Source organism: Notothenia rossii (genome assembly GCF_949606895.1).
Source record: "Notothenia rossii genome assembly, chromosome: 6".
In the NCBI taxonomy this organism is placed as follows: domain Eukaryota; kingdom Metazoa; phylum Chordata; class Actinopteri; order Perciformes; family Nototheniidae; genus Notothenia; species Notothenia rossii.
Window position 1 is genome coordinate 41,198,509 of NC_136909.1, and position 69,338 is coordinate 41,267,846.

Below are 69,338 nucleotides of genomic sequence, written 5' to 3' on the forward strand. Positions count from 1 at the left end.
TGGCTATGTTTCAACTTACCAAATATTCCTTTATGAAGCTCTCTGAACTTTCATTCATGTAGATGCAGAGCGCTTTAAAGGATACAGTCCCGTCGTGTTTCAACTGTGGGATCCTGAGAGACAAACAACATTTTCAAAATCTTCACACAAGAATACTGATTATGCTTGTGTGCTGATTTTTGGCAAGTCAAAGAAAGGGGGTCAGAGAGGTTAAAATATATTTTTATGAGAGGGACAACAAGAGAGAGAGGGATAAAGAGAATATGGTGTTGCAGTGCCAAACTACACAATTTAATACAACTACATACCTTGTCCATGGCTGCCATGATCAGGGCCCCAAATTGCGTCCTGCTGTTCCCCCCCTTCTTTTTGAAAACCTTCATCGACTGAGACGGAATGGTGATCTAGTTGAGACATGAAGGTAGGCAGCAGCGGAACAGTGGTGATGCGGGTGAATTCTGCGTTTACCTGCAACACATTGTGATACAGGTTAAAATGTTTTGTTTAAAGCTGTTGCATCTATAATAATATCCATCAAGTGTCATAGCAGAAAGGACAGGATTTCATCTACTTGTGTAAACCAAACAAAGAAGTTCAGCTGAGGTTCTTTTCTTATACATGTGCATCTATTAAAATATTTAAAAAATCACCTCGTTCTCTGAAAACAGAGCTGGCCATCTCTCTCCGAACTCTGTGATGTGTCCTGAAGGATTTTTAATTTATAGTGCTTCAGTAATTGGTACCTTGTAGATTGAGTCTCAGTACACTGTTTTCATCTTCACATTCAAAACCTACAGAAAAAGAGAAATGTGTTAATGATCAAAATGTACTGTAAATAACAACTATTATTGCAGCCATTAACATAATTCAGGGTGTGAGGTGCAGGATATAGCAACCCATTACTGGATCTTAAGGAGTGGTGGAAAAAGTACTCAGATCCTGTACTAAAGTAAAAAGTATAAATACTCCATTACTTGCTATTGTCCCAAGTTCAAAATAATACTGAAGGTAAAGCACCAAAGTGTTATTAGCCAAGTATAATCAAGTATCAAAAGAAAAAGTACTTTGTGCAGAATGCCTTTTGTAAAAGGGTTGCATCATTATAGAATAAAAATGAATGTTCTTATAATAAACAATCTACATATATACAAGATGTGTTAATGTTGTGATTTGTTAATATAGAACACATTTTGGAAAGAACTGAGTAAATTAGTAGTAAATGTATGTGAATATAAACATTATCTAAAAAGGTAACTACAAGTGTCAAATAAATGTAGTGTAGTACAAGTACAATATTTCTCACTGAAATGTAATTGAGTAGAAGTGCAGAGTAGCAGAAAATGGAAATACTCAAGTATATGTCTTTGGTACTTGTACTTTGTGCAATAATGTAAATGTAGTTGGTTACATTCCACCACTGATCTTAAACACGGCGAGCTGAAGCCAACTTAGAACATTGTTTGTTTTAACTGACAAATCCTACTCATTTAGCCTTCAACTTATTTGGAGACGTGAAGGATACTTACTGTACTTTTGAGCACGCTTTCATCGATACATTTGGCTACTCCCCAACAACTTGAAAATCTGAAATTCAAAGTTGGAGAATTAGTCACACAATGAACTTCATGCCAAAAATAATTAATCCTGTACTGTATACTGTCATTAAAAATAAAAATGTTGCAACTGCCACAAACATTCGCTTGGCTCGGCACCCAGAGTAACACCCCTTCAGCAGCCGCAGTAGTCTCAGCAAATAGTGGCATCTGCGGTACCTGCCACTATCTCTCTCTGATTATGATAAAGAAACACATTTTCTGGTGAATTCCGTGTCTATTTAAGAGCTTTCTTAAGGGAAGATGTGCTTGTTGAGTGCGTTCCTTTACATGCTTTAAATAGTTCACACTTTGATATTCCTCACCGACATAATTAACGTAAAGACCAGGTACGGCTCCGGCTGACGCAACAGTACAGTGCAGATGGGAATTTTTTTTCTTCCAAATAAGCTTTACAATTTAACAAAAAAAGCTCCCTCAGGGCGTTACACTTGATAAAGTTATTTTTAACAGACTTAGAAGACCTTAACCGACTATGACCTTTTTGGCGTTTGCAACCAGGCTCTCAAATCTTTAAATCAAGCACATTTAAAAACACATTTTTTAAAAAGGAGGGAAAAAACGTGTCCACTTGGTCAGAGGTAAAAGTTAAGGTGATGTTACCAATTATAACCACATCAAGCAAAAAATCATTAAATACATAACGATTGAGACTTCTACTGATACGAGGAGTGAAGCAGTCAGGACCCAAACGCAGATAACACTTATAATACCTTTATTAACATGGACAAACAAAACACTCCACGGTGAACTCATTCACCAACAAAAGACGAACCAACACTGAACACAGGAAGAGACAAGACTAAATACAGGGAGGGGTAATCACAAGACGAGAAACAGCCGGGCAGGGGAGGAGAAACACAAGGGCCACGGCTGAACAGAATCAGACAACTAGACACACCAGGGAAACTAATGACAGGAGGAAAAACACAGGGAAAAGGACCAGACAATAACCCAAGAGGAAAACATGACAGGGAAAACAGCAAAACACCCAAACCTAGACATAGAAACGTGACATGACATGAGAATCTTGACATCTACAGCCAAAGCTTGAAATTTCACCTCTTTTGTGACATATTCTAACACTTTTAAGTGCAAGGGAACATTATTAAAAGAGACCGTTAAGCTAGCCTGCACCGCTTTTCAAATCTATCATCAAAGTATAGAGTTGGTAGCAGGGAAATCAAAAATACACATCAACTTTTGTGTTTCAGGGACCGTTTGTGTTTAATATATGTTAATATTTAAGAAACTTACCATAAAATCGCAGGATGGCACAGGAAAGGGAAAGATACGCGGTTCTGTCATCCACATCTCAAAGTCACAGGATCCAAATGATGCATGTCCCCGGTCTTACAGCGAATGTGCTGAGAAAGTACGGCAAGCACTTTGGGACAATCAGTGCGTTTTAAATAACTTTACCATTTAAATACAACACAACATGGTAATGTAATCCCAAAACGTTGAACTTTTACATAAATGCAATTAAAGTCTCTTGATTTAATTGTAAAAAGTGCATTTACTTAGTAGTTTCAATATAAACAGCAATTAATGCAAACAACATCCATATTTCATTTCTTAGAGTGTACTTGGTATGGAGTAATTCCACAGTAGTGTAACCCCACTCTGACCTGTACTTGTGTGTTTTGTATATTTTGTGTGTTATGTTAATGCAGCTCACTGCTGGCTGGATGGAACTGGTTCCCTTGCCCTTGTGCACGTGACTCTGTGTTTGTGTGTCAGTGTGTGTGGGTTGGAGTGTCCATGCCTGTGTGGATGTACTGTGTGTTGTGTGTAATACCACAAAGTCTCCATTGTTGTCGTTAAGTACTGTACTGTATGTGCTTGCACTGTGAGCAGCTCCTCTGACAGGAGACAGTGCCTGCAGCCTCACACTCACCTCCATAATGGTTAGTCTTTTTTAGAGCTCAGACAATAATGATAATATCAAAATAAGGATATTGAGAGCATTTGATCAGCATACTATTTACTTATGGAATAATATTTGACAGAAGCAAACTTTCTGACATATCTGTGATAAGCTAAAACTGATAGCTGGTATCTGCCAGACTGTTCTGATGTTTAATATAATGAAACAAATATGATAAAGAAATGATTGTTATACGGGAGCTTTGGAGATATTGTTTAAGCTGCTGTTTCTCCTGTCCTCAGGGTTAAAAAACCTGCTAACAAGATACCATATGAATCTTCGATTTGTATAGATTTTAAGGCACACTTTGAACTTTTTTGACAGAGCTAGGTTGCGTTTGAATTGTCAGTTTAGCTTAGGAAGATCCCTAATGGCGTGAAATGACCCGGAAGAACCTCAGTGGCAGCCATGTTAAGAGCTGTTAGAATTGTCTATATAGGAAAGGACCTCTGAAACCTCATTAATAATCTCCTTTAAAAAGGGAAACACTGAGTGATCCTTTATGAAATGAAAGGAGATAATGCCGTCCCACAATTTATTCCGGCTGCAACCTTTAAATTGATGCACTATTTGGCTGTTTATAAAAAAAAAAAAACATCAACACGCAGAATGAAGTAATATATTTTTCACTGTTGCCCGTGTTTATTAAGCCCAGATAAAACAACAGAATCAGAAAACACAGGGTTAAGTATCTATTCCGGAACATCTGCCTTCGCATCGTGACTTCACTCAATGCAGTCGGATTCTCATAGTACTGTAGTTATCTTTCCCTGAGTCCCGATGAATTCTCCTTCACATATTATTTTAACTTCATTTTTTACACATTTAACACACAAAAAAACATACTTGCGCCCCCGAGAAGATTTTTTTTTTTAAATGTTGAAGTTAAAAGCATCAATCTGGTGCACTTTGAGAGCAACATTAAGAGATCTATGGATACATCTCTCAACACCCATATGAAACAGAACTGTAAGCAGATTTCTTTTTCTTTATGGATATTTTACAAATCAATCCTCTTTCAAACTGTATTCTTGTTTATTAATAACAACCTTCTTTTACTGTCATAGTATTTTATACCTGTTTACTTTATTCTCTTGTTTTTTTATAACTATAATGATCATACAAAGATGTGCCCTTACCTTACTGGTTGTAGAAAAAGCTTCTTATATTCATTAGCATAGCTAGCTAACCAGATGCTAATAACAACAAAGTTATTGACTGTATGATCAGTAAGACAGATGAACAGATCGCCACTGGGATTACAACTAAAGACACAGCCAAGCAAAAACTGCGGCATGTGTACGGCTCCTTGTGGGTACTGCAATTTGTGAAGTCCCGGCCCGGAGTGGTGTTCTGGTGCTCTCCGGCAGCTCTAAACCATGGATGTATAATAGAGAGGCGAAGTCCCTCCCCTTCCGGGAGCCTCCATGGGACCCCGGAAGCGGAAAATTATACATTGAAGTCAATGGAGAGAGAAAAGTTATCTTTTGATCCTGTTTGAATTGTGCCACGAATGACACATATGATGTTTGTCAATCTTAAACAATCATTTCCATGTAAAAAAAGTGTCAGTTTGTCGTAAAACTGTTGAAATATAAGACTATGAAAAATACGCAACTAGAAAGACTACAAATCCCAAATCGCATTCTGGGTCGTGTAAGTGATGTCATAGGCAATAATGCTCCAAGACTGGTTGGACTCGCAATTAAAGCAAAGAAGAAGAAGAAGATCTCATAACTGATTTATTCCCTCCGATAAATATAAGAGATTGCTCCAATAAATTCACTTTTACAAGATGCCTTTGTGCTTTGTACCAGGTTGTAATCACAAAAGTTATCATACCACTTGCTCGTTCTATCGCTTTCCGTCTGATGAAAGGACCAGGACCAAACATATCAGGTAATATACATGTTTTGCATGGAACATATATGTAGTCAAGTTAGGTACATAGCTAGTAGCGAGCACGTTAGTTAGCATTAAATTACATTACTTAGCCTTGTCATTTGTATTAGCCATAACATGAAGTAAACCAAAATGTTAAACAGTAAGAGTAGTCATGATGGTAAGTATTTTGTGAAACATTTGAAGAGTAGCCTATCGCCCCCTCCACCAGGTGCTAAGGGGGCGGGAGGTAGGCTATTGCCACATTAGCATCGGGGATATTTGCTACTTCATGCTATCTGCACAAATGGTTAACATTGAACATTAAAATATCAGGCAGTTCAGGGAGAGTCGAAGGAAGGAAGGCAGGCAGCTTTGCATGACATTCTTCTGGACGTGTTTCATTGTGTAAAAGAGATAATTATTCAGTGTTGTTACTTTAAAGTGTTGTTACTGACCTTTTTCTCTTTTATTTTCTTTACCTCACCTGTAACTGCTGAGACCCTGAGGAACATGCACACTGGACTGACCTGCTCTGGCAACCTGATTTCCACCGTATGTAATAGTATTTGGTTATGGTATATTATTTATATACATCAAAGGCACAATGCACCTTCCAGAGACACACAGGTATTGAGTGTGATATTTTGCATTGGTCATGTGAAATCATCTTTACATACTAGAAAACTGTAGGAGCGGCAACTTGTTTTGAAATTGAATTTTTAATATCCGATAATAAAGTTGATCTGTTTTCTTTATTCTTCTCTCTTCCCAGCTCCATCCATCACCATTCTCTGTTCCTGCAGGTCCTGCTTGCTAATCAATGCTTTATTTTTGTACACAATTACAAATAAAGTCAATGTATTGTATGACATGAAGTTGTGCTTCATTCTGAGTCAATAATAAATTCATAAAGCCTTCAACTGCAAAGTTATTGTGGACTGCACCGACATCCATGTAGCTGCCCCCCAGTAAGATGAACCAAGCAAAGTTGACATACTCAACATACAGCTGTGCTCTTAAGTTGACATTAAGAATTTTTGAAATATTGGTAATAACAGGTTTAAATGATTATTAGTCATTAATTATATAATTTTCTCATTGTAGACGAGCAGACAGGGAGCCAGATGAGAAAAGCAGAATATGCAGGTGCCATTTTCCACATGGAAAAGAGAAAGGGCCAAGTGTATTTGAGTGGACAAAAGAGAAAACCCAAATACGAAAAATTAAATTATACAATTTACAGATATGTATACAAATATATATATATATCCTATATACACCATCATGTATAATGATGGTGTATGATGTAGAAGGAAGTATGGTAGATAACAAGTAAATATAGAGTTACATACAGATCCATGTTACAGCAAAAGATGGAATAACTAAGAAGCACGCAGTATAATAATAATTACATGCAACAATTAAATAACTACTCAGCATCTCAACCACAATCCCAATCTGCTGTGTCCTGTTTTCCTCCCCTCTGCATAACACCCCATCACACATACGAAACACAACGCAGAGTCCGAGGGTGTTAAGAGTATGTTTATTTAAATGTCCTCCTCTCTACTGGCCAACACAGGGAGCATATGCTGGGTGTAGAAGTTTTCCAGGAGGAGGAGATTTCCATGCCATGCAGGGTCTTTGGGGATGGGAATGATGATCGCCTCCTTCGTGGTCCACAGTAGCAGAGACTCCGGTCTGTGAAGTGCAGCTGTTATATAATATACAATACATTTTTGAAAAACATTTGATCAACAAAAAAAAAGGATTTGGTCAGGATCTAGTGTCAGTGTGTAGTTTATTAATTAATCAATGCTCTCTACATTAGGAAAACACATACCAGTGTACCAGAGGGAGTCACACATAGCTGTGACACGTTAGTGTACCTTGTTAGCTAATGTTAGCTAGCTGACATTAACGTTAAACATTGCACTCATATTACTCACTGAAACCTTGTAAAGCCGGTCCCGCATGCTGGCTCTTACAGAACCGACTAACTCCCCTTTCGTGTATGTACAGCTCTCAACATGCCCAGACTTGTAGTGATTTTCACCTCGTTTTGTACTTTTTCGCCTCATTCTGAAAGAAAAAGGTTATATTTGCTAACGTAACGGCCATCTTTGTGATGGTGACGCGTATTGTGCGAGACCAGAGACCTGTAGTTCACTGAGCGGTTTCACACAAAAAAATGTGTAACTTCACAGTTTTACGACACATTTTTATTTTTTTGACTTGCAAAATGTTCTTTTAATTTGACAAACATCATATGTATCATTCGTGGCACAATTCAAACGGGATCGAAAGATGACTTTTCTCTCTCCATTGAATTCAATGTATAATTTTCCGCTTCCGGGCTCCCATGGGTCGGAAGTAGATGGGCGGGACTTCGCCTCTCTATAAGAACTAAACCCGTGTCAGACGAGACATATATCACGTGATGACACGTTAGGCTAGTGTTGTGTTCAAGGACCCTGACATTGGCCACGAAAAACAGGCACTCGTTTGTTTTAATTATTTTGCGTTCTAGATTTCTTAATTTTTTTGCATGTGTTACCTCGAGGGCCGTATCAAATTGTCTCGTGGGCCGTGGGGAGGGTCCCCACCCCTGACCTACAGGAACTAGCATTTATACAGAGAAAACCTATATCTCATTTGTTGGGCTGGCAGGCATGTTATCCCCACGTTGTCGTACCCAAAACTGCCTTGTGAGCTCGTGGCAGAACCATGAAACAAAAAACAAAAAAATATACAACTCTTTGAGTCCCTGAACCGGACCGGGGGTTCAAATCCGGCCTGGGGCCATCTGTTTCCCCCTCTTAACACATCACTTGAATAAAGGCACGGATGGCCCGAGAAATCCTTCTAAAATAAATGCACATCATTAATCATAAAACAAATTCACTTTACTTTTCTGATTTCATATACGTTTGATCAAATACACACGTAAAATATGAATACACATATTTTTTTAGAAAAAGCATTTACTCAGTGCGTGCAGCTGAAAAAGGTTGATCCAGTTTTAATCAAACATTTCACATACTGTATGATAGACAGACATACACATGTGCTAGAAAGCCTGAGTATCCCATTGCTCGAGATTCTTGAATTTCAATCCCCCCAATACCAGACTAGAACCAAAGAGATGAAATTAAAATACATTTTCACAGTGACATATATTTTTGACAGCAAACTTTTTTCAAACTGTGAGATTATCTCCAACAAGGCTGCAATAATATGGAGCTATGCGCAGTGAACCCCTCATTAATGTCCGAGTTCCCCCCCGCAGCCCGGCCCTGAGGCCCACCTTGCTGCAGCTCAGCTCCGATGACCTGCTGCCTGTACATCAGCTGTCAGGCCGCTTCAGCCTCAACAGGAAGTACAAAGTCAGCTCAGGCCATGCACATGCACACAGAGTTTACACTGGGCACTGCATATTCTATCTTTTTCAGTTTTAATGTCAGAGGGCTTCTATTGTTCTCCGTTCTGCTCTGTGCCCGCTGCTGCTCTTCTACCTCAAAGCTCTCACGCCTCATTACATATGTATGTATACTGACCTCCTCCTTGTTTTGTTTATAGAACTGCACACTAGCATATTAGCACACACACACACACACACACACACACACACACACACACACACACACACACACACACACACACACACACACACACACACACACACACACACACACACACACCATGTTGAAGCCAGTCACTAGGCTGTGTTTGAACTTGGTCTTTTATGGCCTTCCTACAGTTATTTTTCATTAATGTTTATCTGACTGTGTGATTGTGTGTCTGTGTTTAAATAATCAGTATTTGGTTCAACTTGATATCATTGCTTTCAACTAACCTAATACAGTTATGTGAAAGTTTTTGACATAATACATTTAATTAAAGTCAACGTGTAAGTGACGGTACATTGGGTAAAAACCTCTAAGAAAAGCTGTGTCGGCACGTTTCATTATGTTCATATTGTGGCTGCAGTGAACAACACATCCTCTAGGGGGGAGTAGCATGTCTTGAAAAGAAGAGGTGGCATATGATTGGCTGCAGTTATGATGAATACGATTGGTCTCCTGTGTGCTTTGGGTTATACAGCCTGATGTATTTGGTCTTATGTGTGCTGCTTAACACTATACCGCCAACGGGTCAATTTTACCCGCAGCTGTTTCTTGATTGCATGTAACTTTTTTTTCAACAAAATATTCAAATCTCCCAGTCTGTGACTTTTCCTGAAAGTGTGTTATGTAGCACCCTCTTTTGTTAAAAATGGTCAATATGAAGTCAGATTGAAAAAATTGCCAAAAATATTGCCATTTATACCCATCAGTGCCTGCGGGTAATATTTACCTTGAAAATGCAGTGATTTTCACGCTATTGACTCGCGCGTAGACATAAACATGACGTGTTGCTATAGCAACGCCTGTTGTTTACTGTGGTTCCTTATTGATAGATAGTTATAGATACTATCTTCATCACTGTGCAATCAAAACTCACTGTTAACTCTGTGTTCTAGTATGATAAATAAAAGAACATTGTACCTTGAAAATCAATGCATTCTAATAGCGGGTCAATTTTACCCGTTGGTGGTTTTAGGTATACAGCGACCCCTGGCGGTTCTAGTGTTAAAGAGACTGGGACTGCACAATATAAAAGTTCTCTCATTTCTTTTGAAATTGCACATTACTCTGAGCTGAGTATGCAGATGATATTGTGCATGTGCCTACAGTCTTCTTACAGTGTGAGTTGCTCGTCTCTCCAGCATGCAGACTCAGATCCAGAGCGTCCTCTCCTCTCTGCTGCTGACTCGTCCTTCGCTGCACTGATGTGGGCTGAAAGGTCACCGGCTGATAGGGAATCCCCCGAGCCTCAGCCTCTCCGCTCCTCTTTGACGATTAAACTTTCAATTTAACAACGGCCAGTTTTCTCTTCCTTCCTCCTTTGCCTCAGCACATTGTGGGACAGAAAGTGACGCTCATATTTAGTGCTTTTTGTAACACAATGAAATGAGGGACAAGCCTTTTCGTTTGCTGATATTTTTGACCACTAAAATCTGTTGAAGTCTGACACATTTTAAGGAGGACATATTAGTATTCTGTGCCTCTACTGCAGGGGTGGGGAACCTTTTTCCTCTCAAGGGCCATTTCAATTTTTTCAACATCCTCCGGGGGCCGTACATATTATTGACCTCTGCTTAAAAATGCTAAAATCACAGGCCATTCACTTGGCCTTTCTTTCATGCTGTGCAAAGAAAAAGCAACCTCTTAATCCAGATATCTCACCCTGACTCGCGCATGCATGCACGTGCACGGTTGTGGCATGACCACCAAAACAGAAAGATATGGACACAAGATGTGTGCAAATGTATTTAGTTTCCTATCCATGTGGACATGATTTAAGTGGGGGGGGAACTAACCTCCTCTAGGGGGATTCGGGGGGCATGCTCCCCCGGGAAGATTTTTTCTTAAATGTTGAAGTTAAAAGCATCAATTTGGTGCACTTTGAGATCAACATGAAGAGATCTATGGATACATCTCTCACCACCCATATGACACAGAACTGTAAGCAGATTTTCTTTTTCTTTATGGATATTTTACAAATCACTCCCGTTTCAAACTCTATTCTTGTTTATTAATAACAACTTTTTTTTTACTGTCATAGTATTTTATACATGTTTTGCATTTATTCTCTTATTTTTTGATCAGTATGACAGATGAACAGATCGCCACTGGGCTCTCAACTAAAAACACAGCCACGCAAAAAATGCGGCATGTCTACGGCTCCTTATGGGTACTGCAATTTTTGAAGTCCCTGAGCGGCGTTCTGATGCTCTCCGGCAGAACTGCACCCCTGTCAGACGAGACATATACCACATGATGACACGTTAGGCTCGTGTTGTGACTGCGACATGTTTCCATGGGGGGGGGGGGGGGGGTGCCAACTTGGGCAAGCACGCAGGGGTGGAGAGGTGGGGTGAGGTTGAGCGATGGAGAGAAAGGGAGAGAGAGAGGCAGAGAGCGTGTGCAGCGGTCTGTTTGCACACAGAGCCGGAGTTTGTGAGAGAGCCGGCTTGAGTCAATTTCTCTTCAAAATATAATTGATTGCCAGTCTCCCTTGTCCCTGGCTGGCTTGCTAGCTTGTTGGTAACGTAACTGATGTGCCTGCATCTGGCGCTGAGTTGCCATATTCCTTTCATGAACCACTTCCTGATATCCATTGTTGCGTATAAATATAAATGATAATTGCCAAACTAACCTAGCAAGAGTAAACTGACAGGCTGCTATGCCGCATCTCACTCAAAAACCCACACAACTGAACCCAGCGAAAAACCAGTCTCGCGCGCAGCCTTTCATTCAGAATTTCATAGCAAAATTGAAAAAAATGATATTAAACTAATCTTTCAACATAGTTTAAAACAAAAATAAATATTAGGACAAAGCCCTACAGATAACAACAATAAACATAATAATAAAACAATTAAAATTTTGTATTCAGCCCTGATTAAAACAGCGGGCCCAAATCCTGGATGGGCGGGCCCGGCCCCATGGGGCCCGCCCATGACGCCGGGTCTGCAGCTACCGTCACTGACAAGGCCCTGTTAATGTGTTTGTGTATGCACCATTTTAAAAGCAAGCAAATTCCTTGCATGTGAGAGGAAGAGCTGCAGTCCTCAGGCCCGGCACGTTTTATCACTTTCTTTATCTTTCGTCAGTTTTAGCTTAACTGAGACTCAGTTTGACTTCATGCAGAATTCATCATCATGCTAGCATTCAGTGATTTGTTTCCCTACAGTTTGCTGTAGCATAGCGCTTTGAATCTGCAGGGGATTCAACAGCAATGCTTGTGAATATGCAATGCTTGATTTAAAAGAATAAAAAGGCATCTTATGGCGAGCTTTTGGTAGAAAAAAATTAAAGTAAAGTGTCCTAGGGTGTGCTTGACTGAGACTGGCAGGCTTATACATAAGAGAGCCATTCACATCATATGCTAACTAGAGCTGAATAATCCATCAATGAATGCCATTAGACAGTCAACATTAATGAATATTGTTAAAGGGGCCCTCTTATGCTTTTGGGGTCTTCCCTTTCCTGTAATCTGTTATATGGGGCATTCTACCGAATTGATGCAAAGTGCGGTCCCACAACAAGAAAAAGTATGGCGTGACACGGCAGGCAAAAACATTGTTTTTCAAGTACTGGTCAATTTTGAGATTTTGTGCTATTTTGATTCTATAACATGTTTTCTTTCATGCTTTTGGAAGGACAACGTACAAAATACACATTGAGGTGTTTATTTTACTATAGTTTGTCTATTTGCTTCTGTAGATTTCTCCTAAATTCACCAAAAGTTAGCATTCTAACGTAACATAAAGTACCGCGACCGCTGTGTGCACCATGTCAACAGAGATATCACTGGAAAGCTGTCTCTCTCCTGCACAATCTCATCGGATCCAAATAGAGAGGCGAAGTCACGCCCATCTACTTCCGGTCCATGGGACCCCGGAAGCGAAAAATTATACATTGAATTCAATGGAGAGAGAAAACGTATCTTTTTATCCCGTTTGAATTGTGCCACGAACTACACATATGATGTTTGTTAATCTTAAACAATCATTTCCATGTCAAAAAAGTCACATTTTGTCGTAAAACTGTTGAAATATAAGACTATGAAAAATACGCGACTACAAAGACTACAAATCCCAAATCCCATTCTGGGTCGCGTATGTGATGTCACAGGCAATCATGCTCCAAGTGGTTGCGACTCCTAATTAAAGCAAAGAAGAAGATTTCATAACTGATTTATTCCCTCCAATAAATATAAGAGGTTGCTCCAATAAATTCACTTTTACAAGATGCCTGTGTGCTTTGTACCATGTTGTAATCACAAAAGTGATCATACCACTTGCTCGTTCTATCGCTTCCCGTCTTATGAAAGGACCAGGAGTCGCTGGATCAGACATATCAGGTAATATCATAGGTAATATACATGTTGTGCATGGAACATAGTCAAGTTAGCTACCTAGCTAGTAGCGACGAGTAGCGAGCACGTTAGTTAGCATTACATTACTTAGCCTTGTCATTTTTAGTAGCCTTACCATGAAGTTATTATTTTATTACATGAAGTACATCAAAATGTTAAACAGTAAGAGTACTCATCATGGTAAGTAAATGTTAAACATTTGAAGAGTAGCCTACTGCGCCCTCCACCGGGTGCTAAGGAAGCAGTTCAGGGAGAGTCGAAGGAAGGCAGGCAGGGAGGGAGCTTTGCATGACAGTCTTCTGGACATGTGTCATTGGGATGACAGTGAGGGTGAGTCAATCTGTTTGTTGGAAAGACAGTAGTTGAGTGATTACTGAGAGAAAATTATTAAAATAGATAATTATTCAGTGTTGTTACTTTAAAGTGTTGTTACTGACCTTTTTCTCTTTTATTTTCTTTACCTCACCTGTAACTGCTGAGACCCTGAGGAACATGCACACTGGACTGACCTGCTCTGGCAACCTGATTTCCACTGTACGTAATAGTATTTGGTTATGGTAAATTATTTATATACATCAAAGGCACAATGCACCCCCCAGAGAGACACATGTATTGAGTGTGATATTTTGCATAGGTCATGTGAAATCATCTTTAAATACTAGAAAACTGTAGGAGCGGCAACTTGTTTTGAAATTGAATTTTTAATATCCGATAATAAAGTTGATCTGTTTTCTTTATTCTTCTCTCTTCCCAGCTCCATCCATCACCATTCTCTGTTCCTGCAGGTCCTGCTTGCTAATAAATGCTTTATTTTTGTACACAATTACAAATAAAGTCAATGTATTGTATGACATGAAGTTGTGCTTCATTCTGAGTCAATAATAAATGTATTCTGCCTTCAACTGCAAAATGATTGTGGACTGCACCGACATCCATGTAGCTGCCCCCCAGTAAGATGAACCAAGCAAAGCTGACACTCAACGTACAGCTGTGCTCTTAAGTTGACATGAAGAATTTGTGAAATATTGGTAATTATTTGCAAAAAATGACTGACGATGCAGAAAACTTTTTTTATTTAGGAACAGTGGTCAGGTGAAGCATTTATCACTACATATGTGTCACACTTAAAAGGCCAAACACACTGGCCAAACACACCTCGTTTACAACTCCCCAGTTGACAGCCATGACTCCGTCTAAATTGTACCCCCCAAGCACCCTCTTCATGAGGGACGCGCATGGAGTGGATGAAAGTCCCGACCTCAGCACAGCACCAAAATTGCTGGCTGTCAACCTGCCCTGCCTTTGTAACTGCCACTGAGGATTTGTCTGCTGTCCTACGGTGGCTGTCTGGATGGCAGCTTGCTGGTCTCTGCTCAGTCGCATTGAGGCAAGAATTGCCTCAAGCCCCCGACCCCCATGCTCCTTCACCAGCTCCGGCACGTTGAAAATGGCCTGATGTTGAGGCTGCAGCTCTGGCTCAGGTGACAAAAGCCATGCCATGCCACGCTGCGCCCCTCAGTGCAGACCTGAACCAGTCTACTTCCTCAGTGGCGATGTCTCTGGCAAGTGGGTTGTATGTCTCCTCTTGCTGTTGGTAGAGTTGAGACACCGGCTGGACTACTTTTGAAGTGCCAGGCTTCCTCCACTGGCACTCAACTTCTGTGGAGCTGATCTGCCACATGGCAAATATTGCCAATGCTGCAGCGTGGCTGCATTTGTACATCCCCCGTGCACAACCACAGACAGCGCTCTGCATCGCGCCATCCTCTCCCATGTAGATCTGTACAAATAAAGTAAGTACCATGTTTGTTAACATGCTATAATAGATTGAATGAGCAATACAAGGATGGTCCGGATCTGGGGGTGGGAGAGTTTCTTTTTCCATAGTTTTGTCCTCTTGTCTGATTATTGTTATTGTTTGTTTTTTCTGAATTTTTTGTAATTTGTGTTGTATTGGTTGTGATTGTACATTGTATTTTTTTAAATGTGTATTACATTTTTGAAAAACATTTGATCAACAAAAAAGGATTTGGTCAGGATCTAGACTCAGTGTGTAGTTTATGAATTAATCAATGCTCTCTACATTAGGAAAACACATACCAGTGTACCAGAGGGAGTCACACACAGCTGTGCCTAGATAACCAAACAAATTGACAAGATAACCAAAATCCTTGAATCAACTGTACACACAGCAAATAAACTCAAATGACACAACGAGATGTAAAAAGGAGATCACACATATAGTCGATATAAAACTGGCCGCTTCAATCTGAAGAGCAACTAAAACAAAACACGGGAGTGTACCTTGTTCTTGTGAACACTAATGTTATCCACAGCACACCCGTATACAGTACACCCGTTCTAGGTTCTGATTGACTCTCTAGGTTGGCATTCTAGCTTCTGACTGGCTGTCCAGGTTGTCAATCACAGCCGTGTTTCATATTATGCTTGTCGACTCGTAACATCGCTAAACTTTTTTTCTTGACGGTTTTCTCAGTCAACTAATGCTATTGATAACAGTAACATAAATTAACACAGCCCTGCACACTGCAGTCATTATATGCCGGGTCTGTGGTTCATCATCTTCTTTTTCATTCTCCTCCTTATTGACTGACATTAACGTTAAACATTGCACTCATGTTACTCACCGAAACCTTGTAAAGACGGTGCCGCATGCTGGCTCTTACAGAACCGACTAACTCCCCTTTCGTGTATGTACAGCTCTCAACGTGGCCAGACTTGTAGTGATGTTCACCTCGTTTTATACTTTTATTCTCATTCTGAAAGAATGAGGTGAAATGTGCCAACATGACGGCCATCTTTGTGTTGGTGACGCGTATTGTGCGGGACCAGAGACATGTAGTTCACTGAGCGGCTTAACACAAAAAAATGTGTTACTTCACAGTTTTACGACACATTTTAATTTTTTTGACTTGCAAAATGTTCTTTTAAATTGACAAATATCATATGTCTCATTCGTGGCACAATTCAAACGGGATCAAAAGAATCCGTTTTCTCTCCATTGAATTCAATGTATAATTTTCCGCTTCTGGGGTCCCATGGAGGCTCCCGGAAGGGGAGGGACTTCGCCTCTCTATATGGTCATTTCCTTTGTATCAGAAACCAATCGTGAAAGTACAAAGGGGTCTTAAACCAAGAAACGAAATCTCATTGGCTGGTGTCAATTTCTGACAACGTGATTCGTTCAGATGCGTCACGTGGTGTGCTAAAACACTTCCTGGTTAGCTTTCCGCTAGAAATTGAAATCTCAAAATGGCAAAAGAACAGTGAAAACCTTCCAGTTATATTCCTATCAATATTATGAAGGCTCTTACAGAAGGGTTTGTTCATATATCATTCATAGCCTGAATTATACAACATTGTATACCTAAAAACATGGCGAAAATTGATATTTTTGGGCTGTTGACAGTATTTTCTGATTTATGGAGTGATAACAAGAGATATACAATATCCCTTCTGTACTAATATGACTACAAAATGAAACAAGAATTTTGAACCTGGCTTTATCCAAAGTTCAGATTTCGATTCCTGAAATGTGTTAAAATATGTGCATATTTAATGAGATAATGGGTAATTTGCATATTTAAACATGCTATTTCAGAAAACTTGTAATGCAAAAAACAATTTCCTTATTGCAAGTAATTAACTGGAGACATTTCTAGCTGATACCTTTAAGTTATCAAAATTACCCTATTCACCTGGGGTGTCTCGCCTTAACAAAACAATTAAGTATTCAAACGTAGATATTTACTAAGAATATGCTATGGTCTATTTAAACATAAGTCATTACATTATATAGTGATAAGCTGAAGATGTACAAAAACATCATTTATAGGGTACTTTCTATTGGGAAGTAGCTGTCCCCAACCCTGACATCTACTTTTCAATTTCTGTTAATAACACTTAAAACATTTTTTTAAATGTTGTTCAATGGTGTATTTAGAAGATCTTTATGATTACATTCAAACAGAAGTTGGAATATTTTTAGATTAATTGTGGGTTTAATTTTTTTAATAAAAAAACTATACTCAAAAAATCATGTCCCCGGTTTTCATGTCACTACCGAAACACAAGGGTTTTTAGTTCAATGGCTGAGCCTGGTTTTTAGCCACACCCCTGCATTTTTGACAAGGCAGTGACACTGCATCCCTGTCCCTCATGGCTGAATGGCAAGTAGCTATATCCCATACTTTTGATATAAATCTGTAACAACAGGGTTGCAAACTTTGGTTACCTGGCTGGAGTGAGATTTTCATATCATGGGTTTAATTACACATATGCGCACAAAATGACAGCTATCGTGTCAGTAGCGCAGTGGTTCTCAAACTTTTTCTGTCAGGCCCCCCCTTTGGAGAAAAAAAAAAGTCGGGCCCCCCCAACACAAGTCAGGCTCAGTGGCGGCGCCAGAGATTTCTTTTGGGGGTGCTGTGGGGTAGCTTGACGTTTCATAGAAGGTGCTCAAATATTTAGGGTTTCCCATTAATGTACCGGGCGCTACAGTGGAATTTTCTACTGCAACAATCCCCACGCAAATACACAGTGTACCCACAACTGTTACAATGAAGGCTCGATAATCAGCTCACGGCATATAGGTGTAAGCAGGGGTAAAAGTGCTATTTTATAGGTGGTGTGTGGACCTCACATAGGGGGGTCCGGGGGCAAGCTCCCCCGGGAAGATTTATTTTTAAATATTGAAGCTAAAAGCATCAATCTAGTGCACTTTGAGAGCAAAATGAAGAGATCTATGGATACATCTCTCAACACCCATTTGAAACAGAACTGTAAACAGATTTACTTTTTCTTTATGGATATTTTACAAATCACCCTTTTAAATGTTATTCTTGTTTTACTGTCATATAGTATTTCATACCTGTTTTTCATTTATTCTCTTATTTTTTTATAACTATAATTATCATATAAACGTGTGCCTCGGAAATAATTGTTTACATTAATGGTGACCAAAACATTTGAGACAAAACTGAGATAACACTGAGAGTCCTTTAGCTCACTGAGCCTCTCAGTCTGACAGGAGAGGGCCCTCCTCCACTTTGTTGTTGAAAAAACTCCTTATATCCATTAGCGTAGCTCGCTTGCACCAGAAGCTAACAACAACGATCTCCAGTACCGGTGCGCTCTCTCTCTCTCTCTCTCGCGCACAAAAAATGGCTTGTTACACACACACACACACACACACACACACACACACACACACACACACACACACACACACACACACACACACACACACACACACACACACACACACACACACACACACACACACACACACACACACATCTTACCCACTGTACGAGCCACGCTTTGTCATGCAACCTTCTGTTGTCATCATCACTCTTTGTGTGTAGCATCCTTATTCAGATAATATGAGAGCACATTCACCTGAAGGCAGCGCACTGACCTTTTCCACTCTATACTTAATTAATCACACAATTCAGAGTAAATAGTGATTTAATATGTTTATTTATTCAGGAAAAATTGAATCACGTATTAAAAAGTTAAGAGATTTTGAGCAGTATAAAGAGTAGTGCAAAAGGTGTGAAAGCTTTACAACTTAGTCAGGTTGTGTCACAGCCGTTTTACAGCTTAGAGAAAGGCAACAGGGTTACACATGCTGTGTCTCGGGGGAGGGGGGTCCTTCATCTAAAAGAATGACATATTATCTGGAAGAGAAAACAAAGAGAGATTGCACTTTTGAGCGATTACAGGCATCGCTTCAGCTTGTCAAGATGAACAAAATGAATAGGATCAGTTCAGAATCTAAAGAGCTGGAGCCCCCCCCCCCCCCCTTTATTCTTAGTTGTCATGGAAAAATTTCATTTGTGATTTTACAAGGCATTTAAATATAACTTAATTGTTGTGTTTTTATAATGTATCTCTGTGTTCTAAAGCAGTAATAACTACCTCTGAAGGAAACTTTAAGAATGTAGTCTTTGCAGAACATTAACATGCACAACAATCTGAATTATTTCATTTATTTTTAGAATTTTTCACAATATACTTTGAATTGTCATTGGACTTAATTTAATGACTTAATGTAGATGTAACTAAGCGCTGAATAAACTGTCTCAATAAAGACATATATTTATTAATGAAAATAGAAAAAGATAAATATTATTCTCTTGACACACTTTAACCTCCGCAGCTTGGAGCAAGTTTGTTACTTTAAAACATGCTTTATCCTATGAGTTATACAGCTCAATGCAGCATGTCGACCCTTTAACCTGAACCATCGTCTCTTACTTCAACCTCAGCATTAGACACCCGAGATGAGCTTCAAAGGTTGGTCGAGTAACACAATGAGTTAACTGACAGTCGTCCATGAATAGTATCAGCTGAGTAATACAACGTTTCAGAGTGTTATCACACTAATAGATTTAATAGAGTGGTGCAGGGATGATATATTATTATAAGCTGACTTCGAGACGAGGAACCAGCAAGAGGTGAAATGCTGACTCGTATCCATGTTTAGGACTCATCCCTGCACCAGTCTATTGGAACATTTCGGACACTGGAATGCCTCTGCGGATCGCTGAATATGAAAAAAGTTAGGGTTAGCCACCAGTACGTACGACTGCAGTGTATACGCATCTAAACCAATAACACTGACATGCATTCAGGGACTCACCGTCGTTATCAGAGTCAGAGTCTGCGAGGGGGGGGATGCGGATGAGGATCTGACGGCTGTCTCTCTGCACCACCAGCTGCAGCTTCCCCCTCGACTTCTCTATCAGCTTCCCCGCATCGTGCAGTGAGAGGTTCTCCGTTACCGTCCCGTTAATCTACACACACACACACACACACACACACACGCACGCACGCGCGCACGCACGCGCGCGCGCGCGCGCTGCGCGCGCGCGCGCACAGAGCCGAGCTTGAATGAAACAGAGACTTAGACGTAATAGTACTGTACTGCATCATATTATTTTCAAATCAATAATTTTTCAAATTATGATTTTCTTTTTTTTTTTTTACTTTTTTTTTTTTTTTATAACAATATTTCCTCCTGGTCTCTCGCGCCCCCCCCTGGCGTTTCTCTGCGCCCCCCAGGGGGGCGCGCCCCCACTTAGAGAACCACTGCAGTAGCGGGACCTTAGCATATATATATTAGTCTGTATATATTGGATACAGACTATGAAGGGCACACAGTTTCATTCACTAATGAAAGTGAACACATTTTGTTTCCACTGTTTTATTGTGTGTCTGTCGCGATAAGCAATTCATTGACTTATCGTACGAGAAATCAAAAGGATCTCGATGAATTGCCATTTACATGAGAATGTGACTAGCAGTTTGAAAGGATGTACTTGAATTATTATTATATATTATCATTATGTCAGTGGTCTAAAATGGTCATACAACGGTGCCGACAATATTATCGTTTATCGCAATAATTTCCGCGAAAATGTATCCAACAAAATTAATTATCTTGAGAGGCCTATGAAACACACACACACAAACAAATCTACAGACTTACTACAAACTGCCAAATATATTAATTAAAACACTCTCACTTTCATACACTCTTTGACTCTATAGTAGAACAATAAACAGCAGACTTTTACTTTTTATAATTTCTACTCGATCTTAGATCTGCGCATGCGCAATACGGGTCGGCGGTGGCGGCTCCAGAGTATTTTAGTTGGGTAGTCTATGGTAGGGCTAACCCATACAGTGGTGGGGCTCAAGTCAGTATTTGTAATGTAATTACATACACGCTCCCCTTGACAGTGAAACGCCACACGTGAGGTTTAAATTAGTTCCCTGTCTCGATCCAAATTGAAATGTATGAAATAAAAAGGCACATTTGTCTTGTAGTAAATAAAAAGGGCGACCTGGAACCATTCCTGCAATTTCCCCACAGGTGAAAGAGTTGACGTGCTGAAAACCCAACCCCTGCAGGGGGGTCTGGGGGGATTCTCGCCCAGGAGATTTTTTGAAATACTGACATCAAATACACATTCTGGTACTCTCTTGAGAAGAAAAATAAATAAATCTATTACTACACGACATATTTAAAAAAAAGAATGCCATTTTAGTTTTTTGTTACTTTGTTCTGAAAGCTGAACCTGCTGCTCCTCACAGAGAGAAGAGGGAAGAGGCTGTGTGAATTACTTTACATTGTAGATAAGGGCGGATAGCCCCCATTGTTCTTTGTGTCAAAATGAAAGACAGCTCATGCACCTATCAATCATCAAACCGTGGGGTCTTATTTCATTACGTGTTGATTTCTATCAACACGTAATGTTGTATCGATGTATATAGAGATGTACTACAGCAAAAGTAATCTCCGTCGGGACTTCCTGCAACAACACCACGCCGTTATCGTGATTCTGATTGGCCAGAAGACATTATCAAAGATGTTCTATTGAGAAGACGATCACTACGTGACAAAAGTTTTCAAAACGGTTTCTAGTCTTTGGTAGTCTTGTTTTGGCGTGAGAATAGTTTGGGCAGCGTGAGAGCGTGAGATTGAGAGTGAAAGCGTGTGTCACACGCCAGATGCGTGAGAGATGGCAACCCTGTAACAAAATCTGAAAATCGGCGTGTAACCTTAAGAATTGTCACTACCGAACACATATTATCTTCAATTAAGTAAACCTTTTCGGGGTTTTATGCAAAGTATTAGGTTTTTATGTGTGTAAACCTCTTCAAATACGTGTATGCTACTGTAGCCATGTAGTTGCTAGCATTCTTTAGTTATACTCAATTTTAGTTAGAATCGTCACTACCGGAACAGTCACTACCGAAACATATGGTTACGTTTCCGTAATTGACATGATCGTTTCGGTTGTGACAAAATGGAATGGTATGCAGGTAAATCCCACCATTTTGAAATAAATGTGTTTTTTAAAGTCTGAAAATCAGTGTGTTACTTTAAAGGTATCTTATTATACTATTTGTAGGCATATATTATAAGTCTCAGATATATAAAAAACATGTCTATGAAGTGTTTTGCTCCAAATACCAAACAGATCATGCATTCTAGCCTCATCCCCCTCTATTTCAGCCTGTTACTAAAGTGCGTATTCTGGGTCAGTAGCTTCAAACATTCACACTTCAACATAAGACATGTTATGAGTTAAGATTAAGCAATGAGGTTGAGGGAATATGATACAACCTTGAGGACAAAATACTGTGGTCACTACCGAAACACTGGATGTTTTGTAAAAACTTAAGTATATTGACTTATCAACTAAAAGGATATGATACTGATTGGTTTAATGTATGTTCAATTTCAACAATCATCAACTCTGGAATCAATATGATCAGTATTATGCATTTTACAAAGACATTTTTCATTATGATTTTTATGGATTGTATAAATTGAACATTGAAATTTGATTACAAATTTAATTTAATTTAATTAATTGTTAAAACCCTCAAGAAATATTTGTTAAAATACTATTTAGAGAAGGGAAGGTAAAACAATCTTAACAGGTTAATATAACACTTGTTTACAACAGTGTATGTACTATGTTTCGGTAGTGACCATTTTTGGGAGAGGAAGAACATTCCAATACAGTCTGAAAATACGATACAGAAATGTACATTTTTTTTACAAGATATGTGTAATTTAGTTATGGTACAAAATGTATATGGACACATTTTTGGGAAAAAGACATACAACATTTCAAAACATTTCCAACCTGACTTTGAACCAATTCGGTAGAATGTCCCATTATAGGTTTTTGTGCATTTAAATGGTCTGCAAAGGCTTCCATAACATAAAGACCTCACTATGTAACACTCGCTCTTCCATTGGTCAGCGTTCCAACACATTGTATGTGATATGCTAAGGGACGGGACATCTCTAAGCGGTTGACCAATCACAACAGACCCGGCCAGCTAACCAATCAGAGCAGACTGGGCTCTGGTTTCGGACAGATGGTGAAAAGAGGTGCTGCAGCACAGGCAGTATGATAATAAAGAGCTTTTTGAACATTAAAGCATGGAGATATGTCACAGTAGAAACACTGCATACTGATATACACCTGAAAGTGAGAAGAAAATGTCCTCTTTATATATAGATAAATCCCTAAACCTTGACCTTTGAGATGCTTGTTATCAAATAGTAATTTATTAATTTTGTATTGATGGGCTACTTAATTATTGAATTACTTAAACATGTTACTAATGGTGTATAGGAGCAAAATGGTAGTTATTATTTACAACAGTAGTCCCATAGATGTGTTTAACTTTATTTTAAAGAATGATGGTCTGTTTGTGTTGTTCATGTTTTCCCGGCTTTATTGTGCTGTGTTTGTACATTTGACTCGTAAATATATATCCTTAGAAACCTATACATGACACAGGTGTATGAGTTTGAACAAAGATTGTGCAACACAAAAGCTAAACTCTGCAGATCTCCACCTGGTTCGCTTCCAGTGAAGTGAAGCACTGTCATGTAAAGTGTTTCTTGACTCTCACTATGTCTCTGCTATGGGATGGATGTTTTCAGTCGACGAGGTTGGTGGGTCAGCCCGAGCAGGAATGTCCTCTTCTCCTCTCCTCCGCTACATGTTCACTGCTGTTTGTGGACACGTTAAGATGCCGCCCTCTCTTGTTCCACCAAGCGGAGTTCTTCTCATCCCATTAGCATCCTCTCTGCAGCTCTCTGAGGAGCCTTGCTCTTCGTTCATAATGGAAAGATAATGCCTGAAAGATTTACAACAACAAGGGGAGGAAAGGGTTTCAATAAGACATGAGGTAAGACTATTTCAGAAGTTGCTCTCAGCTTTTAAGGGTTAGGAGGAAGGGGAGCTGGAGAACCAGGGCGAGACAAAGTCAAAATGTCTGATGGGAAAGTGGAAAAGTGGATCCAATTTGTCAGGCAACAATGGGGGATTAGGCAGCGTAATCCAGAATCTCCAGGGCCAAGGGCCCAGGAGTTCGAAACGTTTAATCTCAATCAGATCCGATCATATTTTGAAATCCCATTTTAATTACTACAGATGGAGCACTGAATTTCGGACTCCAGCTTACAGCTTCCTGCCTACCACCAGCCAAAGACCAGTATAGAGTAGGGATGTGCATCTCCATCACTGAGGCCGATGCGATGCGCATCTCGATACGTTACCACGATACGATACATTAACGATACCTTTGAAACACCAGGCGATGCGATACGATTCACCCCTGTTGCGATACAGTTCGATACGATTTGATTCAACATTATGCGATTCGGGGCGATACGATGCGATTCAACACGATGCAAAAATAATGATACTTCAATATGGTACGACAGAGGATTTTTGTTTTATTCCTTATATGCAGCAAATCATACATTAACAAAAAAGTGCTTTACATATTTGGTACTGCACATCCCATCATGCCGTTTATTTTTTTACCTTTAAAAGCTCTCCAGAGTACAATTGTATAACACCTCACAGTTAAACAATGTAAGGATGCATTGCTCATGATTAACAATGTGCAAATAACAGCTACCATAGAGCAATGCCCATACAGCTGCCAGCCTGATGTGCTTAACACTCAGAGGCTAACACACCAGTGAGCAGAAAGCATTGGTTTCTATCTGAACAATAAAGAAAACAAATAACCTTTCACAAACAGGTATTTCATAACTGCTTACAGTAAGGAAGACATTTAAATTATTATTGGCCGTCACAGGCTGCTGTAAGCTAAACACCTCTCTCTGACAGAACACCTCACTGAGTGATTTAACTCATATGTCTCACTTTCAGGTTTCTCTTTTCAGCCGCAGACCCCATGTCGCCTCTTTATGTGCGTCGCTGAGTTCCTCGTACTACTTGTGTACTTTAAAGCGGCTCGGCATCGTTAACAATTTGCGAGTGATTTTTCAAGTTGACCGTCTGTAGTAATAGTGCCGCGCACATATACCATCAGGACGTTACTGATGGGGTGCGGCTGCGGAGTGATACTGTGTGTATGCAAGTCCGCATCTAGGACGGATCTATGTATCATGGCTGTAGACCTGTTAAGTAATAAAGATACCTCATACAAAGGTCTACGGATACCTTATTACTCTCCATGACCTGCGGTCAACTATATAGCATAAATGACTATTACACCGTCTTTCTTGAACAATCCGAAGTGTTGCCAAACGATTGATTTGTAGGTATTTTTCGCTGCGCTGTGTTTCTCTTTCTCCTCAACTTCCGTGTGTGTTGATAACTGAGACTCTCGTTCTCCGTAGTGGCGAAGCAAATATCAAAGATCGTCTCTGCTGAACGTTGACAAGATAAGGGGATTTTATATGAATGAATCGGTTTTTTACCGATGCAAAGACGCTACGCAATCGATGCATCGCGAGTTCAACCCAAACTGTAGCCGATGTGCACTCTTTCAACCGGTGCACTCGCATCTTGAACGTTTATGCCGGTGCACCGATGCGAATCGGTGAATCTTAACATCTCTAGTATAGAGGAATGTTAAGCCCTCCCACTATTTTCCAAGAGGGCGTGGCCAGATTTTCAATTTCAGGTTTTAACCAGGAGATGGCGCTTCATTCACAAATACAGAAAGACAAGTTTCATGGACTTTCAGTTGTGTTTTGAAGAGTATTTTAACACATCAATATTTTAGATCAACTAAAGTATATCTAATCTTGTAATTCAATAATATATAGTCTTTATATATTAAATAATCATAATTATAATGTAAATGTTTACATTACACTTCTTTATTTGTTATGCTCATACTTTAACCTTTACAATCGTTTGCTTTAATATGCACTATATTTTTGTGTTTGCTTCCTCCTGCTCCCTTTCGGACACATACTGTATGATTTATTATTATTATTAATATGAAGATATTATTAAGATAAGATAAGATGTTACTTTATTGATTGAACATTTTAGTTTAGAATGTGCTGTCCCACGGTAATTCAGAAGGCTCACAGGTCACATTCCGACCATTATTTAAAACAATAGGTGCTTTCACACCGTCTACAGTTTGATTTGTATAGAGGGAGCTCTGTCAGTTTTCGAATTACCCATTTGCTTTCGGGGAGCCCTATTTTTCAGAGCACATCCTGCTACTAAATATGTCACACGCACGCTCTGTTGACTGGCGCAGCAGCGCGGATGCGATCAATTGCTATAAAAACACTCTTCTACTAATACAGACGGTGTCACTATGCCGGCGGATGTGGCCGTTGTTGAAGCCTCTTCAGGCTCCGCATCGGCAGGCCTCTCCCTCGGTGTGGAGCTGTCAAACTCGACCCTAACGCCGCTTACAGCCGGCCAACTAAAAGTTGTTTTCCGTTCACGTTGTCATTTTTAGACTCCTTCGCTTCTTTGCTTGTGAATCCAAAAGCTGTGACGCTTGGCTGTTTTCGTTTTGCCATATTTTTTTATTACACAGCCAGAGTTAAAAAAATATCAATATGAACATTTCAAATACCGCGCCGGCATCACCGCCATAATCATAGCAACGTAAGTAAGAATGCAGCGCCGCCACGTACAGATGGCAACACCCAGACATATTCACAAATATAAAACAAATATTCAGAAACTGTAATGAACAATAACTATTATTTATTTCAAGAACTGTTATTTACAGAAACTCAACATTTCTAATCTGTGTGACACAAATATGCACGACTGTTTTGGGCTACCCCTATTTATCTCAAAGTCAGCCTTCAGGGGAGCTCCCTCCCTCTTCGGGGGAGCCAAGCTCCTCCTAGCTCCCCCCCATTTCGAACAGTGTCTGTGGCTGAATGGCCAGCGATTAGGTGCGTCGCATTTGTCATAGGTGATCAGAGCTAAATGCCTGCCGTCAGATTTCATTTAAAAAACAGATCTGATTTTAAGACTATTTCTGCGCTCGTAAAGAATGATAAGAATAATGCGTATTGAACTGGTTTCATTAATTAGTGAGTTTATTTAATACTAGAACCGCCAATCGGGTCAATTTGTGTGATGTGTGTTGTGTGTGTGCAATGTAACTTTTTTTCAATAAAATATTAAAGTCTCCCAGTCCCTGACTTTTCCTGAAAGTGTGTTATGTAGCACCCTATGTTGTTAAAAATTGCATTCTAATAGCGGGATTTGACAGGTTTAGGTAGGCCTATACAAAAACCTCTGGCGGTTCTAGTGTTAAGGTAATTAGGTACAGTAGAAGACCTTTTTTATCAGTAACGAATTTAGCAGTTGAACATAAAAGTCAACTAACTGAGGGTCACTTGCAATGACAGTGTTGTGTCTAACTGTAAGCTTGTCACTCAGAGTAACCTACCGTTAATTTAGCTGCTGGAGAAGAAAGATCAAGGGGGGAGGGGGGGAGAGAGCTGTGGTTGATGGGCCATTAGTTGTGTAAATACACAGCTGAGAGCTGCCGTTTCATTCAGACTGTTTAAAAAACTGTAACAACGGACTATTTTTCTTACCGGATGCATGTCAATTTAAATCAATACATACAACTATTTTTTAAATCAATAAAAACATTTTCTAAATCCATAAAAGCATTTCAATTAATATTGGGAGTCATGTCGTTACTTTGTTGAGAATTTGGCCGTGTAATAAGCGGGATAATTTGCAGCGACTTGTTCCTTATGGGGAAAATAACACCCGTCATGTGTGTGTAGTAGAGGTGTGTGTGGTTAAAACACTTTCATGAAGTGAAGGAATTTCCTTCTATAAAACAGCTGTGGGCAGCAGTGAGTGTCACGGACATGAATTCATAGATCAAGGCAGACTGGTGCACACACTCTCCTGTCCTGCCAGGCGACACGCCCGTTCTAAGCCATGTCCCTCACTCCTCACATCCCAAGCATCCCCACAAGTGTATTATGTTGTTAGATCGTTTCAGATGTTATGTTTCAGTTGTGCTCTGTCTATGTTCAGTGATGCAAACTTGTCACCTTTCGGCGAAATTCGCCGTTTTGAATCCAAAATAAGTCGTTTGTGTGATTCATGTAGATCTGCAATACAAATATTTTTGGGGTATGGGGGGGGCTGGGACCCGGAGTAATCTGCGGCCGTGAGCTGTTATGTTCCATCATGACACGCATGGTGTTCTTTTTTTATATATTATAATAAAGTACGAGCTGTGTGCTCGAGTCTTCCTGCCTGTCGGCTCTGCTCATGGATGTATAATAAGGCTCTGCTGCTCCGAGATGATGGTCAAGCTTCAGCAGCTACATTACCTACGGGTAAGTTCGTTAATATTAACTGTGCGTCCGGAGTCACTGTGGCACAGACTGGACCGCTGGTGAACAGCTGTTAGAACGGGCTGTTCAGGTGTTCAGAGCAGAGCTCCCTGTCGGAGCGGCAGAGCGTGATGTGAACTGAAAAGTTTTTCTGTGGCAATATTATTTAAGGAATCGTTGAGCTAGCTAGCTAGCATACATTGTCACTATCTGCTAACGTTAGCTTTAGCCTTCTATTTCTAATAGTTTTTTTCATAGGCTATAAACAGAGGTGGTATAAGTATATATATTGTACTTGAGTAAAAGTACAAGTACTCAGATCTTGTACTTGAGTAAAAGTAATAGTCCCAGAGTGTAGGAATACTCTGTTACAGTAAAAGTCCTGCATTCAAAATGTTCCTCAAGTAAAAGTAGAAAAGTATTATCATCAAAATATAGTGAAAGTAGCGACAGTAAAAGTAGTCATTGTGCAGATTGGCCCATTTCAGAATAATAGATATGATATGTTTTATAATGATTGATCATGAAAGTGTTCTCAAAGCTGCTAAAGGTGCAGCTAGTTTGAATGACTTTGTATACTGCAGGGTAGCTTGTGGATTTACTCCAGGTGGAACTAAAGTCTGATTTAACACTTGATTATATTTCACTTAATTAATCCAGATCTGTGAAGTAACTAAAGGTATTAAATACATGTAGTGGAGTCAAAGTACACCATGTACCTCTGAACTGTAGTGGAGTAGAAGAACAAAGTAGCAAAACATTGAAATACTTAAATAAAGTACAAGTATCTCAAAATTGTGCCCAAGTATACTACTTGTTGAGTTTATGAACTTAGTTACTTTACACCATGTGGCCATAAAGATAAAAAGACTTAAGCCTTGCACAGAGGCCTGAAAATACATTTTCAAAATGCTCAACAGTGCTGCCAAAATTATAAACTGACTGCTCCACAATTTGAAATAAATGCTTTTATATATTTCTATTAGATGTGACTCTTTGGCGTTTCTGTTATTATTAACACTGCTGCTTTAGTTGTTCTGACTGCTAAAATCCTCTGTCATTCCGTGGGGTGGGGGAGCCGGGGGCTCGGATCCTTGTCACCTTTTTCATACCTGATGAGTTTGCATCCCTGTATGTTAAAAAGCCTCAGTCACCTTCATTCATGTAATAAAAACATCTCAGGTCAGTAACACTCAAAGCTAAATGTGCAATACCATGTTCAGCTATGTTACTATGTATAATGTTATTGTTGTTACATCAGAAGATGTACATATTGAAATGATTTCTTAACTTACAGTAGGCTATTTTTTACAATGTGTGTTGGAAGGATTTATTAAATTACAATGAATATTGTCATTGTTGAAGGCTTTTAGAGAAGGGTGAACTATAAGCCTGAATTACATAACATTTTATACCTAAAAACATAAAAGCCACAATAAATAAGTCACAATTATTGTAGTTATTTTTACCTCCCGTATTGCTTTCAACCCACCAGCTTTTATGGTGTTGTTACGTCACTAACTGTAAGCTTGTCACATACAGTCTATGGTCACTCAGAGTAACCTACTGTTAATTTAGCTGCTGGAGAAGAAAGATCAGGGGGGGAGGGGGGGAGAGAGCTGTGGTTGATGGGCCATTAGTTGTGTAAATACACAGCTGAGAGCTGCCGTTTCATTCAGACTGTTTAAAAAACTGTAACAACGGACTATTTTTCTTAGCGGATGCATGTCAATTTAAATCAATACATACAACTATGTTTTAAATCAATAAAAACATTTTCTAAATCCATAAAAGCATTTCAATTAATATTGGGAGTCATGTCGTTACTTTGTTGAGAATGTGGCCATGTAATAAGCGGGATAATTTGCAGCGACTTGTTCTTTATGGGGAAAATAACACCCTTCATCCAGATGAGGATCCCTCCGCTACACTTTGGGATCCTGATCGACCGACGAAACTCCATTAAAATATACATATTTTTGGTGAATTACTGAGTTTAGGCACGTTAATAACGTTTTAATGAAGTTGAATACAGTACATTCATACGTGTCAGTGATTTCATGTCAATTCGGCGAACATAAACATAAATGATCGTGGTGAAGATGATGATTAAATTAGGATTAAAAATCGAGAGCTGGGCTGCATTTCCTCCCGTTCGTTTTTTTCGAATAACAAAATTATTTTGTTAAATAACAACATGTTGATGTTTTGTAAATGATTACATGTCTCTTATTTAGCACAGAGTATGATATCCGTGACATATGGATCTTAACAAAGTTCCGCTGACTTTATTTCACATGAGCTCCAGTGTGGAACCCCACTGCACCTCCTGGTGGATCAATGATCCATTGCAGCTGGCTTCATTATAAATACATTTATCTATCACGGGGGCGGTCTCAAGTCAAGCTGGAGGTTTTCCCTTGAGCGAGGGCAGATCACGTACCAATCACGGCCCTCGCGTTTCAAACTGTCCGAAATGAATCGCTCCATCTGTAGATCCTGAATATCAGTGCTTTAATCCTACCGATCGCCATCTAGTGGATATGAAAAATAATACAAGGAAGACAAGAGACCACATTGCAGAGACATCTATAATGTCTAATTATATTTTTAAATTTGAAAGGTGATGACAGATGATGGACTTTTTTTTTGTTGAAGATATTTTTACTTTAATCTAAATTACATTTGTGATTGACAATCTTTGTTGTGATACTTTTATGAGCATAAACATTTATGTCATCAACATTTGGTTGAAAACAAAATAGGCCACCACAAGCGTGAGCAAAAAATGAAAAATAAAATTGATTCGCCATGATGGCTAAAAATGGTGTATTATTTCAGTCAACAAACGTTGCCATCTTATTTATATTGAAACATATTTTTAAATAAATTGTGCAGTACATTTTGCTCTGGTAATCCACTGGCAATCCACCCCTCTGGTGGGATCAAGATAATCCAGTTTTTTAGGATCAAATTTATCCCAATCCTGTGTTGTCGGTTTGAACTACCCGTTTTGAAGATTTGATCCAGATTAAAGCTTGGATTTGATTTCCTGATCTGAGGCCTGTACTACGAAGCTGGATTTTCGCTTAGCCGGCTAACTTCAGGGAAAGCTCGGGCTTTCCGGTCCTACGAAGCTGGTTCTCTTTTTAGCAGGCTAGATCTCCATGGTAACTTATGCTGTGCGGCTAACCTGCCCCGGAGCAGGTTAGGTTGCAGGCTAAGAGCTCAACTCAGTGAAAGCACTGCCTGCTGACCAATCAGAGCTCAGTGTGCAGAGTTTAAAGCGATGAAGTCATATTACAGGAGAAAGGAAATATAGAAAAGCTGCCGTTGCAAGAAAGACGGCCGGCAAAAATCACAGACTGTGTGAACGTGAACATTAATAGAATATCACCTCCCATCTTCAGAGCAATCTGACTATTATAACATTAGTTTAAAGAAAGCTTACTTAAATATCTGCCACAACATAAGTAACCGGATCAAAGTAACATTAAGTACAGTCCGCGGCATATCACATCATAATGTATCATATATTTCCTTATCTGAGTCAGCTGAGCCGTATCTGGCCGTGCAACACTCACAGTGTCACATACTGTATGCAGAAGTATTATTTTAAGCAACACATTAAGTTGACGAAACACTCAAGTAAATGTAATTAAAGTCAGATCCACTCGTGTCTTAGACGGGGCAGTGATATCATAAAGCTGTTAATGTACACATTCAAAAACTTTTTCTTTTACCAGCTGTATTCACCTTGCAGGTGCAACTATGTGGCTTTTATCCTGGATAAAGTGTTTAAGTCATGGATGTTTAAAGTTTAACTTCTTCATATTTGTCTAATATTATAGTTGACTTTTCATTCGGGAAGTATGACGCTGCGCTGTCAGTACGCTTCTCCATGTTTGTGATTGGTCGAATGCTCCAAATACCACCACTTTCATGTGAACGCGCACCTAACTAGATAGGGCACGGCTGGCTTGAGCGATCCACTTAATAACCAGCGTCGTAGTGCAGTTTAGCGGCAGCGCGTATGTTTTGGATTAGGCCAACCGGCTAACTCAAACATATCCAGATTAGGAAAATCCAGCTTCGTAGTACAGGCCTCTGATCGGATATCAAAGTGGTGCTAATCCTGTTTTTTGGTTTTGAACTACCCAAAATCCAAAACTGATCCGATCAGATAGGGATTAAACGTTTTTGAACTACTGGGCCCAGGTGCTTAGGAGTTATGGAAGAAAAATAGCTAAGCCATTCATGTCATTGGGCAGTTGCATTGAAAGTGTAAATTAACACGGTGCTCTTTTAATTCTTTATTTTATTAATATCCAAAGTGTAATTTCACATGTGAAACAATATAAAAGAGCATTTATAAAGAGTGGTACAGAAATGAAGAAACCTTGAAATGAGTTAGCGTCTTACCATTTTTGGTTCATTTGTCTAGAAGACAACAGTTTTTCTTATGTGGTTTTGGCTAGAAACCTAAAATAAGTTATTAACACTAGATAAAAAACGGCACTAAATACCCCACTGGTGAACGTCTGAAGCTTTTTTGTGTCATTAAAGTGACTAAATGAGACTACTAAACGTCTTCACGTCGAACATTAGCCACCTTTAGCTTTGCGGTGCTAATTTGAAGTCATGTGACCGTGCCGCTGTAGTTCCTTTATGAACCTTTTTCCTCTCAAGGGCCATTTCAATTTTTACAACAACCTCCGGGGGCCGTACAAATGATTGACCTCTGCTTAAAAAAAAAAAAAATCACAGGCCATTCATTTGGCCTTTCTTTCATGCTGTGCAAAGAAAAAGCAACCTCTTAATCCAGATATCTCACCATGACTTGCGCATGCATGCATGTGCACGGTTGTGGCATGACCACCAAAACAGAAAGATATGGACACAAGATGTGTGCAAATGTATTTAGTTTCCTATCCATGTGAACATGATTTAAGTCGGGGGGGATCTAACCTCCTCTAGGGGGGTCCGGGGGCATGCACCCCCGGGAAGATTTGTTTTAAATGTTGAAGCTAAAAGCATCAATCTGGTGCACTTTGAGAGCAACATTAACAGATCTATGGATACATCTCATCTCTCAACACCCAATAGCTTTTTTTTACTGTCATATAGTATTTTATACTTGTTTTTCCTTTATTCTCTTGTTTTTTATAACTATAATGATCATATAAAGATGTGCCTTTATCTCACTGGTTGTAGAAAAAGCTTCTTATATTCGTTAGCATAGCTAGCTTACCAGATGCTAATAACAACAAAGTTATTGACTGTATGATCAGTATGACAGATGAACAGATCGCCAATGGGCTTGCAACTAAAGATACAGCCACGCAAAAACTGCGCCATGTGTACAGTTCCTTATGGGTACTGCAATTTTTGAAGTGCTGGAGCGGCGTTCTGGTGCTCTCCGGCAGAAGTGCACCCGTGTCAGACGAGACATATATACCACGCGATGAAATGGACGTAGTGTCCGTGACGTCTCCCATAGGATTCTGCAGAGTTGCCGAGAAGCCCTTAGTAGGCGGAGTCGGCCACTAACGTCTCGACAATGACGTCAGAGTCTAACTCCGCCTGCTCCAAATAAGGGCAAAGAGGCGGAGCCGAGGAGGCGGGACCTGCTGCCACCGAGCTGGAAGTTCCAGAGCTAGCTCAGGCTAAGAAGCTAAGCTAAAGGAAACCTTTATACAAAAATACATGAAAAGTTATATGTTAGGTGTGTAGGGTTACAGACTGCTTAACAAGTAAAACATAGAACTTAAATTTGTGATGCAATGCTGAAAGATAAAAATATGACAGTCAAAAAGCATAGGTGTTTTAATGCCATATTCACTTAATAACGCATGAACAACTTTTACAAATATTTCTATATAGTCTGTGTTGGTAAATGTCATCTACGTTGCACATTTCCTGCTGAAATACATGCATACCATTACCAAGTTACTGCGTGGCACTTTGGTTTTGATAAAACAGTGTAGTTCCACTATATAAACGTAACATTCATAATCAAACGAGATAATCTGCAAGAGAATTAGCTATTTTTTGTTATTCTTAATGCTTGTCATTCATACGTTAATAAAATAAAAATAAGTAGGCTGCCGATACATAGCAGGACAATTGTGGCGATGTTCAGCTTAATAAGCCTTGTTCAACATAATTTCTTTAGCTAATACTACAGCGGGTTGCAGGCGAACCAAGTCCGCGTTTCGCTGCATTCCTTGATCTCCAGTTGTAACGCCGCCGGACTCCGCCGCCAGGATGCTGGCCGGAGCTAACGGAGCCGCAGGGGGCTAGTTGCGGCGGTACAGTAAAGTAATTACAACTAGCTAACGTTGTAGCCTAGCAGAGTGGACAAGTTGCTGTTAGCTGACAGTGAGGCACGTATAACATGTTTATTTCTGCTGTAAAGTTGGGCATTTTAACATGTGGGTCTATGGAAATTGATCCAGTTTGTGGCACTTCCTTATTGGCCTCCCAGTTCTGCACCAGAGTTTGCCGCTTGGCGATGACACGTTAGGCTCGTGTTGTGTTCAAGGACCCTGACCTTGGCCAAGAAAAACAGGCACATTTGCGTGTGTTTATAAATTACCTCAAGGTCCGTATCAAATGGTCTCGCGGGCCGTATACGGCCCGAGGGCCGGAGTTTCCCCACCCCTGCCATATGGCATAAGCTTTTGATTATAGCTATTGCATTTACGCTACAAAAACGGTGTTATTATGCGGAGTTTATCTTGCTGAAAAAAACAACTTGTATCGTAACTAGGGCTGCACGATTTGGGGAAATAATCTAATTGCGATTTTTCTGACAGATATTGCGATTGCGATTCGATTTGCGATATTTGTTTTTAAGCGACCCAACGGAAGTTTATTGTAAAATGCGGCCATATCTCCGGCTAGGAAGGTCGTATCAACGTGCTCCCGTCCCTAGCACCCCCGCAGCCCGAGCTACGAGTGAAAGAACTAAACTTACATGAAACTTCCGTTGGGTTGCTTTAAAGTCAAGCTTCAGTTTAAGATTCACCCTGTAATAGATGTAAAACATGTGATGGAGCATTACTAACCTGACTCAGATGGTTTGTTTCACCAAACCATCTAGGAAAGCTCCATTGGAAGCCATTTGGAAAAGTATTTCAAAAATACTTGGCAGGGTGATTGGATCAATCTTTCTATAGGCCACTTCTGATTGGTTAACAATGACTGGTATATGTGGAGCACAGCACTTCTGATTGGTGTGGATGACTGACACACAAGAAGAACAAAAACAAAAACAAATCGCAGGCTTTGCGATTTGATAATAGCATCATTTCAAATCGCGATTTCGATATAAAATTTATTAATCGTTCAGCCCTAATCGTAACCTTCTGTTTGCCAATTATTTGCTGCAATACTTCAAAATCCAATACGTCAGCCTACAAAAGTCACTGCACCGCTCTATAAGCAACACAGACATGACTCTTGCTTTGAAAGATTTTCTGGAAAAATATGACCCTAACATAAATTGTCCTTTAATTGTATGAATCATAGAAACTTGGTGATAATTCACTTATCACTGTATGCCAGCAAAGTGATCATGTTCTGAAAATGACAGCTGTAGCTACATGAGAAGTATTTTAATGTTCACCGGCAAAATCCATTTGCCTGGATTGCAGGCTGAGATCTATCTTCATCCCACAACACTGAGTTATTTAAACATGGTGTGCCCCCGAGCAGAGCCTGTGTGTGAACATGTAGTTAACCCCAAAGTCGCACTGCAGGTCCTCACTGACTCTTTATTAGCAGCTAATTACATTAAAGCTATTTCCGGAACAGTGGATGACAACAGCCTCAAGTTCAACTCCACTTTATTTAAAGTGTACATCAGTCAGTAATAACCACACAATATAAAAAGTACCCATACACACTGTGTTAAGGTGAGGTTGGTAATTAAAGAAAAAGAAAGATAACGCAGAATAACTGTGACATGATTGGGGTGGCCATCCCACTTGAGATAAAACAGTGAGGGGCTGTGTCTCAATTTGGATACTTCCCTTAGTACACTGCTATGTTGAATACTGCAAGAGCCATTTAGGCATATTATCATTATGGTAAACATGTATGTTTGGTGAGACAGTTGCATATTCTTTGAATTTAATTTAAATGAATACGATAATCATGAGTTTTTCGTTATACCGTTTTTTTTATAGTTTTGTTTGTTTCTGGACTGCGCAAGGTGTATGTTTATTTTGTTTACGACCAGGTTTCATGCCGTAAAGCAGACTATAGTGCGTAAGTCTATGAGTTTAAAATGACGCTTCACCAGTCTGACAAATGGAAAGTCTACACAGTGGTTGAAAACATTTTTGTCCACATGCGCCCGCACACCTGATGGTATTTGCACTTATTTATTTATTATATGCAGTTTAAAATGTTTAACCCGGCACTGGACTGCCATGTTAAAAACCCCAGGATGTATCTGTGACTACATGATATTCATGGAAGGTATTTGGACGCTTAAAACGCGAGTCAATGCTCAAAATCGCATTGTAGGCTCAGTGGTCGTGCGCCATTGTATCTTTGATAATCGACCACTACAAACACTGTTGTGCATTGTGACCGTGTGCCCCAAAAGGGAGTGACAATAGGCGCTGTTAGCTAGCCAGCTAGCTCGTTATCGTTGGTGGTTGCAAATCATTACAGTCTGGTTAATTAACGCACTAACTATAGAGATTGCTTTTCTTTGACACCAGTATAGTTGTACTGTATGTTTATTAGAAAAGGCGAAAAACCCACATGTTTTACTTTTATTTGTATAAAGCTTTATTTACCTGAGCAACCGCTAGTCCCGCATTCCATGATGCAGCCAAGATAGCAATATTTGAGTGCGAAAAGTGTCCACCATTCTGGACTCAAGCTTTTGATAGTTATGAGTGAATCATTCACGTACTCAAATTGTATTTTTGCCATACTTAGCATTTGAACATTCTTATGCACTCAAAATAGGACATGTAAGTACAGAAACACGCAAATGTTTGAACAGAAACAGAAGTTTTCTCAGCATAAATAAAAAAGTATCAGCAGTTTGCCTCCCAAATGTGCAGTGGGAGAATATATAAGCCTCCATACACATATTTCTTGATTATTTTAGATAATTAAGGCAAGACTAGAGGCAAAACCTTGTTTATTCCTTAACTGATTTGGCAAATTTTCTTCAATAACATACGTTGAAAGAAGACAAAAATACACATTAAAGAGTTCATTTTACTAACTATATTTGTTATTTCTTTGTTATGATTTTTTTCAAGATTCAAGCATAACAGAATGCATTATCTGCAAATGTAAACATAGCATTTAAAGCAGGGGTGGGCAAACTTTTTGGCTCGGGGGCCACTATGAGTTTTAAAATGTGTCAGACAGGCCGGGCCAGTAGCAGATCGGTGAAAAAATATTTAGCTGTCCACTCCTCATTATACACTCGGCACTCATTGTTGACTTTTCTTTTCTTTGGTACACTCATTGTTACAGATGCAGGTTCAAAGGTGAATTAGGTTCAAAGGTGAATTATTGCGTCATCGTTTGCGTCATGACGTAACTGTTTACGTGCCTTCTTATGACCCACACAGCGTTTAACGTCGCTGATTTTCTCCGCAACACCGCTCACAACAACATCAATAGAGGACTGCGTCTGGTAGTTTTTTATTTTACGAAGCCAGATTAAATTAACTACTTCTCCAACCTTATACCTTTCTCCAGAGTGCCGTGGTGCATTGTTTATTAATGTGGTTATGCTGCATTACTGCCTGCTGCAGTGCTGCTCGTTTACCAGAGTTTATTCTCCTGTTAACTCGCGGCAGCGGCAGCTGTAAAGTTTTCATTGTCTGACTGTCACAAGCAGCTGATAAATATCCCCCATCCCCATAAGTGAATGTGTTTTAGTCTGAAAGCTGTCTGGCATCACAACGCTGTTATGCAAGTTTCTCTGGCATTCTACAGTTGATGTTAGCATAGCAACCGAAGCTAATCAGACTATCTTGACTACTTGTTGCAATCATATTGTGGCATAAGCCGTTTTCTACACACATATTTTACCGACGTAGTTTTCGTTATTATTTTACTCGTGATGGCCACATGTAGCCCATGTATTGATTCCATCCGGTAACTGCAATAATACAAAACAACAGGAACACGTCTGCCTCTTCACAATGGTCAATAACAGTGAACGGATGGTTATTAAAGTAAGGTGAAATAAGCAGAATCACACTAAGCCTGGTTAGTGTTACCTGACTTTATATAAGTGTTTTTTATAAGTGTGTGGTCACGTTCTAGTGAATTTGCTCAGCGCTACTGCTTGTTACAACTTGTATTCGCCGTACTCGCCATTAACTGTTATTGCTCAGGTTAATCTCGACCCCCTCCAATGTAAGCGTGACGTATTTGGTTCTTTGATCTTGCTGGTTTGCCGAGTGGGGCCAGAGAATAGACCAGACTCCAGCAAAGGTCAATTGTGTCTAGAGTGTGCCATCTAGTGGGATCAACTGAAATGTCGTGTATTGCAGGAAAAAGGCAAAATGAATGCGGTCTTTACTATCATTTGGACAATTTTGTACCAATATTCGGCGGGCCGGATTCAAAAGCCCAACGGGCCGTATATGGCCCACGGGCCTTATGGCGCATTTACACTGCAGGCCTCGCTCGGCCTCGCTCGGTTTGGTTAGGCCTTATTAGGCCCGGCTCACTTTAATTCTGCGCTCACATTACAGTTTAGGAACTGGGGTAGTATCTATAGTAACGCAGTGTAGGCGGAGCCGTGACGTCATCTTAAATGAGCGCCTCAGAAAAACAACACAGCCGTTAGCTCTTAGCACTCAGAGCTCACAGCTCACAGCTCTTCATATCTGTTCAGAAACTAGACAAAAGTTAAACAAGTACAAACCACAGACTGCCTGTATCATGGTGAATACAGTCGCTGGTTTATTTATGTCTGTATAGGCCGATGTTGTGAGTAGGGTTGCCACCTTTCAGAAATAGAAATAAGGAACACCCCTCACGCCGCGCGGGTGTCCGAAACTCCTGAAATGCATTGAAATATATCTATTTTTTATATGAACCAAAATGCTTTGATTTAAATAATTGACATGATTTCACATACCATAATAGCCTCTGGGCCCTGGGGTCACTTGGTGGTCAGTAAGGAAGGGGTAGTCAAGAAAGCATTTACTGTGGTCATACTTAGTTTAAAGTGCTTTATTAGCAATGAACTTGTAAACTTGTATGTTTAAATACATACTGTGCATAGGCTGAACTAGCCTGAACCTGAGAACAGCACCTAAATTAAATAAGCTACAATAGAATGTGCTTTAAGTGTAACATTTGAACCTGAGCATAGCCATAGTAAATTAAACAAAGCCTGCCTGCATAGGGCACGTTAACTGAAACAGAACAGCACCTAAATTAAATAAGCTACAATAGAATGTGCTTTAAGTGTAACATTTGGGAACAATTAAACTTAAGGCAGAAAGCAATGAAATGAAACACACTTGTAAACTTGTTACGGGTGATTAGACTGACCTAGGCTGAACTTGAGCATATGCTAGTCTGTATTATATGCATATAAAGTGCTGTAACAGCTGTAACAAAGCCTGCCTGAGGACTCTTTTACGAATCATCTTAAAATGAAACACTTTTGTGAACCTGTTATGATTAACTGATTGAACAAAATGACAAATGAAAAGATTGATAACATCACTCCCTGAGCCAAGTCTGAACCTGGCCGCATACCCTCTGCTTCATAACTGGGAGCCACCAGTGGAGTCAAGATACGCCTAAAGAAAGTGCATAACATAAAACTAATAAACAGATAAAAAATAAAGTGCATAGCTTCCCTCAACTCCTTTATGTCCTTTTTTTTGTTAGAACAGGTTTAAACAGTCCCCTCTCTTCCTCACTTCTTCTTCCAGGAATACTTCTTGTTACTTCTTGCAGCACTGAGCAGCTCCTTGTCTTTCAGAGCTGTGGTGTGGAACTCTGGACAGGTCTGCTCAAAGTTCAGAGTAATGAGGAGCTCACTCCTGATGAGCTCCACTGAGTACCTGCTCCTGCAGTCACTCCACTTGTTGGTCATTCTGGAGAAGATCCTTTCCACGTATCCAGTGGATGCTGGGATGCTCAGGATGTGTCTCATGATGGAGAGCATGTTGGGCACATCCACTTCTTTAAACACAGCCATCCACCTCGCAGCCACACCCTTGGACTTCCATGCATCAGAATATTCTTCTCTGAGCCTCCTCAGGATTGTATTGGCTGTGGTGCACTCATCGTAAAGCTCATTCATCTTCAATTTATTGATGAGGTTGAGTTTGGTAGCCACCTTCTCAATTTGATTAAAGGTCAGGTTGCCATGTTGGAGTAAGAGAGGCTGCAGTGAGAAGAACCAGTTCTCTTCGGAGAAGTCGAACCATTTCTCAACATATGAAATGGCTGTATTGAGGAATGCAGTGAATTCGGCCCTTGCCATGTGTGCGTCATGAGGGAGGAGGCGCTGCAGCTTTTGCCTTGTTAGGTACCCATAGAACTGGTCGTCTCGTCTCTGTATGAGCTTTTGCCTGAATTCATCCATGATGGAATACAACTCAACACAGGTGGTTCTATTGCTCTCCAGGCTCTTTACTACTTCCTCAAAGAGGGAGAGTATATTGTTGCAGAAAAGAAGGTAAATCTCCACAATGTCTTCATCTTCCAATGTTGAGTCTCTGTTGAGCTTTAACAAAGCTTGCACTTGCTTGGGACACTCGTCTCCTAGACTGATGAAGTACGACTTCAGTGCAGTCCAGGTCTGCATCAGCCGATGGATGGCTGGATTGAGGGAGAGCCACCTGGTTGTCACATGTCGTAGGATCTCTTGGAATTCAACGTCACAAAACTCACAAAATTCTTTGAGTGACTCTCTTCTTTTTGCTGAAATGGAGAAGTGGCCATAGACCTTCAGCACAACATTCTCCACATCTACAATAAGCTTGTCAAGGGCGTGCTTCACTGTGTTGTGCACTATGTGGGCATGGCAGTTTCCTCGCAGCAGATCGTTTTGTTTTCTCTTCAAGTTGGTGAAAACAGAGTTGTGAATACCATAATTGACATTTGTGTTGTCAGCACTGAATGCAGTCACTTGATCCATTGACAAGCCAAATTTCTCAAGGGATTGTTCCAGGAGAGCTACAATCCCAGCAGCTGACTCATCTGGATTCTCTATGAAGTCCAGCATTTTGTTGGTGACACCAGACTCTGGAGTGAAGTACTGGACAGCAAGGGGAAACATCTTCCTGTTCCCTTTATTGGAAGCATCGGTCTGTATGGAGAATGGGAGGGGTGGTGATGTTAAGATCTTGAGAACATCACCCACTGCCTTCGGGGCCAGGACGTCTTTCACCAGTGCCTCTTGCTTTGTTCTCCCCAAAGTCATCTTCTTCACCATTTTGGAATCAGATAGAGTCTTTTGATTGAGCTTGTGTCCACAGTCAGCACTGTTGTAGCTGAGGTTATGTTTTACTGTGTGGTATACCTGTGTCACCTCAGCTGCAGTAATCTAGAGGGGGGAATGGGATGATGTCAGATTATTACTTTTATATTGTTGTCACTATTTATTGTATTTATCAATCAATCAATCAATCGTATTTATTCACAGTAGGCCTATTTATTCACAGTATTTATTTGCTGTTAATCTATTAGGAATAATTTCAAATGAGCAGCATTAGCATAACAACATAAGAGTTCTGATTCTGAATCAGAGATGTTCTTTATGGTTACATTTCATTCTATATTGATCATATTAAATACACGTTTATTTAATAGACTTTAAAATCATATCGGTATGATATGGGACCAGGGGTGGGTAGAGTCTCTACCCACCCCTGGTCCCATATCATACCGAATCAATCTCAGGAGATGTTTCAGCTATGAAGAACTGTGACACTGGTGCTTGGCTCCTTTGTGTTCTGATATTTCTTGAGTGGAGATCCCCGGCTGCGTGCTGTTTGACATCAGACAGCCCACCGTGCGACACTGAAAATGTTCTGCGACATGCTTTGCAATTTGCCTTGTAGTCATCTTCAGGGACCCTATCAAGCCACTGGTTTGCCTCTTCCCATTCTCGTCTGTATTTCTGTTGTCGGTGTTTCCTCTTTTGAGGACGAGGTGGCGTATCTGAAGACATCTTGCATTTGTTTTTAAAAATCACGCCGCGACAGAGCGGCGTAATGACGTAACGTAGCGAGCGTAACGACGACAGGCAGCGCAAAGGGGCCGGGCTGACAGGCAGACAGACAGGATTTGGCACAGAGGCAGAGCAGAGAGGAGAGTCCGCGGAAGGTCTTGCGCACCTCCCGCCAACATATTTTGCTGTTTTTAATATTTCCTGTCCTTTATTTTGTTCATTATTGTTAGTTCAGTGTTCACGTGTGTGTGTGACAGACGTGCATGGGACAGATTGTGAAAATACGGGACAAACTGCGTTCCGTATTGGTTCAATACGGAACGCAACATTTAATTCCCAATTACGTAACAAATACGTATTTCAAGGAACGGGTGGCAAGTCTAGTTGTGAGTGTGGACGGTCGGAGCATATATAACGTTAGCTTAGCCAAGCTCCATTTAGAAAACACGCATTTTAAAAGGTTTTTCGCCTGCCGTCTGTCTGCAGACTTGTCAAAGCATTAATTCATGGTTTTTACTAACCGGTATCAGTATGTTGTTACTTCGGCATCATTTTGAAACGTGTATTACAATTAAATCACGGTAAAATATGTTCATCTTGTTGTAGTTGTAGTCCCCTTGTCAGCGATTCTCTCTCTAGTTTAGCAAACTCAGCCCGACTCAGCCCTGTTTGTTGGCCTCGATAGAACCACGATTTAGTCGGCCCAGAAAAAAGGTGAAAAAGTAGCTCTGGGCCGGACAGAATGAACACCCCTCCCTTCATTCATTGCATGGTATGGGCGCCTGAGCAATGGACCAAGCGGAGCAGGTGCATCCCCACAATTGACCTTGGGGGAGCAAACGTGTGCTTTTGCACCCCCACTTTTTGATCATATGAAAAATATGATATGTCCCCTCCAATATATCACTGTAAACATAAGTATGTAATTTCAATCGAATTAATAATACGCAATGAAAGAACTTGTGCTGATTATAGACACTTAATAGCAAGTTTTTAAGTTTCCAAAGATTGTGACCCCCCACTGCATTTCGCTCACAATGGTTTGATCAACTGCCTCCCACCCACAGCAGTCCTGTAGGCTGAGTGTAAATCACCGCGACCAGTCTGTCATTGGCGGCAGACCTTTTCAGTAAGTTGTTCAAACAAAGAATATGTTAGACATGTCTTTTACTTCTACCACTCAATACAATAAAACAAATTTATAATCATCACCTTCTCTTCATTTTCGCTGCATTGAATTACAGGTCACTCTTTATGTTAGCTAGCGGTTAGCTGACGTTTGCCAGCTAGCTAGTAACATCAACCAGTGTGTGTATTTGACTAGCTAGCTACCTGGTAGATCGAAGCCCATTAGAGTTTGAGTTTATTAGCATCCCCATTAGCTGTTGCATGACAACAACTAGTCTTCCTGGGGTCCACACAAAACATAAAACATTACATTCGACAAGAGTTTTACAGAACAGTAAATAAAAAATTAAAAACTGATTTCCGAAGTCCATTTTCCTTCAAGCATTGACTTTCATATTTTCCATCATATACCACTTATTTTCTGATTTCATTTCATTGGAAAGAAAATAATGATAATGACAATAAAATAAGAATAAAGTACTTATATATATCTGCATTTACAGATGCCAGCCTTCAATTCTCTTAAGGTACAACTACCTGAAATGAAAATAAAAGAAGAATGAATTATAGAATGATAGAAGATAATATGATAGAAGCCCATCTCCAGATAATAAAAGAGGTCGACAGCTTGTCACCAAGTATTTTCACAAGAAAGGTATTTATTCACAGAACTTGTTTTGAAGCCCATAACAGCTTGGCCAACATTTTGTGGCTGACGTTAGCTACCTGTTGCTATCAAAAATTAGATGAGTGTAGATGAGCCCAGTGAATTTTTATCCAGCAGCTATGCCCTTTTGCTATGGCTAGCTAACCTAACCTGTATAATGTTACATGCTAATCTCATCTGCTCTAATGCACAGATGCGGCTTCAGGATCAGTACCCCTTCCCTCAGGCCAGCTCCCAGTTGAAGGAGAGGGAGGTAAAGCAGCAGGGCTTGGGGTTAACAAACAGATTTTAAATATGCTTACCATGCATTGAATACAACTTTAGGTAATATTCACATTTAGTTACTCTAGTTTTTCCAGTAATTGCAATACCATTGACCACTGGCACATTAAATTGAGGTTGTTACAGTAGCTATAGCTTGATTTGAGCAATTGGAAAATATCTATACAAATGATTATTATTATTATTATTATTATTATTATTATTATAACAATTAAGAGATAGCTCGAGCTGTACTGTGTTATTACTATTATAGGGCATTTTATAAATTATGTACACTATGGATACTCTAGAGCCAGGGCCTTCGAGCAAGGCAGCCAACGAGGAGAGCAGAGGTGAAGAGGCAGAGGTACCAGTACAAGAAGAGGTCGAGGACCATGAAAGCAGCACAGATGAGGAGGAAGCAGCTATGGACAGTCAATGTCAGGGACAAAGTGAGGCTCCGACACAGGATGCCACAGATACTGAGCCACCTGTAGTGGTGTCTGAGGTAGAATATCTGCTATCACTTGACCCAGGGTTGTTCCCAGCTAGGATGAGTGACAAGGCCAGGGCAACTATTGTAAAGAAATTAGCAATGCGAGAAACAGATCAAGAATTTCCACATGATTCAAAGGGAAAGAGATTTCCAGATTACTTGAAATACACCAAAGCAGATAAGGGTAGGGGAAAAGTAAAAAGGGACTGGTTGATTCACAGTGAAAGTGCAAATGCACTGTTCTGCATACCATGTGTTCTTTTCTCCAAGGAGCAAAAAATACCCTCTCTTAGTGCTTTGAGTAGTGACCAGGGATACAAGATGTGACGTCGAGTGGCGTCGCATGTATGATAAATTCCCAAGCCATGAAACAAGTAGGAATCACAGGGACTGTTATTTGCGATGGAAACACCTACAGTGTTCGGTTATGACTGCATGTGGCGTTGATCATCAGTTGTAGAGAGAGCTACAGTCTGAAATTGAGAAAAACAAAGCTATCTTGCAGAGACTCCTTGATGTCACTCTGCACTTGGCAACGAGGAATTTAGCTTACCGAGGTAAAACGCATGCTTTGGGCGATGTCCACAATGGAAATTTTGTAGGTATGCTAGAACTTTTGTCACGATATGATCCACTCTTGAAAGACCACTTAGACAAAATCAGGACATCCAAAAAAGGAAGCCAGCTAACTCATTATCTGAGCCCAGACATCCAGAACGAGTTTATTGAATTGTGTGGGGGAAAGGTTTTAAAAACCATTCTGACGGAAAGGGAGGATGCCATATACTATGGAATCATTTGTGATGCAACGCCTGACATTTCCCACACCGAGCAAAAATGTTGTGCTCATAAGATATGTACATTATAATGAAGACACAGGCGAATGGGAGATCACTGAAAGATTTATTGAATTCAAAGATTTCAACGGAAAAACAGGATGTGAAATAGCAGGCATGATGGAGAGTGTGCTTCTGGATCTAGGGATAGACATTAGTGATTGCAGGGGGCAAGGGTATGATAATGGGGCGAATATGTCAGGGAAAATCAAGGGAGTCCAAGCTTTCAATACTGAAAAAGAATAATCTTGCTACTTTCTCACCTTGTGCCTCCCACACGTTGAATCTGGTAGGCGTGCATGCTGCAGAATCGAGCCCTGAAGTGTCCAACTTTTTTGGTTACATTAACCGCCTCTACACATTTGTAAGTGCCAGTCCATCTCGTTGGTCTATATACAAAAATAAAACAGGTTGCTCTGTACATAGGCTATCTGACACTCGCTGGAGTGCGAGAATTGATGCTGTGAAACCTGTAGCAAAGCACCTACCTGGTGTCATTGAAACCCTTGCTACCATACTGAGCTCATGCAGTCTCACAGGTGAGGCCAGATCTGAAGCTGTTGGTCTGAGGAACTACCTCATGTCATTTGATGCCATTGTCCTTCTAACCATTTGGGTGAAAGTATTGCAATCTATTGATGACAGAAATGTGATACTCCAGTCAGGGAAAATCTCGATAGAGGTGGAGGCAGGTAATGTTGCTGCACTAAGAGATGAGATGCAGACTCTCAGAAATGGATGGGATGATATTCTGTCTGAGGCATCAATGGTAGCTAAGGAAATGGAGGTTCCACCTCATTTAAAAAAATAACTTTGCCGTGAGAGGAGGAGGAAGAGGTTTCATGATGAAACTGCTGAAGGAACAGGTCAGGAGGATAGGCCAGAAACAACATTCCATAACACTGTGTTTTTCCACTGCCACGGACCAGATCATAATTGACTTGGACACTCGGTTCCAAACAACAGCAAATATTGTTGAAGAATTTGCTGCCATACTTAAAATTGGGAAGTTGAGTGACAGTGTCATGGCTTCTGTGTGTCAGCCACTGAGAGAGAAATACTCGCAGGATCTCACAGATCAGTTTGAGAGTGAGATAAGGCATCTCAATAAAATATTTTCTGCCACTTTCCCCCCTGATTGTAGCTCTCTTGATCTACTGAATGCAATATACAAGATGGAATTCCAGAGCATTTTTGGAGACGTTTGCATTGCCCTCAGAATTTTCTTGACGCTCCCAGTTACCGTAGCTGGTGGTGAAAGATCATTTAGTAAGTTGAAACTTATCAAGAGCTATTTAAGATCTACCATGTCGCAAGAGAGGTTAAACAGCCTTGCAATGTTATCGATTGAAAGCAAGCTGGCTCTGTCACTTGATTTCAAAGAGCTCGTAAAAGATTTTGCCACCAAGAAGGTCCGGCGATTGGCGTTCGGGATTTAGGAATAAAAATCCAGTCTATGACAGGATTGTGGGATGTTTCCCTATAGTAAGCTGACAGGCTACAGCCCACATTGTGAACAATTACTATCTGATGCATAGTCCTCTCGCACTACATTTTTCATTGTTTGCTGTAAGTGTGTTCATGTCCTGAGAGTTTATTGTTTTATAATTGTGTTCAAATCTTCAGTTAATTTATACTTTTGTCCTTGTGTTGTTCAAATCTTAATTTAATAAGTCAAAGAATGTTGAGATTTTTTGTTTGTTCATTCCTGTATTGGGTGTAATTTTCAATTAAATAGACAGAAGATAAAGTTGATAGTCAGTGCATGTTGATTTCTTGCAGTCCATTACAGTTCATTAACTTCAACAGGGTTTTCGAGGTTGGGTTTCATCGTGTCGTTTAGGGGGTGGACGCAAGGTCATGACCCCACCAGTTTCCAAGAATCCTGAATCGTCCCCACCAATAGCTCAACACTTGTCACTCGCGCCTCCTCGAATTACTTGTGTGTGTAACAGGTAAGGCTTTAGCACTCTGCTGAGAAAGGCAGAAACCCGGCCGCTACAGCAAAAAAGCTAGTGCTCTGCCCGCGACAGTTCAAAATCTGCTTCGTAAAAGGTATATCCAAGCAGGGAACGATTGTATACTACAGAGCACATCAAAATCTAAGTGTCTGTCAACCTAATAGTGTGCTTGAGTAGACTATTTGTGTTGGAGATGGGATTACAGAGAGACAGGACAAGTAACAGCTTTTGTATGTTGAGTATCAGAAAACATTGTCACAAGAATAGAGGAAAATATGCCTAGCTAGTGCGACTCAAGGTTCTTTGGAAGACTATTGCATTGGTCCATTCATTTAAGATGAACGCAGTACGACATCCTTTACTAGGCTCACCCACCGACAGTTCAGGTGCTCAACTGACGCTATCGCGCACTCGCATGGATTGGGGGACCACAAATAGATTCTTTCATGGGGCCCAGAATTTCCAGCCACGCCCCTATGTGTCCAACATGTCAGAACACATCACACAGAAACCCTACTGCTTCAGTCAGTGCACGATCTGAACATCGTTTGAAACGTACCAGTCAATTTTCTGAAAGCTTTACGGATCAAAGATATAATTTTAAAGATAATTCACATGTGTTGGATGTAAACTTACCTGATGTGTGTCCTATTTGTGATATATGCTCTTTGTGTTGTCACACTTCTACAGAGCCATACATACAGAGCACATCACTGTGAACCTGTGCAGGAGAGGATGAGAGAGAGTTTATCTAATGTCTTAGTGAGCACTTTTGCTGCATGCATCATTGATAGCCTACCTGAGAGCAGACTGTGATGTGTCATCCATTTTAAAGAATCAGTGTGAAGGCATGGAGATATCCCACTGTGTTCTCCAGGGGGCCGCTGTGGCTCAGGGGGGTCATTATCGACCTCCAGTCCACAAGTTAGAGCTTTTTTGGTTTGGAACCGGTTTTTCTTTTCAGCCCCTGTTTTGTTCACACCACCCAGAGCCCGACTGGTGCTGCTGCGTCATGACGTCACCGTTTACGTCGCTGATTTTCTCCCCGATGGCGTTTGGTCAATGATCGTGTTACTTTTAATCATACGAAGCCAGATTAAATTAAATAACTACTTCTCAACCCTTGTACTTTTCTCCAGAGTGCCGTGGTTCATTGTTTATTTATGTGTTTCAGCGGCATTTACCGACCGCTGCAGTGCTGCCCGCTGTTTGGCATCACAACGCTGTTATGGAAGTTTCTCTGGTATAAAATGGGTGATGTTAGCATAGCAACCGAAGCTAAACTGACTATCTTGACTACTTGTTACTATCCTATTGTGGCATAAGCCGGCACATTTTACCGGCGTATTTTTTATTATGATTGTACTTGTGATAGTCGGACATGAGTCATGACAACCTGTGCATGTATTGATTCCATCCGATAGCTGCTATAATACAAAACAAAACGTCTGCCTGCTCTCCACAATGATCAATAACATCGAACGGATGGTCAAAGTGAGGTACAAATAAACAGAATCATACTAAGCCTGGTTAGTGTTGCCTGACTTTATAAACTGTGTTTTTTTTAATAAGTGTGTGGTTGCGTTCTAGTCACTTTGGTCAGCGCCACTGCTTGTTACAACTTTCATTTGCCGTACTCGCCATAAACTGTTATTGCTCAGGTTAATCTCGCCCCCGTCTCCGACGTAAGCTTGACGTATGCGGTTCTTGCTTCTAGACTGAAAAATGTTTGGTGCTTGAAAAGCACCGGATTCCTGAGCCTAGAGCTGCGGTGTGAACAGGAAAAAACTGTGCTTTTCAGGCTCTAGCTCCGAACCGGCCCTGGAACCGCGTTGGTGTGAAAGGGTCATAAATAACATGTCTAGAACCGGCCATGCTTGCGCTCCAACACATTGTAAGTGATATGCTAAGGAGCGGGACATATCCAACACATCTCTAAGCGGTTGACCAATCACAACAGAGCCAGCCAGCTGACCAATCAGAGCAGACTGGGCTCTGGTTTCAGACAGAGGGTGAAAAGAGGTGCTAGAGCACAGGCAGTATGAGACAAATAAAGAGCTTTTTGAACATTAAAGCATGGAGATATGTCACAGTCGAGACACTAAATACAAATATGAACCTCAAAATGAGCTTAATATACGTCCTCTTTAACAGCATCAAACCGGCTGTTCGGCGTCATGATGGGAACATATACATTTTTTTTGGAACTCACTGGTCAATGTCCACTTATAGACCCAACATTTTGTTGTACATATATTTTACTACCGTAGCCTTTGTTCAGTTAAAACAGCATGTTCATTTAATGATAAATGCATTATGTGTATTCCAAATGGTCATCGGCTACTTTAGGACAAAGTATAATGTGTCCCAGCAGCTGTGAGAGTGCAGGACAGTGAGAGTAACACAGAAGATCATTTTAGCAGCATTAAAAAGAAGAGCACATGTATTGATGCTTTTCAGGCCATGTATTGACGTCTTAAAAAATATAGGGCGTTGTTGTAGGAGGGTTGCATAAGTTTGTGTGTGTGTGTGTGTGTGTGTGTGTGTGTGTGTGTGTGTGTGTGTGTGTGTGTGTGTGTGTGTGTGTGTGTGTGTGTGTGTGTGTGTGTGTGTGTGTGTGTGTGTGTGTGTGTGTGTGTGTGTGTGTGTGTGTGTGTGTGTGTGTGTGTGTGTGTGTGTGTGTGTGTGTGTGTGTGTGTGTGTGTGTGTGTACATGATTCATCAGTGATTTCCCTCGTGCTTGCCACCAGCACTGCTTCATTCGGCTGATCGGGCTAATTTTCTAACACCGGGTGAACATCATGCAACTGCCACACTGAATATTCACTTCTCCACTAACTTCCATAATTTTCAACCTTTTTACTTATTTTCATGACACCCTCTACAGCCCTTATGACGCCTCGCCACCTCCTATCAGTCACGCTATATGAACCGCTCAGCACATTTAAGCCCAATGGGTATGCTATGTTCATATTCATTTGATACTGTGGACCATTTTCCAAAGCACTGCTGTAACCCTAGAGAGTAGAGACATTGACATTAAACAAGTCGACATTTCATTCACTGACACTTAGTTTAAACATTCAGTGATAGGGCTTTTAAAATAGTTTATTTCCACAATGTCTTTGCAAATAATTAAAATGTACAGTCAGTGTTTTTATTCCGTCTTAGGCACTGAAACACTGGGTTAAATTCAGGGAAAGATGGCACAAGTGGTGTAGTCAATGTTATCAGCCTTATCTCCGATTTATATTTATTGGCGTTTATATGTTGCAACATTATTTTGTTATCAAGGAACAGTTTCTTCATTCCAGAGTCTGTGACCAGATACCACGAGAACCTATACTTTGCTACCAGTGGCGGCTGCTGGAAATTATTTTAGGTGGGGCTATTGTAATGGTGAATAAACCACACGGGGAACATTTTGAGAAATTACCCCTTAAATTAAATTGGCTACACTATTTCATCGTTGCTGTTGTATGATTGGTGTTTAGCTGCGGTATTTAGCGTCTACAGCACCTCCGCTTTTAGGGTTGACGTAGACCCAAACGTCGCCCGGAGGTCCCCCGGTGTTGTTGCGGGAGCTGCTGCACTAGCTAACGCTCCACTAGCTAACGCTACATTAGCAAAACAAACGCTTATTTCTTTTGCAAATGGTGCGGCGGGCTTCAAACACGTTCCCCTCCACTGGTTTCAACCAAGCACTAAATTAGATGTTTTCCAACCAAATACGGTTGAACTGACACTTCCCCATTTCATTTGTAAGTAGATTCGAAGATACATGAGTTTCTGACTGCTGCAAGCTGAAGCTTGGTTGCTAGGTTACTAGCTGGGTGTTCTCCAATAAGGGGCCGGGGGAAACAAAGTTAGTGATTACTGGTTCCATGTTGATCTAATTCAATACAAATTGTTGGGGGGAACTGAAAGGCTATTACCGTACTGGTTACTTTGCAGCCCGGACATTTCCCCCAAAACACATTTAGACCAGCGCCATATAGATAGGAGAGTTACGACAGCGGAAGTCCAAAAAAGGTTATCGTCACGTGGTTCATGCAGACGAGGATCGTTCCCCGGAAGTTCATGGCGGGCAATGTGAATGCATTGATAACAGGAGATCGAACTACGATTTTTGGTAATTATTTGTGAATAAAGGTTTTGATTTGCAATATTTATACAACAAATCGATATGTGTATGTATTTACATCAATATGTTTTAAAAAACAAAATAGAATTTGCTAATATTAAGTGATAATATTAGGATTAGTGTGAACAACTAGTTTACATGTTAGGCTAACAGTGCCTTGGTTAAAGAGCCTGTTGCTGTTTATTTATAGCTTTGAATTCTTTAAAACCAATATTATCTTCTTAAACTTGTATAGTAGTCAGGAGCATCACTTTCTAATGTTTATTGATATATTTAGAGGGAGGGGATCTAAAGGAATGCTTCAAAATTCAGATTAGATTCATTTCTACCATTTTCTTAAATTCATGGTAGTTTCAGTAATCCCATGGTAATTGAGGACACAAGTTATCTAAATGACTAATGTCATCTTTATGGCTTTCAGAAAGGACAGGAGACTGACAGGTGACTATCAAAGGACTAGCAGCAGCAGCATGACGATGATGATGTTAAATGTGTTGTTTTAGAAACATCCATTGCAAATACATGGAATTCAATAAACATTGAATAGCATATCATGCAGTTTGTCTGTGCCTTTTCCTCCGTGTTGTCCTGGTTTGCTGTGCTGCCTCCTAGTCGCCACCATGGTTTGCTGTGCTGCCTGGGGATGCTCAAATCGCTCTGAGAAAGGAGTACGAATGTACGGCTTCCCCACTGACACAGAGCGAAGGAAAAAATGGCTGGCTCAAGTCAGCAGGAGCAATTTCACGACCAACAGCAAAAAAATATGTGAGGTTATTATATACAAACACTGCATTTGCACTTTTTCACAAAACGAAAACCACACCATTGGGAAAGCTTAATGTTTTGTTTAATACAAAAAAACAGGGAAAGGCTTGAAAAACACTGAGAGTTGAGACTCAGGCTGCAGGGTGAGGGTCTCAGTGCAGGTATTCAGGCTCCATTGAATCCCCCTCTGGTTCTTGTGCTAAAAGAGGGAGTAACAGACAGGAGAAAGGGTTATACACACCTATATAGCACACCTATTGGATGGGAAATTGCCTTGGGGAGATAAGGTGTGGTCTTTGTTCCCAACTGAAGTTATGGAACTTTATTATTTGTGAGTTTAACAAAGTATGACAAATGGCATCAGTAACGGATGTGATATGAATTTCTATAAAGTTGTCTCACATTCTTGGTCATATTTTATATACAGTATGTAATGAGTATATCATGGCCAGTAAGTATAAAGTGTTTCCTAATACTGTGTATTCAACCACTATGGTATAGTGTATGGTACTATGGTATGGTATCCTAGCTTAATCTGTTATCTGTAAACGTTCCTTAAATCTACTAATTTAGGGATAATCCACTGACATCCTTTAATACACATGTTAATTTGAATCAGATGTACTGATAATATCCGCAATATAAATCTTTAAACTTCTTCTTACCTTTAAAAGTCCGTCACGAACGGTCTATTATGCTGCAACTCTACAACTCTGCTAGCCTTGGCGCTAACTTCCGGGGAACGATTGAGAGGCTCCACGATCCGCCATTGCTGTAAAAAAGCTGTCCATTGAAGTGAACGGAGATGACGTAACTCTCAGTCTATATGGCGCTGATTTAGACGCTATCGCAACACAGAAGTACCTTTCAAATCCGATCATTTTTAAGACCTTCTAAATCATATTTAAGACCTTTCTTATTTTTTTGGTTATATTTAAGACCTTTTTAAGGCCTTACATTCGGAGTAAATTGTTTACTAATTTCTGTGTTTTTTGACTAATTCTTCCTGCACCACTCTATGGACTATCTTGTAGTGAAGAACTTCCACAGAATGATCAGCAGAATCTGCAGCTCCTCTTGGCTTTGTAGTGACTTTCCCCTCTTTTTTTTTCTCTTCCATCCACATCTTTACTTTTCTGGTGTGTCATTTTCAGAGAAAAAAGCTGTAAAGACACTGTCCACTGTTCAGAAGCAAACAGCAGACAAATGGGCTAGTTGAAGACTAGAGGGTGGTCAGAGTGAAGCATTCAGCAGATATCTTTTAGAAGAGTTTGAATGGGCTTACATTTATTAAGTTTATTAAGGATAAGACTCTTGATAAATCATGTTGCTCGGTAACAGCTGGATATTGATACAACTTGATAAAATCCAATCAAAGGTGATGATGTGTCAGTGCTGCTTTCACACCATTTGTGTTTTTTGTTTTGGCAGGTTTTTGGCAGTATTAATTGATTAATAAAACAAGCTGTTTACCGCCGATAGAATAGATGGTCCATCAATGTGCATACAATTTAAAAACAATCCATATTCACAAACTAAATAATGAGCCAGCTTCTTTAAAAAGTGAGTAAAGTTTGTATACGGTCCCCACGTCATTTATACTGGGGACGCTGGGGACATGTCCCCACCACTTTGCATTACAGTAGGATCATTTGTTAAAATTGTTCAGAAAATAGCGTGCAAAAAGAATTGTAAACTTTGAGAAGAGAAAGGTTTATTTGGACAAGACAACATGTACAGTTGCAAGAAAAGTATGTGAACCCTTTGGAATTACCTGGATTTCTGCATAAGTTGGTCATAAAATGGAGGAAGCCACTGCTGTCCAGAAAAAACATTGCTGCACGTTTGAAGTTTGCAAAAGAGCACCTGGATGTTCCACAGCACTACTGGCAAAATATTCTGTGGACAGATGAAACCAAAGTTGAGTTGTTTGGAAGGAACACACAACGCTATGTGTGGAGAAAAAAAGGCACAGCACACCAACATCAAAATCTCATCCCAACTGTGAAGTATGGTGGAGGGAGCATCATGGTTTGGGGCTGCTTTGCTGCCTCAGGGCCTGGACAGATTGCCATCATCGACAGAAAAATGAATTCTCAAGTTTATCAAGACATTTTGCTGGAGAACTTAAGGCCATCTGTCCACCAATTGAAGCTCAACAGAAGATGGGTAATGCAACAGGACAACGACCCAAAGCACAGAAGTAAATCAAAAACAGAATGGCTTCAACAGAAGAAAATACGCCTTCTGGAGTGGCCCAGTCAGAGTCCTGACCTCAACCCAATAGAGATGCTGTGGCATGACCTCAAGAGAGCGATTCACACCAGACATCCCAAGAATATTACTGAACTGAAACAGTTTTGTAAAGAGGAATGGTCCAAAATTCCTCCTGACCGTTGTGCAGGTCTGATATGCAACTATAGGAAACGTTTGGTTGAGGTTATTGCTGCCAAAGGAGGGTCAACCAGTTATTAAATCCAAGGGTTCACATACTTTTTCCACCCTGCACTGTGAATGTTTACATGGTATGTTCAATAAAAACATATCATTGTTTGTGTGGTTTTAGCTTAAGCAGACTGTGTTTGTCTATTGTTGTGACTTAGATGAAGATCAGAACACATTTTATGACCAATTTATGCAGAAATCCAGGTAGTTCCAAAGGGTTCACATACTTTTTCTTGCAACTGTATATTCTGGAGGACTGTTCTCACTTTCTGGGTGTATTTCTGGTGACCGAAGTGGTGCAGTTTGGACCTGAGACACGTTTAATATTAGGAATAATTGAATAGAGAATAGTGAATAAATTGTTCCTCCCACTTTGCAGCATTGTAGCAGAGCATACATGCAAATTAGTCGCTTTTCGGCGCCTCCCGCTTTTTTAACGCTGATTTGGGTGACTTGTGTAATTCGTGGAGAACCGAAGAGTTTTTGTTTGGGGGGGGGGGGGGGGGTCTGACTCATGGACTGACGGACAACTTCTCTCTTCAAAACATAGACTTTACTTGGGCGGGCCGCCCACGTATAGCCTATTAACGGCCGCCAAAGTATATTTTTGTATCCATCCGCGAGCATGACTAGTGGACAAATGATCCCTCGCTCTACGCCTCCTGTACCTGTTCGCTCTGCTATCGCGTGAAGGGTCTGCTTGCTAACAAGCAACCAACAGAAGACAAACAGGAGTCACATGTTGTTGCACATCAGTCATGCGCAAATGACTCGCACTTCTGCACCAGTCAGTTGCGCAAGCACCGCATGTAAGTACATTTTTCTGTTGGCTGTTATAACATCATTAGCTCTAAAGTGCATGTATGTTATGTATTTTTACCATAGACTATATATAAATGGTATTTTTTGTATAATACAATTGTATTGCATCAGCTAATTGTATTGCGTCAGCTAAATGAAATGTAATGTATTGTAGGCTATATAAGCTTTATTTGTACCTAAAGGTGATCGGCCCTCCGATTAAATCGGCAATTTCACTCCAAATGACTCCATTAATTATTAAGGTACAATTCCAAACGTGTACACCCTTTTAATTTTAATTTGGCAAATACTCCGTAAGCTCAATAATAACATATAAGAGCGATCAACGCGCTAAAATAAATTAGCATTACGCACGCGGTAATTTTATACTTGAACTATATTTCTGTCAAACTGATCAACATAAACGACATGAGCTTAATACTTAGTCATATTTTTCCTGTGCACTGTGGAAATGAACACATGACTGCTGTGTAGTTTACTAGTTTGGTATTGAAGTAGCCATATCTGATATTGAATAAGATTTAGAGGCCTAGCCATGAGTCTAATGAGTGTTTAATAATGGGGACACTTAACCTTAGTGCCAACTCTAATTTGCATTCATTTTCAGAATGAAAGATCTTGAGGAAAGTGATGCACTTGTTGTGAAAAAGCTGGATGCAGGTTGCAAATCCAGCTGGAAGTGGTCATGGCTAAAGCTAGATGTCACAATTGAGGTGAAGTCAGTCAAACACACATTCCCACTGTCAGACTTTTTCAAAAAAGTTGACAAAAAAGGATGTGCTAGATGCACTCTGTGCACAAAAGAAATTAATTATGGCAGCAGGGGCGTGCATGGCCTGTTGGCACACTGTCAGACAGAAATTCACAAACATAAAGTGACCACAATCACAGAAACACAAAGTGTTGCACAGCTCCTCAGAAAGAGCCCATTCCCAGCAACCCCCAAAGCAGCAGCTGACAAGATCAGGGAAAGGATAGCGCCTACACTACCAGTACCTATGTGTGATCGCATATCCAATGCAGAGGTATGTGTGTGTGTGTGTGTGTGTGTGTGTGTGTGTGTGTGTGTGTGTGTGGAGAGAAGAGTAGCCAAGCCAACACAACTGTCCTAATGCTTTTGTGCAATGTTGGGGGAGCTTTTTGTTTTAGAGCAAATGCTAAGTTAAAGGTGCTGTCAGTAGGAAGGTTCGTTGTAGCTAAATTAGATTTGTTTTCCTGAAATGAGTAATCTCATATATTTTAATCTGTTTTCTAGGCAATGGTCCTGGCTGTTATTGCTGAACATTCCCTACCTCTCTCAACTGCACCTGTCCTAGTTGAACTGAGTCAACAACTGGCTGCAGACAAAATAGCACTTAGTAGGATGAAACTGTCACGAACCGCTGCCTCTTACAAGATGGTGCATGGTCTGGGCCACACATTCTCTGAGAGAACGCTCTCCAACTTAAGGAAGTATCCCTTTTCTCTTAATGTAGATGAGAGTACATCTAGCAGTAATAAAAAGGTGCTTGCAATGCTTGTGAGCTACTTTGACCAAGAGCTGAAGGATGTTGTGGTGGAACATTTGGGTTCTCTGGAAGTTGTTAAAGTCAATGCTGCCAGCTTGGAGGAGCTCATCTGCAACTTCTTTAAGGAAAAAGATATTCCCTGGTCAAACCTGGTCAGCATAATGTTAGACTCATGCAATGTGATGCGAGGCAGCAAGTCAGGACTGGAGACAAGAATTAGACAGAACCATTGTAAAACGCTTCTTGATGTTGATGGTGATTCATGTCACCATGTGCACAATGCTGCAAAGAAGTTTGCAGAGCCCTTTGAGAACTACTTGGAGCAGCTGTTTACAGATCTCCATACTGACCACCTGTGGGCATCAGATCAGGTAACTGAATGTCAATTTTGATTTTAGCTTAAGTGATAGATTGAGTTTGTCCCCGTGTTTACTCTAATGTTTTGAGTTGTGTGACACTTAGTCTTGTAAAATGACTTATGTCTTTATTTGCAGATCATGTACCTGAAAGAAATCGCTGAATACATGGACATACCTGCTACAAATCCCAGGAGGTTTGTCTCCCACCGTTGGTTGTCTGCGTATGACGTTGGGATGCAAACAAAAAGACTGCTGCCTGTGTACAAGGTCCTGTACTATGGTTTCATGGGGAAAGAGGACAAAGCTCTCTACCAGGATCCATTGCAGAAGCTATATGAAGACTACCATGTCAGCGAGAAAGCACAGCGAAGGATCACATTTGTGCACCAAGACCTCAGTAAGAAAGGTATGTATATTAGTTTAAACAAGGAACTCAAATTGTGAATGTCCTGTTTCTGAGAAAGTTATTAATACTATAATAAAATGTGTTATCTTTGTTTTTCTTTTGGTAGGTATGACTGAATTGGGGAAGAAGAGGAAGAGCCGAGTGGTAAAGAAGATCTGGTTTGAGATCCAAAAAGTGGACCTGCATCTCAGTGTGTACCTCAGTGTACTGCCAATACTAAAAGAGTATGTGATGGTTTTCCAGGTGAGTGTTTTTTTGTATATACAGTGTATATAACACACACCATATAGAAATAACATGCATATTGCAATTTTATAAACAAAAGATGGTTCAGTATTTACTGAAACGTGCCCTTTCTGTGCATTTAAGGAAAGTCAAACCTTGGTCCACAAGCTGCATGACAAGCAGCTTCAAGTGTTTGTCAACTTCCTGGCTTGCTTTATCAAACCAGAGCATCTGAAGATTTCGCCCAAAGCATTGACAGAATTGGACTTGGCCAACCAGACACTTTATTCCCAGCCCTATATTGGTAAAGTGGCAGAAAACCTGGAAGCAGCCCGTCGAAAACACCCGGTTAGTGTGTGAAATAGATTAGTTAGTATTTAGGTAATGTTATATTAAAGTAAAAAAGAGTCCTGGTGGAAAGAGGCCAGGTTAACCCAAAGGCAGCACACCTCTTACTATTTCACATACATTTGAATATTATTCTTACACCAAATCTCGGGTTTTACCATAGTCATTTTTGTATGAATAATTGTTGCATGCCTTATTTAAACATTGTTTTGCTTGATGTTGACTAGTGCAGGCCATCATTTCACTGATAGCTTTAGTATTGAGAAACGTAGCACTGTGCTGCATGAAACTTAGGATATTCATCAAAGTGTTTTTTGTTTTTGTTTTGTATTTGTGTTAGGATTTCTTTGAAAAGGTGACCAAGGCATATGTGACTTGTGGCAAGTACATGCAGGTCAAATTGCCACTTAAAAGTAAGACCCTACAAGCCTTGTCCTCTATTGATCCTGTTGTGAGGGGCCATTCAGAAGCAGGGACTCAACTGATGAAGCTGGCAAGAATCTTGCAACACCTAGTTCCTCCAGAGAGTGACATCACCCAGGAAATAATCAGATACAACGTTGACTTAACACTGGCACAGTATCACGAGGGAGACAACATGGTCATGTGGTGGGCTCATGTTATGAGCACAGGGAAATATCCAGCTCTCAGTGGGGTTATCAGAGGTGCTCTTTCTATCTTCCATGGGCCCATGGTGGAGTCCTCATTTAACTTAATGGGAGATATTCTTGACCCTAAAAGCTCAAGAATGAACATTGCCACGCTCGATGCAATTCAGACAGCAAAGTATGCCATGAAGTCTAGGGGCATGACTGCCACCATGATGTTTAAGAGAGAAGACGAAAAGTTTGGACCAGTTGACAGAACACTGTGCCGCAACATGAGGTCTGCTGCAAGAAGGGATAAAGCACAGAGAGAGGAGAGGCTTATGGAGAAAGGGAGGAGACAGGTGGAGTATGGCTTCAAGAAAACATGTGCAAGTTCCCAAGAGAGCAAGAGGACAGCACAGCAAGAGGAGAAAGAAGCAAGGTTGAGACATGCAGCTAAGCAACGGAATGCTGCTAGACGTAAAGCAGTAGAAACACTTGTGCAAGCAAAGAAGAAGAAGAAAAACCCTTAAAGTCAAAAGTGTATAATATCTACCTGTAAATAATAATAATAAAAACCCTTGATTTATAACTTAACATCTATGTCTCCTCTTGATCTGAGTATATTATAAAGAATAGCCAGTTAATTGAAGCATTATACAGTTCTGTTTTATATGAGTGTTGAGAGATGTATCCATACATCTCTTAATTTTGCCCTCAAAGTGCACCAGATTGATGCATTTAACTTCAATTTAAAGAAAAAAATCTTCCCGGGGGAGCATGCCCCCGGACCCCCCTAGAGGAGGTGAGGTCCCCCCACAAATAAACAGGTTCATATGGATAGGATACTAGATAAGTTTGCACTCTCATTGTATATAATGATAATAGATATGTTTCATTGCGGAGGACCCCCTGTTTTGTGTGTCCCCCACTTCTTAAACCAAAGTTACGCCCTCGATAATATCTACCTGTAAATAATAATAGTAAAACCCCTTGATTTATAACTTAACATCTCTGTCTCCTACTGATCTGAGTATATTATAAAGAATAGCCAGTTAATTGAAGCATTATAGCACAGGCCTTTGTCAGACGGTATATTACGCTGTTTTTTTTCTGCTTCGAATAGTTCTCTCTTTTTTCACCATACCTGTGTTTGCATCCCTGAGCAGAGTTACTGCACTTGTTGTCAAAAAAAGTATTTTAAGCATTGTGTATGTATGTCTTTATGTATGTACTGCTTGCGAGGGGTGCTTCAAGCTGTAGTGGTTTTTTAAAATCGGAAAAAAGGGTCCCCACCACTTTTTTAACAAAATGACGCATGTGGTCCTCACAAGTACAGCAGAACAAATGTGAGTGTTTGGGTAAGTGAGGGAGAGAGTGAGAGCGGAGAGGAAAAGCAGCAGGATGGGGAGCTCAGTGACAGACAGAGGGAGGGGGGGGACGGACACAGTACTCTGTTGGACTCCAGCCTGGCTCTCCCTTTGAACCTGTGGATTCCGCTCCTACCTGGCCATGCCGTCCGGCCTGTGCAGGAAGTGGAGGAGCGCGGTGCGAGCGCTCAGGACTCTCCGCAGGACGGCAGCAGGAGGTGGAAGAGGCGCTGTGAGTCTGCTGTTATTTTTAGTCTCTCCTCCCTCCCAGGGCTAGGCTAATCCGCCGCGGCGCAGGCTAATCCAGATTGGAGGTAGGACAGAGAGGCAGGGGGGTTAAGCACTTTCTCCTATGGGAAGCTGGTTGTGATGCCGTCTGAACTACTCCAACTGAGCCAGACGATGAACCACGAGACTCAGGGGTGTAGGAGCCACAGGGCAGGGGGGGCACACCTGTGGGGGGGGCTCCTCTGCTAGGCATGAGTCTGCAGTGGCTGCCGAGGGGCTGCTGCGCCGGCTACCCCAGATGGCAACGGTGCAAGACGGGCAAGATTGTGGTCTCAGATTGCAGCAGGGAAGGGGGAGGCAGCAGCAACGGTGGGGGGCCCAGGATCCAGCTGAGGGGGCTGGACACTATTCAGCTGAATGGCAGCCTGGTGGTCCTCTACGCACCTGCTGGGAACTCCTGTCTGCTCAGATTGGTGGGACATGCACGGATGGATGGATGAATGAGCAGAGTGTGCTGATGTGTTGTATCCTCCTAAAGGGTCAACTGTATGTTTTCATTTGAATGTATTATAGTAGGTATAAGATATAAGGTTTCTAACAGGGTATAGATCTACTGCTGGAATGTGCCAATGGAGCTGGAGATCTTTTAAAGAGCTTTTCTTTTATATTTAGAGTAGCTCATGTTACAGAGAAAATTGTTGTCAGTAAAGTTACTCATCACTCATCACTAGTTTGCTTAATTTGAAATGGCACAATGCGCATAGCAATTGACTACCAAAGAAAAAAAAATTGTCTCTAAAATTAATCAAATAACTATTATTTAAAAAAAACGTATATCACAAAGCTGCCCGACAGGTCATACACTACTGTGTCTTTTGACCGTTTCATTGTTCCAGGAAATTGCTTGAGCAGAGGCAGCTGATGAACGTCTGATGTGTTGCTGAGTCGTGTGTGTGCATGTGTGTGCGTGTGTATGCGTGCGTGTGTGTGACAGATAGGCGGTAAAACAGCAGATGTTTGTTTGAAGAAGAGAAAAAGAGATTAACTTCAATGTCAGTGCCATGCATGTGTAAGTGCTTTGTTATTTGTTGTTCCTCATAAAGCCTGTTAGATGATACATAGATGAAAAGTTTGGACTGATGGAAATGGATGTACAAACTGCTGATTGGTAAAAGTCATTGCCATGTGGCTCTGTGTTGGTTGTAATATTGAACCTGTGAGCTTTGGTCATTTACACTGAAGGGGAAAAAGCCCTCTAATGGCTGCAGTAAATATGAGTGAGCAAAGTTCAGGGCGGACAGGGGGGTCTTTCAGGTGTAAAACCACTATCATTTCATAAAATGAACCATATGTGTTTTTGTAACCAAGACAACAATTGTCTCCTATATCCTTAACAAAGCATCACACAGAGCGGATTTATTTATTTTTTAACAGTGGTTCAACAGTTACAGACTAATAATGTCAAACCTCACTGGAGTACAATAGAATGGAGTTAATTAAACACAAGTAAAAAAGTGTTGTGGCCATGTACACCGAAAAAAATAAACATTGACTTTAATTAAATGTATTATGGCAACACATTTTACACAACTCTATTAGGTTAGTTGAAAGCAATAATGTTAAGTTGAACCTATTTTTTATTTAAACATATTGCTTTTAACTAACCTAATACAGTTATGTGAAATCTGTTGACATTATACATTTAATTCAAGTCAACCTTGTATGCAAACAGTGATTGTCTAATGCGTGTGTGTTTCAGGAGAGCGCTGGTCAAATTCAATGCCTTTTTTGAATAAGAGACTTAAATGTTTTTTAATTGAGGAGCCGTCATAATGATGCGAGAATGCCAGACTCTTATACTGACAATTTTTTATGCACAATATTCAATGTATTAATAAGTCAATTATTTTCAATATCGGTTATTCTACAGATAATTTTCTAGATTATTGGTTTGGTTGATAACATGTCAGGAAAATGTGTAAAATGTCCATCCCAGGCTCTCAAAGATGTCCTATCTTGTAGGTGACAACATGTTAATTGTAATATGATATTTAAAACAGAGAACATTTGAGAGGTTGAAAGCAGCATCTGACATTTCTGTATGAAAAATTACTTTTTACAGTCTGAATGGAGAACACACGGAATGTTCACAACATCTTAAATACGTGTGTGTTTTTGTGTGTGTGTGTTGCCTTTGTTGCTGTGTGTTGCGTGTGTGTGTGTTGCGTGTCTTACCTTAAATCACAGCAGTGTGAGGGAAGGGTTTTTGGTTAATTATTTTTAAATGGAAGCAAAGCTGAGCTGCCCTCCATCACTCCCTCGGTGGATTAGAGTAATAATGCAGACGCTAAAATTAGAGCAGATTACACATACAGTCAGTGGCTCAACCACACATTTGACTTTAACATGTCAACCTTTTATCTTATTTGTGTAAAATGTATTATCTGATTATATCAATATTCCTTAAAGCTACCCCAGTATAATTTTTTCAAAATGGTGGAAGAAGCGTTTAATTGACATCAGGACGGCAAAAAGTCTTCATATCTTCTGTCACTTACTGAAATCAAACGGCCATTAAACCAAACACCAACACACATTTTAGTATTTAAAGGGATTTAGCTCAGTTGAAATACACCAGCACTAAAATTGTCTACATGTTTCCAGCTGTTCTGACTTCAATCTTTTTGGATTATTGCACTTGTTGAAAAATAAATAAAGATGGTTAGCATACTCGCGTACGCAAAATGATAGGCTCTGTGAGGAAGTGTGATCATCATCTCTGCACGGTTCATAAACACAATCATTCCAGGAGCGTACACCGTAGTTAATACCTGTAAATATAAAATATTTTTGCAATAAAACTTTGTGCAATATACACTAATGTGTGTATATAAATGTGTGCAATTCAATTATTTGTATCCTTTTGATTAATTTTTCAGTCTCGAGACAATATAATCTAATTGTATAATTTGATATGCTCATTTATTTTCAAACTATACTGCTATTTAGTAGTAGTTTACTGCTACATGGTACTTTTATGTTATTGTTTTTGTACTTATTGTGTTTTTAATTTAAAATGTGAGCCTAATTTAATTGTATTTAAAAATATATATATAATATGTAAGTCTACTCTTTCTAATTAATCTGCACTCTTGCTGTTATAATACTGTAAGTTTCAAGTTGCGGGACAGATAAAGGAATTGTGATTCTGAGGAGAGATGTAGAGGTTATTACAAAGTATTCTGAGAAATGCTTACAAATCAAAATGTGATACAGGAGGAAAAAAGGTATACTGAATAACAATGCGTGTGTGCTCTGTCCCACTGGTCTTAATGTATTTACTGCACACAGAATTGCCTAATGTATATCTCTGTGTGTATAATCGAGTTGTGCCGTGGCTCAGAAAGCAGTTTAATTAGTTACTCTGTAAACATCTGTTTGTTGCACCTGTTATTTACTTTATTCAAAGAGCATTGTGCTGCTGAATGCATTATGTACCTGCTGTCTGCTCGGCTAACCCTGTGCTGTGTGTGTTCCCTGCAGAGCTCGGGGATGGAGGAGATGGTGTGGGAGCAGTACTCCGTCACTCTGCAGCGGGTGAGTTCATCCAATGCACCTGGTCTCCAGCTTCCATTGTTGTAGTAGGAGATGTTGCACGAAATATAATGTTATGCAATTAGTAGTAAAGGACTCAAAATGGGATCATTATGGTAATTCATGCTAAGACCATATTGTGCAAACTAGGTGAAAAACAAGGCCTCACAAACAGTGGAATTAAGAGTGTCAAGGTTAAACGAAGAGGCCACCTTTTTAGAAGATTCCTGTCAACTATTCTTCTCATTCTCTGAAGTTAATCGGGTACAAAGTTACGATGGGAAAATGGACAAAAGTAAAAACTCTCCTTTCACCTGCTAGAAAACTAACCAGGTCAAGAGTCGGTCAATGTAGAGCAGGGAACACGGCCATGGACACGTGCACGGAAACATGTGCGAAAAAGAGTTACAACAAAGAATAGGGGAGTTGGTTTATCGTCCTTCAACCAATAAGAGACATGAGCCGCATTCACACCGCAGGACTTTCCCTGGTACTTTGGTTCTTTAGTTCCGTTAGTACCAATAATGTTGCGTTCACACCGCCGGGACTACTCAGTGCCGGGAGCTCTTTTGGCCATTTTCAGTCCCTGCTAGAGAGGTGGTACGAACCTGGTGATAAAAGAGTGCCAATTTCTATTCTATTTCTATTGGCTGGGCGAATTGCAAACCACGCCCCGTTAGACTCTGAATGTTTTTTCTTAGGCAGCCATTTTTTTCCTCGCTACAAAACCACATCCACACCTGAGCGAGTAGTTTTTTTGTACTTTAAAGCAGTTATGACACGTACTACAACACCGGAGCGGTGGAATGATTAGGAAGTGTCGGCGCTTCTGGCAATTTACTCTGAGGACAGGATGCAGCAGCTTCTACAGAAAGCAGTTCCCAACTCCAAATGTTTTGAGCGATGTTCGCAAAAGCTACTTGAGTGGCGTGATGCCGTTATTGTTATGTCTTGACAATGCAATAAAACAAACAAACTGGCGAAGCTTTATTTATTGTGTGCCACCACAAATTTGCAGAATAGAAGAATGTGAGAGCAGACAGGTGTCGTTTGTTGAATTTATCTACAATGTTGCAACCTTGTGCAGCAATGGCAGGGGCAGAAACACAAGTCTTACGGCCCGTCCACACTACAGCTTCGACAGCTTCAAAAACGGTTTCCAACGCATCTGCCCATTCACTTTGAATGGGGTGACGTCACGTTGCCTCGCTTTTCGCCGAACTGAAATGTGGGTAGCAGAGCGGAGCTTTCCTGGCGTTTCATGCTGCAAAAGTTGAGCAATGTTCAACTTTTGAAGCTTCTGAAGCTTTCGGTGGAAGCGTCAGCCAATCAAATCATATGCCAGTACAAGCTCTAGCCATTCAAACCGCTGCTTGTTTGTCAGGGGCGGGAGATTCATGTGATTGGTTGTTGGTCGAGCTTCAGACACGCCCGCCGGCAAGCTTTTTTTGAAGCTGTAGTGTGGACGGGCCGTTACACACATAAACACAATTAATTTATCATGTCATTTGTTTTAGATAAATAAGGGAAAAACACCAAACAACGGTTAATGTCCTTTTCCAAAATCAGCCTGAGGGGGTAATATATAATAAAGACATAAAGATAAAGTCCATTGTTATAATGGGGTATTTTATTTGTAAATTACCCTTATAACCCAGCCTCATGGTGCACATGATTCTTTGCTTGGACATTTTGTTGGTTTGAGTCATTTGAGCTCGGATTCTAGTAGGGACATAAAGACATAAACACGTATCTTAGGAAGATATGAACTTCATCTTGGTGAAGTTGATGCTGAATTCACTATTTAGTAGATAATCATGTGACACTTTATCTTTGCACTACGGTCTGTCTGCTGAGCCTACCTATTATATATATATATATATCATGTACAGCGGGTGGGCTTTATACCCCCTCCCCCGTGTAGTTCTTCTTCTCTCGTTTTATTTTGTACTCGCCGTGAAGTGGTTTTGCGGCCTGCCAGTAAACCCAGAGAAGAAGACGAAGTGACCTCAGCGTAATTTTGCTTCAGGGAAAGTACTGCGGTGTGAATGCGATTGGCACTAGCCCCCTGGCGGATTCAGTGCCGTGGTACTTTAGTGCCGGCACTAAAGTACGGCAAGTCCTGCGGTGTGAAAGCGGCTATGGAGGCTTTAGCTATAAAAATGTGAATACAACGTTTGTTTAGCAGTAGGATCCCGGGGTCTGCTCAGACTTTGTTTTCTGTCTTTGACGAAATAAAGTTATTTGCATCGTACTCAGTCTGCCAGCGACTTGCTCTGAACCTATTAGACTTTTACTGCAACAAAATAAGTTAAAAAGTTATGAGTGTTGAGAAGGAGGTCCCAGGCCAAGATCTCTTCCAAAACCATCCATCTATACATCTACCTGCAGCCCCAACGGTTACATTCAAACTGCCTCATTGGCATACAAAGACAATGTTTTTGAACCAGAATCAGAAACAGGTTTATTGCCAGGTAGGTTCACACGTATGAGGAATTTGACTAGGTGTCAATTGCGCAAAAATAAGATTTAAAGAAGCACACGGATAGCGAACTATATTAAGAACACTGCAATACAAATTTAAATATAGTAGATAGCAATAAAATAAGCAGTAATTTACATCGAAATAGAATGCAATAATTTATAGAATATAAAATATGTGCAGTAAGCAATATTTAAACATTGTGTGCATTAATGTAATGCATATAGACTCTGCGTTGTGGCTGAGGTAAAGTGTCAGTGGGGGGGGCCGGGCCTTGTTTAAGAGGCCGGTAGCAGAGGGGAAGAACCTGTTCAGGTGGCGAGAGGTTCTGGTCCTGATGGAGCGCAGTGAACAGTTTGTGTCCAGGGTGGGAGGGGTCGGCCACTATCTTCCCTGCCCAAGCGTCAAGTCATGATGATATTAAAGATAAAGGTTGGCATCTAGACTTGAGAGATATGGCCAACATATACTATGCATCCATAATGATATATATATCATGATAAAGCATGTTTAATGCTTTATAAATAATTGAAATACTTGACGAATAAAAATGATTTAATAATAATACAATTTCGAGATGTTTAAATCTTTAGTTAAGTAGAAATACAATAACTCATTGCACGTACAAATCCTGAATTGTATTGTGTTAAAAGGGACTGTGTCTGTGAGTGTCTGATACATCAAGTGGTGTAAAAAGTAGGAAATGTAGTGGAGTAAAGGTATCAAGTAGCATGAAATAGAAATTCTTAAGTAAAGTACAAGCAAAGGTGGAAGAAGTACTCAGATCTGGTACTTAAGTAAAGGTAGAATTACCAGAGTGTAGGAATACTCTGTTAAGTCAAACTCAATCGAAATGTTACTGAAGTAAAAGTACAAAAATATTAGAGTCAAAATATACTTAAAGTACCAAAAGTAAAAGTAGTCCTTCTGCAGATAGGTCCATTTCAGAATAATATATGATGTGTTTTATAATTATTGATGCATTAAATTGTTATCAAAGCTGGTAAAGGTGCAGCTAGTTTGAATGCCTTTTACAAATCTGTAAAGATTAAAGATATTAAATAAATGTAGTGGAGTAAAAGTAGCCTACACTACTTCTGAATAGTGGGGTAGAACCAGGGTAGAACCGAAGTGCATAGTAGCAAAAATGTAATTGCTCAAGTAAAGCACAAGTACCTCAAAATAGTACTTCAGTACAGTAAATGTCCTGCCCACCGCTGGTTTATACTGTTCTGTATATTCTCAGTGGGTCAGTCCCAGTCAGTGTGCTGCGGTACAGTTGATAAACAGTGTCACTGCGCACTGCCTGCTCGGTGGAGATTAGCGGTGAGGTGAAGCAGGGACCGGCCACTGACAGCTCTGAGGCGGGACACTTCAGCTCCAGCCTCCAGGCTGGGGCGGAGGGGAAAAGGAAACGTCTTCTATTCAGGTGACAGACTGATGGTCCTGCCCTGCACATAGCTCACCTCCGTCTTGACGGCCGCTAGGTAGGAGCCCGCTGCTGCTGTGTGCTAACCATAGACTGTATAAATAAACGCTAACATGTAGCAGCTATCAGCTAGTGTTAGCATTATTCACCAAAAGCCAACCCGAGGGACCAGCTAGCATCTACCAACAGGTAACCTCCGCAGTGAGAGGGAGCCAACATGTCAACATTAGTACAGAGGACTCAGTACACTGTGTGATGGCTGCAAGTATGTAGGAACAGCTGAGTTAAATAAATGCAACTTTAAGAAGAGCTATTTAAATAGTCCGGAATTATGTGGGGTTACCATTTGTGACAGCGATAGTCAGGGCTGCCAAGTTTCAGTAAAAAGTAGGAGTGAGACTTTCGGGGGAAGAATTTTTTTTTGGCCTTTTTTAACGTCGATTTAGAGGAATATTTCAATTTAAATTAACATTAAGACTGTTGTGATGTCTCTTCACCCCC

At 40.4% G+C, this 69,338-nt stretch overlaps 2 protein-coding genes and 1 long non-coding RNA gene across 4 annotated transcripts; 1 reads left to right on the plus strand and 2 right to left on the minus strand.

The window, feature by feature from the left end:
• Positions 1-18,896: 18,896 nt before the first annotated feature.
• Positions 18,897-20,237, minus strand: LOC307043418. Its single transcript, XR_013809378.1, has 2 exons — positions 20,081-20,237; positions 18,897-19,115 (listed from the first exon to the last, which is right to left on the minus strand). It is a non-coding gene; the product is annotated as an uncharacterized lncRNA (long non-coding RNA).
• Positions 20,238-40,511: 20,274 nt separating this feature from the next.
• On the minus strand, positions 40,512-43,148 carry LOC307044584 (uncharacterized protein; the record flags this gene model as incomplete). Its single annotated transcript, XM_079689894.1, has 2 exons — positions 42,492-43,148; positions 40,512-42,149 (listed from the first exon to the last, which is right to left on the minus strand). Exons 1-2 carry the CDS (start codon positions 42,774-42,776, stop codon positions 40,512-40,514), a joined length of 1,923 nt encoding a protein of 640 aa, XP_079546020.1. The 5' UTR covers positions 42,777-43,148.
• Positions 43,149-55,960: 12,812 nt separating this feature from the next.
• LOC307043417 (uncharacterized protein) lies at positions 55,961-60,331 on the plus strand. 2 transcript variants are annotated; one of them, XM_079687848.1, is made up of 7 exons: positions 55,961-56,288; positions 56,909-57,326; positions 57,557-58,180; positions 58,304-58,574; positions 58,681-58,817; positions 58,944-59,147; positions 59,488-60,331. In XM_079687848.1, exons 2-7 carry the CDS (start codon positions 56,910-56,912, stop codon positions 60,265-60,267), a joined length of 2,433 nt encoding a protein of 810 aa, XP_079543974.1. In that variant the 5' UTR covers positions 55,961-56,288; position 56,909; the 3' UTR covers positions 60,268-60,331. The 2 variants fall into 2 exon arrangements, with proteins under 2 accessions (XP_079543974.1, XP_079543975.1); XM_079687849.1 differs by lacking the exon at positions 56,909-57,326 and having other exon boundaries at positions 55,962-56,288.
• The last annotated feature ends 9,007 nt before the right edge of the window (positions 60,332-69,338 follow it).

Bases quoted from the DNA above. Each gene is read 5' to 3' on its own strand.
- LOC307043417 (XM_079687848.1), top strand. From the start codon at position 56,910: ATGAAAGATCTTGAGGAAAGTGATGCACTTGTTGTGAAAAAGCTGGAT. The intron at 57,327-57,556 runs GTATGTGTGTGT...TCTGTTTTCTAG, and splicing joins ATCGCATATCCAATGCAGAG to GCAATGGTCCTGGCTGTTAT. The intron at 58,575-58,680 runs GTATGTATATTA...TTCTTTTGGTAG, and splicing joins CCAAGACCTCAGTAAGAAAG to GTATGACTGAATTGGGGAAG.